This window comes from Gopherus flavomarginatus, chromosome 13, assembly GCF_025201925.1.
Source record: "Gopherus flavomarginatus isolate rGopFla2 chromosome 13, rGopFla2.mat.asm, whole genome shotgun sequence".
Classification (NCBI taxonomy): Eukaryota; Metazoa; Chordata; order Testudines; family Testudinidae; genus Gopherus; species Gopherus flavomarginatus.
In genome coordinates, this window is record NC_066629.1 from 4607089 (window position 1) to 4678779 (window position 71691).

General features: G+C 50.7%; 2 long non-coding RNA genes across 3 annotated transcripts in view; one reads left to right on the forward strand and one right to left on the reverse strand.

Annotated features, from left to right (window-relative positions):
• The window catches only part of LOC127033688 (uncharacterized), a 26690-nt gene extending 24260 nt beyond the window's left edge, over positions 1 to 2430 (forward strand). For both annotated transcript variants that reach the window (XR_007769174.1, XR_007769173.1), the window contains exons 2-3: positions 1777 to 1890; positions 2188 to 2430. This is a non-coding gene — a long non-coding RNA (uncharacterized LOC127033688). The remainder of the gene's footprint in view (positions 1 to 1776; positions 1891 to 2187) is intronic.
• Positions 2431 to 28409: 25979 nt separating this feature from the next.
• LOC127033687 (uncharacterized) lies at positions 28410 to 36646 on the reverse strand. The gene is made up of 4 exons (XR_007769172.1): positions 36549 to 36646; positions 34004 to 34179; positions 28868 to 28981; positions 28410 to 28570 (listed from the first exon to the last, which is right to left on the reverse strand). It is a non-coding gene; the product is annotated as an uncharacterized LOC127033687 (long non-coding RNA).
• Positions 36647 to 71691: the final 35045 nt, after the last annotated feature.

Below are 71691 nucleotides of genomic sequence, written 5' to 3' on the forward strand. Positions count from 1 at the left end.
CTGGACTCCGCTCAGAATGCCCTCTAGAGGGACGTCATGCAGGAGAACTACCAGATGGTGACCTCGCTGGGTAAGAGCGTGAAGGTCTGGATCACTGAACCCCCCCCCCAGGAGCTGCCGCCCGATGTGCAAAGACTACCCCTGCTCCTGTTTTCCCTGCCCGCTCAGGACTCCAGCACCCTGTCTTGCTGAGCCAAACACTCCTGTCTGCTCCAGCACAGACCGAGGGTCTGAATTATTTGCCCCAAAACTGCAGGTTTATCTGAAAATCGCTCACAGAAGTGTACTTGTCTTGAACACTCGGATGCCCAACTCCCAGTGGGGTCTAAACCCAAATAAATCCATATTATCTTGTATAAAGCTTATGCAGGGTAAACTCATCAGTTGTTCGCCCTCTGTAACACTGACAGAGAGATATGCGTAGTTGTTTGCTCCCCCAGGTATTAATACCTACTCTGAGTCAGTAACTCAAAAGTGATTTTATTAGCTACAGACAGTAGGATTTAAGAGGTTCCAAGTAACAGACAGAACAAAGTAAGTCACCAAGCAAAATAAAATAAAATGCACAAATCTATGTCTAATCAAACTAAATACAGATAAGATCCTCACCAGTTCCAGAATGTTCCCTTTTACAGACTAATCTCCTTTTAGCCTGGGTCTAGCAATCACTCACACCCCCTGTAGTTCCTGTCCTTTGTTCCAGTTTCCTTCAAGTATCCTGGGGGGGTGGGGAAGAGGCTCCTTCTTTAGCTAGCTGAAGACAAAATGGAGGGGTCTCCCAGGGGGTTAAATAGACTTTCTCTTCTGGGTGGAGAACCCCTCCTCACCCTGTGTAGAATCCAGTCACAAAATGAAGATTCAGAATCACATAGACAAGTCACCTGCCCATGCATTATTCAGGACCTGCAGGCAGCAGTCATTACCCACATGCTACCTTGAACGTCCTCAGGTAGACTTCTTCTGTGGATTGGAGTCTTCCAAGCTCTTTTGTCTGTTATGTTCTTCCTGATTATGCATTGAACTTGCACATTCCTTTTCGAAGAAGTGACCAAATGTTCTAACTAAGGCTACTTAGAAGTCAAGCAATTATAGAGCCAGAAGTTATGAACACACAAATGGTGCCTGCACACAACTAGGATGAACATAACCAGTAGATCCTAACCTTTACACAGATATGTTACATGGCATATGTAGCAAAACCCTATTCCAATTTTATCATACATACATTTATGAGCACCTAACTATAAAGCCTTATGAGGTACACTGTCACAAAGAGATTCCTGGCCCCTTGGTTATTGAAAGCTGGAGGCGGGTCTGCATGTCTGACACCGGTCAGGTTCTTCCCTCATCGCTCTCCAATGAGAGCAGGGTGTCAAAACCTAAGGTGCATACTAAATCACCCCAGCCAGCCCTCCTAGCTTGCAAGGTGGAGAAGCCATGTATTGTCCTGTCTGTGTTTGTTTCTCGGTCTTTCACAGAATCTCTCTTCTCCCTCCTCCTTGGGAACAGCTCAGCTATGTGGAGGGCTCTGGACTCGGCAGGTTTAGAAATAGGCAGAGGTTTATCACTGGAGCTGGGTGTGTGTCACAATTCCCCTCACCTCCCCAGATGTCTGCCTCCCCCAGGGCGACTCAGTGACCACGTTCCCTTCCTCTTAGATTCCACATTCCCCAACACAACACAGGGACAGGATCTACCCACGGAATGTCCTTTCTGACAGATGCTCTCTCAATCCTCCACTCCTCCTGATCTGGTCTGATTTCACTCCCTGCGCAGGATTTCTCCTTCCCAAGCCTGACCCAATCACCCGGCTGGAATGAGAGGAAGAGCCGTGGGTGCCCAATCTCCAGGCCAGTGAGGAAAGAGGGATCCCGAGAGGCGCCCACACAGGTGAGGACTGACACTCAAACCATCTGGGGAATGAAGAAAAAAGTTGAGAATCCCCAAAATGTAGTCTCAATAAGTGCCCTTAGTTCCTTCCTCATCTCCCCCAGGGCAGGGCTGCAGTCAGCAGGTATCACTGACATCGCTTTCCATGTGTCCTGTTACCTGCAGGAGTTTCCTTTCCAACTTTCCTTCTCTGTGAAAGTTTGAGTGGGAAGTGGAGGCAGAATCCAATTTCTCCATCTGTGCAGCTTTAGTATGTTGGCTTTTCCCTCGGTGATATTCCTCTTAATTTCTCCCCAGCACAATGACTTCTGTCTGGATTGTCTCTCTCCCAGCAGTTGATGAGAGAGTGAGTGAGAACGAGGAGGGGAATCAACAGCAGGAAGTTCCTGGGCACGGGGAATAGCAGGGAACCTCTGTGGGAAGACCCCATAAGTGCTTCGACTGTGGAAAAAGTTTCATATGGAGGTTAACCCTACTTGATCATCAGGCAATCCACACAGGAGAGAAATCCCATAAATGTTTGGACTGTGGGAAAAGTTTCACACAGATCAAATCTTGCTGCACATCGGGCAATCCACACTAGAGAGAGGCCCCATAAGTGCTTACACTGTGATAAAAGGTTCATGCAGAAGTCACACCTTGCTGCACATCAGCAGTCCACACCAGAGAGAGATCCCATAAGTGCTTTGACTGTGGGAAAAGTTTCATATGGAAGTCAAGCCTTGTTAAACATCACATAATCCACACCGGAGAGAGATCCCATCAGTGCTTAATTTGTGGGAGAAATTTCATATTGAGGTCAGCCCTTATTTCACATTAGAGAATCCACAAAAAAGGGAAATAACACTTAGATTAAACTTGGGTGTAATAATGTCATTGTATATATGTCTCTCTTTAAAGTTTGTGGTAAACTGTCTGTGAATGGCCTTATGGATAATTACCTGATGTTAATCCGTATAGTTTTATTACCTGTGGTGTTTGCGAAATAGAAGGTTACTTTCAAAAGCTATTGTTCACCCAAGGGCTGCCTGCTGTCGAGAGGCTGCAAAAATGTGTCTCTAAACTCTTGAGACCTGATCCTTTTATCTCCGATCTTCTTAAGCTTTATTCAGAGGGCATTTGAGTCGTAAGACTGAGATCTCCAGTCCCCTCTGCACTGCCCTGATATTGAACATTTGGACATTGGACTAGAATGTGACGAAATGATTCTGAAAAGGACTCTTTTCAATTCTAACGCACCATCTCTGTGGTGAAACTGACCTAAGGTCTCTGTTCACGTTTCTATGTCTAATGACCTTTGAGCCAATACTGTCTTTTCTTCTTTTAGTAAATCCAAGGTTCGTTAACAAGAATTGGCTGTAAGCGGGTATTTGGGGAAGACATGAAGTATTATTAACTTGGTGGGTGATGTGTCTGATTCTTTGGGATTGGTAGAATTCTGTATATGATGACGATTTTCAGGAATCCCCATCAGAATCTCAGAGGACATTTTCCCACATCAGGTATGGTTAAAGACTTGCCTCTGTTGCCACTCTGTCAAATCAGTTATTTTGTTACAGTATCTCCCATACCATGAAGGGTTTACAGAACTGAACGATGAGTCATGCCTGTGTCAGGGAACTTTCAGTGAAATTAGCCTGTAATTAAAATCCAAAGTTATTACCCATTAAACTTGACAGCAATTCCCTACCTTGTACTCCTGGGCAGCCTCCTCTGTGGGAACCACCATGTGAGCTCTCTGAGCCCGGGACAGATGGCAAACCAGACAGATGTCAGTTTGATCCTCTTCACAGAAGCTTCAGAGCCTTCTGGTGTTCCCCAAACACCCCATTCCCTCCTGCTCCTTTTGCTTCCTGGAAACTCAGCCGACTGGCGATTTCTACCATGTTTCCCAGCTGCCTGTTGGGCCTGACATTTCTCCCTTGCACAGTTTCTGCAGACAGGAGATGGCTGTATGGGATCCCTCCCAGCACTGTCTGACCTGCCTGCACTGCAGAGTGACAGCTTCTGTGAAATACTACAGACAAATGGGACCTGGAGCTTCCTCCTGGAGCCCCGGAGCTCAAACTCCCACAGAAATAACAGGGCAAAGCGGGAGTGGAGCACCCCCAGGGGCAAATCAAAGTCAGTGCCTATGGTAAGCAGAAAACTAGCAGTGAAAGGCCCATATTCCATCCCTAGTGTCCACAGGCAGCCAATCCCCCAGGGATGTAACAAGTTCCTAATCTTTCCCACAGGAGGGATAAATCCACCGTTTTGTTCACAGAGCGAGAAGCTCAAGGTTAACTCGAACAAAGTGAAAGTAGCGGGAATGTGGCTCCTGTCCACACTCTGCTGAAGGGAGAGGTGGCTTTCACCTGGTGTCCAAGCCTTGCCCTGTCTCAAGAAGTGTGAAGGAGGAGTGAGAAGGTGCCACATGTCTGTCGAGGTGCCTCTGATGTCCTAGAGGGGAAAGAGAGAGAGAAAAGAGCGCTCAGACTAATACGTCACACAGTGGGCTGGGGCTGTCGTTCTCTGGGATACAGGGCGATTGCTCTGTGCATGGTAAGTTAGATCCTCCTTCCAGCAAATGCAGAATGAGGGAAGGGATCTGAGTTTGCAGCAGCAGCACCAGGCGATGAGATTTCAGCAAACCACGTGCTGGCAGTTGCGGAATCCAGTCTGGGAAAGGCCCCAGCACAGCAGAGCACATGGGTTACAGGTGTTATCAATGCAGATCTCAGCACACTGGGGAGTTCTGCATCAAAATGGCTGGCTGGGTCCGGCCCACTGAACTCCAGGTCAGCACCAGCCTGTGACTGTGCTGACAACGCTGAGAGCAGGAGTGAGAATCAGACAGTGGATCCTTAGGGGGTTGCCCTGAGGTCTGAGGATAAACCAGCCTGTCCTGGGAATGGAAAGGAGGAGGCGGCCAAAGAAACAAGACTATTCAGGGACAGTAAAGGCTGCATGGAAATCATTAGGGAAAACAAGCAAAGCAGTGAAATGGTAACTGCCAGGCATCAACAGGAATCAGAAGGGATGGTGCAAACACCAGAAATAGAGACCCTGCCCTGGCCCCAAAGCCATGGCTTCTCTGAGCGAATGGGGCTTTTCATCTCTAACATCTGCACATCTGTAACTCTGCAAAGAAGAGTTATAATTCCCATCTCTGCCATGCACACACCGAGTTACGCTGCCATCTCTGTGTGCTGGACTCCAGTGCCCAGGATTCAGGAGCTGTCCTGTCTCTGTGCAGGGATCTGGGTGGCTGGAAAAGTCTCACCTGCAGAAATTCACTTGCTGGCTGCTGGCCCTGCCCCTCCAGCTCACTGATCAGCTTGTTGAGGCAAGCTATTGGCATGGAAAAGTTGGTGGCATTTTCACTTAATTTCTTCCGAATCTCCCTGTCTAGTGCCCCCAGCTGAGCCAGCAGGAATTGCTCTTGGTCCTGGATACACCAGCCCAGAGAGTCAAAAGGAGAAACAATTGCCTGTATCTAAGCTTTCTTTCCCTGTGATGGCAGGTCATGGACATGTGGAGACTCATGGGCCATTTCGTCACCCTCATCTCCCCTAGCGCTTACATAGCACTTTTCATCTGCAGAGTTCAAGCACTTAACAGTGACAGTAAGTGATGTTATCCCTAGTTCACAGATGGGAAACTGAGGCACGAAGCGGTCATGAGCTCGATTCCCCAATGGGACTTAGATGCCTAAAGCCCAGGTTTCGAGCACTGACTCCCAGAATTGGATGCCATTCAAATCCAGAAAACCTCTGCCTGGCTGCCGCTAACTCTGCAGGGGGCTACACACACTCAGCACCAACATTTCGATGGTAAAATTTCCCAAGGTTCCTAAATTTCTATGCTTGGGCCTGGGCACTGATGCTGCCTCACTCCAGGCATCCAGACAGCTGCTTCACACCTTAACCCCAGAAGGATCCTCCAAGGAGGTGGCAGTGGAAAGCCTATCATGCCTGTCGGGCCCAATGCTGGAACTGAGTCCCCCTTTTGGATCAGGGTTCAGGCAAAACCCAGAGGAGGTGCTGGCAGAGGCTCCTTTATAACACAGTCCAGTGGTTAGGGCACTCGCCTGGCGTATGGGAGAGTCAGGTTCTACTCTCCTCTTCTCTGCCTGATGGAAAGGAAGGGTTTGAATAGACGCTTGCCACATCTCAGGTGACTGCCCTAAGCACGTGGGTCTCAGATATTCTGATGTGAGGATCCCCCTCAATCTCTTCTTATCATGTTGCTACACTTTGGCTAAATAATTCAATAACCCCTGGGTCAGAGTGAGAGGTGGGAGACTCTATAGCAGGGGCGGGCAAACTTTTAGGCCTTAGGACCACATCAGGTACCAAAATTGTATGGAGGGACAGGTAGGGAAAGCTGGGAGAGGCTGTACCTCCTCACCTAGGCATGGCCTGGCCCTCACCCCTTATCCAATCCCGCCCTGCTCCCTGCCCCTTGATTCCCATCCCCCCCCCACATACCCCGGATCTCCCACCTCCTATTCACTCCTCCTGCCCCCTGACAGTCCCCGGTGACCTTTGCCCCATCCAACCTCCACTGCTCCCTGACCATGCCCTGGGACCCCCGCCTCCATCCATCTATCCACAGTTTGTTTCCTGTTTTCATGTTGCAATTTTAGTGTTTCCAATTCCTGTTCCAAATTTTCCTTTTGCTATTCACAAGCATCGTGCTTTTCTGTGAGCTTATTTACAGCCTGAGACATAGCACAGATGACTGATGCTGCTGTTTGGACTTTCTTGGGAAAATAGCCCTGTTGATTCCCCAAGAAGAAGTTGTCCAAAACTTTCTTATGCAGTGTAGAGACTGTAGAAGTCACATATGGATCAGACCCCAAGCTTTTAAACACCTGTCTTAACAAGCACTTCTTAAGCATACCCAGAGGCTTCAGGGCATCCCCCTTGTCCTCCGGAGTAAACCATCTTGCTCGCACTTGCAGAACATCATAGACTTGAAGATAGCACTAATTCAACTCCACGTGCCTGTGTATTTCCCTCTCTCTCAATAATCTATAACCAATCTGATCCAATCCTTGGTTCCTCGGCCACTGAGTCTAATATCTTAAAACAATATTTTAGCTTATCCAACCACCTGAGAAACAGTTAACTTATTCAGTGGCACGGTAATAATCCTCTGCTACCAAATGTTGAAATGGATCTTTAATGGCTCACAGCTGGACAGAATGCTTCCTGGTACCAATCAACAAGTCGGATTCAGTAGACTCCATCTGGAATTCTATCTAATTCACGTCTTCCTAGTGAGCCTCAATTCCCCAAGCATAAACCCTCAGTATTTATGCTGACCCCACACAGTATTCTGATTAGCTAGCAAAGCGGGTATAGCCACCCATCTAGATGAGGATTTCTCTCTTTCATTGTCGTCTCTTGTCAGGCACTCGTTCTATCAAGGCTTCCCCTGAAGCAGTGGTTTTCAAAGGACTCACTTACCCTGTGGACATTTTAGTACTAATTTTCTCCTAATTAATAGTTTGGAAGGGACTGCAGAAGGGGAACTTACCAGACATGACCCCACATTTATTCTCTCTTTAATCATCACTCAAGCTCTCAGTGCAATGCCTTACAAAGGGGGCATTTTGTGCACACACACACACACACACACAATTTAATACTGGTACACAGTGATGATGATTGTGAAGCTTGGTTGAGGTGGAGGAGTCAGAGGGTGGGATATTTCCTTTACTGCTAAATGATGAACTAGCAGTTGGCTGAGCCCTCAAGGGTTAACTCTCTCACTCTCCAAGGCAGCAGTAATGGAGGGAGATAGGTGCATTTCCCTTAAGTACACTGCTTTGTAAATTAGATCAGCTTGCTGAGACTGCAGCCCTGGTGTGTCCCCCCTGCTCTGTGGAAGATGGGGTAAGCGGGATGCAGGAGCAGGGGGGAGGGAGACACCCTAACATTAGCCCCCCTCTTCCTTCCCTCCCCGGCACAGCAAGCAGGAGTCTTGGGGAGCAGCTCCAAGGCAGAGGGCAGGAGCAGCACATGGCAGTGAGGGCAGGGACACAGCTGAACTGCAGGCAGCTGCTGCACAGGGAACTTAGGTGAGTGGGGAGCTGATAGGGGGCTGCTGGTCCATCCTGGTTCCAAGCCCCCACCAGCTCGCTCCAATGGGCTGTTCTTCTTGCAAGTAGCAGACAAAGCAGGCAGCTGTCAAACGACGTTAGAAGGGAGCATTGCACAATTTTAAACAACCATGTTCCCAAATTGATCAGCAATGGAACAATGAAATAACGTTAACGGGGACGACTTTAAGTGAGTAGTTACTGTATATTGATTTCAATTACAACATAGAATACAAACTGTACAGAGATCCCTTTATTTTTTTAATTACAAGTATTTGCAAAACAAATCATATCTTTCAATTCACCTATCACAAGCACTGTTGTGCAATCCCTTGAGCCTGAAAACTGAACTTACAAATGGAGAATTATGTAAAAAATACCTTCGTTCAAAATTTAACCAATGTAAAATTTCAGAGTCCATAACTCCACCCGATGCTACTTCTTGTTCAGCCAATTGCTTAAACAAAGAAGTTTGTTTTCATTTGCAGGAGGTAATGCTGCAAGTTCAAAGAGGCAATCTTATGACACTATTGCAGCCAGAGTCACAAGATATTTACAGACCAGATGCTTTATAGATGCCTATGTCCCTTCATGTTTCAACCACTGTTGCTTAACCTCCCTTCCCCTGGCCTGTTATACGTGCTGTTCATGCTCAGACTAGAGCTGATTATTCTTCAGCTTTTCAGCCTCTTCTAGGGTCTGTGGAGAACATTTTTCATCTGACACTAGGGTTGCCAATTCTCCTGGAGCAAAGACCATTTGTGGCAATGGCATCTGGTCCGGGAGAGTTGGAAATCTTATCTGCCAGGAAAATCCCTCAGGCTGGCATTTCCCATTTGCCTGCCTCCTGCCGAAGGAGAGTCAATTGGCATTTATTTATTTTTTGAGCTTCTCCCACAGACATAGCTGCTATCGTCCATTGGGGTGGATTCATTAACTCTCCCGCAGGTGCAATACAGAAAACTGCTCCCTGTAGGAACGTGCTACTTACAGTGAACTGAGCATGCTCAGTAACATCTGCTGAAGCCACTGCCCTTCATCCTGCCCTTACTAAGTGTAAGATTGTGCTGAGTGCTTTTTAGAGGGGTTAAAAAGAGGCAAAGGGGGCAAATCAGAGGAGGGGCAGCCAGCTTCTGAACAAGGGGCAAAAATTGACTGGTCGGGGGGGTCAGGCACCTGACAAACACCTGCCAGGAATGGTCTAGATCAGGGGTCAGCAACCTTTCAGAATCGTGTGCCGAGTCTTCATTTATTCACTCTACTTTCAGGTTTCGCCTGATGGTAATACATTTTAACATTTTTAGAAGGTCTCTCTATGTAAGTCTGTAAACTATTGTTGTATGTAAAGTAAACAAGTTTATTAAAATGTTTAAGAAGCTACATTTAAAATTAAATGAAAATGCAGATATCAGTTTAGTGCAGTGGTTCTTCACCTGGGGAGCACGCACCCCCTGAGGCAGGGCTGGCGCAAGGATATTTTGTACCCTGGCAAAATTTCCACCTTGCACTCCCGCCCCTTGCACTTCAGTTCATTGAGGGGCAAATCCCAACAAGCCTTTATAGAACCCAGGGGCCAGCCGTGTCCAGGGGTTGCTCCCCAGACCAGGTTCCTCCCTCCCTGCCTCCTGAACTCCCCTGGAGGTGCATAGCACCCCCCAAGCCCTCCCCACCCAACTCCGGTGGCTTCCGCCCAGAGTCCACTCACTAGCTTTGCCGGGCTTGGGTCGCTGTAGCAGCTCGGCAGGGAGGAGCCACCTTCCAGAGGCACTGGAGAGCCAGAACAAAGGCTTGCGGCAGCAGTGCGCCCCAGCCATGGAGGAGCCAGCATGGTGCAGAGGGGCAGCAGCCCTGCAAAGGTGGCGGTGCCGCTAGTGGGGCTCCTGAAGGCTGCAGTGGATGTATGCGGCTGCCAGCCCCCATGCGCCCCCCTGCTTCTCCCTCACCTAGGGGTACCATTTTTCTACAATCAAAAAAAGAGGGGAGAGCCCTGCCCTAGCCCTGCCCCCATCCACTTCCTCCCACTTCTCACCCCAACTGAACCCGTCAGAACCCCCAACCCCCCACTCCTTGTCTCCCGACTGCCCCCTCCTGGTATCCCTGCCTCTAACTGCCTCCCAGAACCCCACCCCCTACCTAAGCCTCCCTGCTCCTAGTCCCTTGACTGCCCCCTCCTGAGACTCCCCTACCTGTCCCCTGACTGCCCCAACCCTTATCCACACCCCTGTCCCCAGACAGACCCCCAGGATTCTCATGCCCCATCCAATCACTCCCTACCCCGACAGGACCCCAGAACTCCCGACCCATCCAACCCTCCCCCTGCTCCCTGACTGCGCCCCGGGACACCCCTTACCATGCCCATGTCGATCAGACACTGGCTCCACATGGAGGCAAAACACACTGCTGCGCACAGCCCCTCCCCCGCAGAGTGCTGAGGCAGTGGCGGGGGGAGTTGCGGGAGGGGCAGCGGCAGCTGCTCACAGTTCCAGGAACCGCCGAACCTGAGTGCGGTGATGGGGGAGTCGGGGGGCGCGCCTGCCTGGGCTGCAGTCCAGTGCCTTCCTTGGGGGCTCCTGCAGCAGTTTCATGCTGGCGGCGGTCCCCGTGAGCCCCCTGGCTCCCCCACTCAGTCCTCCCGGGAATGTAAGCCGCTGCCGCTGCCCCTTTCGCAGCAGGCCCAGGGCCCTGCGCTCCGGGAGCCGCAGCCCGCAGAACCCGAGCGTGGCAAGGCAGGAGCCAGGGGGCACACGGGGACCGCTGCCTGCATGCATCCGCTCAGCCTCCTGGCAGCCTGGGGTTCCGTTCACTCAGCCGGCAATGGGAGGAGTGGAGCCAGCGGCCGGGACCACGGCTGGTGGCCACATGCCAGGCAAAATCAGCTCGCGTGCCACCCTTGGCACATGTGCCTTAGGTTGCCGACCCCTGGTCTAGATAATACTTAGTCCTGCAATGAGTGCAGGGGACAAGAAAAGAGAGCAGGGGACAAACTGCTATCTGTAGTCATTTGCTACATCAGGAAGCAGGTTTTTACAACAGCAGTTTCTTAGAAACCAGTTACAGATCAGCAATGGGTACAGGTAGCACATACCTACAGGGTACAATTTCCTATACAACACCCGCCAGGTCCCACTGTGTGCAGAGCAGTGGGGGGAGACAATCCACGCTGCGCTGGGGGCTGGAAGAGCCACAGCTGGGGGAGGGGGAAGAGAGGGGAAGCTGAAAGCGGGCTGAAGAGGGGAAGAGGGTGTAGATAAGATGGAATTGAGGGGGGATGAGGGATGGGTCAGGGGCAGATCCAAGGGGCAGTTGGTAGCTGAAGTGGGGATGGGGCGATGCAGGGGAATCAGGGAAGACTTAGGGGCCAGATGGGAAAAGGGCTGCAATAGAGGGAAACTGTGAATGTGTGGTGAGGGGGTGACTGGGAAGCAAAGAGGGGTCATGGGGAGGGGAGGCTGTGAGAGCAAGAGCAGACTGGCTGGGGGAGGGAGGGAAAGAGGGTGAGGGTTGAGGAGAAGGAGAGGGAGAGATACAAGGGCAGTTCCCCATCCATGGGGCAGGAGATGGGGAGGGGCTGCCCCACCCAGCAGCCAGACGGGAATTTTTTTAATGCAAATAGTCAGGAAAGCTTTGGAGGTCGGTGGAGGCTTCTGCCTAAGGGCTCTGAAGTTACAAGGCAGGTGTCCAGACTAGGGATGAAAATAGGATGTAAAAAGTAACCGCTTCAACTATTACAATTCTACTGGATACACATTAAGGGGTTCACAACATGGGCATCTGCCCAGCATCCCGGCTCCCACCATGACTGGTTTAGCCCAGCAAAGCACAGGAGGAGAGGTGGAATTGCTCTGGGCCCAAGTGGAATGATTTTTAGAGTAGGGGTGCAGTGCCCCCCCTTATCCCTCTCTGTGCCTCCCCATCCCACAGGGACGCAACCAGGGGTAAGGGGGCTGAGGCTGGAGGTGGAAGCTGATGAAGTCATCCCCTGCCCCCGGGAGGTGTCCCAGTCCATGGCCTGCACCCTGTGGAACCCTGTGGAGGAGGGGGAGGAGGGACACAATTAGGTCAGCAGCCAGAAGTGCTCAAAGATCACGAGTCTGCTCCCCCAGTTTATAGAGATGACAAGGGAGAGCTTTTTATTTGACCTCTAGACTTGCACCTTTCCAGGGACACTGGGAAGAAAGGTCCTGTCACCTAGAGCCTGAGGACATGTGGCCACCACCACAGCACTTGTCTGACCCACAGCGTCCCTGCAGCACAGCCAGGGCCTGGGCACGAGGCCTGGGACGGGAGAGGGACAGACTATGAACTGCCCCGGCATCCCACAGATGCTGTTTGTGCTTTCCCCAGGCCCGCAGTGTGGGGCGAAGTGTTTTCCTTTCACCTTTTCCATTGTTTCCTGATTGTTTCTAATTGCATTTGTTCTGGGGTATAGACAATGGTCAGGGAAGCGTCTAGAGCGGAGGAAGTTCCCCTGAGTGGGGATGCTCTAGCCCGTGTCCTGAGTGGTCACAACCAGGTTGGGGGACGAGCCCCTCAGGAAGCCTGGGCTCAGCCTTGTCGGGGTTATAAGGACTGTGCCACACAGGGAGTGGAAGGGGAGCCGTCAAGGTCAGGCAGGCTCTGTGTGAAGGAAGAGGGAGCGAGGACTCAGATCCTTCTGCTATTCGATTCCACCCGAGAGGTGTTTAAGTCAGGAAAGTTCCCCTAATAGTGGGACCACTTCCCCGCTTACCTCTGTGCATGTTTACTGGTTTCCCCTAAAGTTCATTAAGTATTTTAAGAAAATGTGTTACCCATTCCCCCCGCTAGATGGAAGATAGTCCCTCACTTCTGACCTTAGGGCCTGTGAGTGGAACAGGAGCCAGACCCAGAGATGCTGCAGCGCGATCACTGGATCGCTAGGATCCAGGAGCCGCCGGGAGGTGGCTCCGGAGCAGTGAGCGCTGGGCTCTGGCCCGGCAGCAGGAAGTGACTCACAGCCGCTGTGGTGACTCTGGCTCCTGGTGAGATCCTCGCGCCCTGGCGGCTGGTGCTGGGAGCCCGGAGCCCTGGCTGCAGCCAGGAGAGGGGAATCTCCAGCAGGGCCCTTCCCGCTGCTCCCCAGGAGCCTCTCCCAGGGCAGAGCCCCCAGCCCGGCCCGGCCTCTGCCCCAGGGGGCCAGTGATTTCCCTACACCCCCCCTGAATTTCCCCAACACACCCCTTAGTTTTGTGAGCTAGTTACATACCAATTCAGTGACTGTTTGGAAATCTGAATTGAAACTTAAACATTAATACACACTTTAAAAGCTTATACAGGGTCTGATAAAATATGTGTATCTGAAAAAGTAGAATAGGTTTGAAAAATATGAAAAAAGACTAGCTTCCTTGCTTCCTTATACAGCTGTTTTTTATGATGCCAGTGCATTCATTTTGGTGGTGTTGGCCAACCTAATAATTTCAAATGATGATTTGTAAGCAAAGTCTAAATGAGCTCTCCCTGACAGCTAGTGATGAGCTGGGGCTTAAGGGAAAGGCTTCAGGGCCAGATTCCATTTACATTCCACACCTAATCTACCTAGGTATCCAGCAAACAGAGCTGTGTTGTCCAAGTGATAGATTTTGGCTGGGGTTGGGTTACAAAGCACTTGAATGTAGGGGTTATGGGGGATGAAATGTTGTCCTTATTGTATGAGTAAAGGGCAGTAGAACTGTAGCCTGTGGTGATTTGAAGACATCAAGAGAGAGGATGGGGACCTGTTCCTCTCCACTGTTTAAAGACAGAGCTGATTAGGCTCCATAGATAGTCTTTTGTTCTGTTAAGTGACCACTGAAGCTGAAATCACTGACAATCAGGTCTAAGTGCTTAGTCCTGTTGTGGGGACAGTGTTCCTGTGGGTAGACTGTTTTTGTGTAAGAGATAACCCCGACTGCACTAGCAGCGAGTGAGGTTCCCACATTGAGAGCTCAGCTGAAATCACTGAGAGCTGGTGGAACCTCAAGAGACCAACTCGCAGAGGTCACAGTGGCAGATGGCAGCCGAAGGTGACTGTGCAGGGCCATTGGCAACAGAGTGGTGGAGTGAACTGTGGCACAACGAACAGATGTGGCCAGAGTGAACAGTGAGCAACTGGGGGAACAAGCAAAGTGCCTTTTTATCCCCCACCTGGAAGGTGTACTCACGTGAAAGCACCTCTGAACTCTGAGTCTCCACTGACCAAGGACAAAACCTGTGAGTGGAGTGCGGTGGAGGGAAAAGTGAGGGGCATGTTAAATAAACATTTGTTTGTTGGACTATATTTTAATCACTTTGCTCCAGAATGCTAGATTTGTGACTGGGAATGGAAACTTATATAAATATGTTTCCTAGTAGGCCAAGAGTTTTAAAATGCATTATTTGCCAAGGTTGTTATCTCACATTGTTGCTATCTTGGGAGGTCATTATATTGGGGAGTTTCTGTACTAAACATTTTTATTATTATAATTAATTTTTACATAAGAATGGTCATACTGGGTCAGACCAATGGTCCATATAGCCCAGTACCCTGTCTTCCAACAGTGGCCAATGCCAAGTGCTTCAGAGGGAATGAAGAGAACAGATAATCATCAAGTGACCATCCCCTGTTGCCCATTTCCAGCTTCTGGCAAACAGGCTAGGGACACTCAGAGCATGGTGTTGCATCCCTCCCCATCCTGGCTAATAGCCACAGATGGACCTGTTCTCCAGGAATTTATCTAGTTCTTTTTTATAATCCTATTATAATTTTGGTCTTCACAGCATCCCCTGGCAAAGAGTTCCCTGGGTTGACTTTATATTGTGTGAAGAAGTACTTCCTTTCATTTTTTAAAAACCTGTTGCCTATTAATTTCATTGGGTGGCTGCTAGTTCTTCTGTTATGTGAAGGATTAAATAAAATTTCCTTATTCACTTTCTTCACACCAGTCAAGATTTTGTAGACCTCTATCATATCCCCATTAGTCATCTCTTGTCTAAGCTGAAAATTCCCAGTCATTTAAATCTCTCCTCCACTTTCATACCCCTGATCATTTTAGTTGCCCATCTTTGTACCTTTTCCAATTCCAATACATATATTTTTAGGATGGGTGACCAGATCTGCACACAGTATTCAAGGTGTGGGCGTACCATGGATTTATATAGAGGCATTGTGATGTTTTCTGTCTTCTTATCTATCCCTTTCTTAATGATTCCCAACATTGTTTGCTTTTGTGACTGCTGCTGCACATTGAGTGGATGTTTCAGAGAACTATCCACAGTGACTCCAAGATCTCTTTCGTGAGTGTTAACAGCTAATTCAGATGCCATCATTTTGTATGTATAGTTGAGATTGCTTTCCCATGTGCATTACTTTGCATTTATCAACATTGAATTTAATTTGCCATTTTGTTGCCATGTCACCCAGTTTTGTGAGATCCCTTTGTAGCTCTTAGTAGTCTGCCTGGAACTTAACTGCCTTGAATAGTTTTGTATCATCTGCAAATTTTGCCATCTCACTGTTTACCCAGTTTTCCAGATGAATATGTAGAACCGTACTGGTCCCAGTACTGACTCCTCAAGGATACCACTATTTATCTCTCTCCTTTCTGAAAACTGATAATTTATTCCTACCCTTTGTTTCCCATCTTTTAACCAGTTACTGATCCATGAGAGGACTGCCCTCTTATCCCATGATGGCTTACTTTTCAAAAGTCAATTTAAATTAAATACATTTTTTAAATTTTTTTTGTCAAATCTAGATCTGTTATGTGTTTTGGTGTATCTTGCATTTTCCTTATGTTAAATTTGCATAATCCTAACAAAACATTTACTTTATTCATATCTCTTCTAAATATGTCATTGGACCGGAACCCCCCCCTGTAAATTCGAACACCCCCCCTAATTTCAATTCCTGGGGAAACCACTGCAGGAAGCCCCACTCGGAGGGAAAGTGAGAGAGACCCAGCACCCCTGGGCTGCAGGGGGAGCTTTGGCCCCAGGCTGCACCCAGCGGAGCTGGCTGCGATTCCCGCCCGGGGTCCAGGAAAGCTGCCACCAGTCCTGGTGGGGGTGGGATCACGTTACCCCCCATCTGCTGCTTTGTTTTGCTGCCCCTGGCCGTGCTGGTGTGGATGGAGGCTGCAGCTCAGGGAGATCTGAGGGGAGTAGATGGAGGGGGCAGAAGGTGGGCAGGGGCCAAACTGAATGCAGGGTGGGGGGGCCCAGCAGGGAGCTGGGGAAGGAGCGGGGCCCAGGGGCACAATCAGGGCGGGGTGGGGGGGCAGCACAGGCCCTGGCTCTAGGCTGGTGGCTCTGCCACCCCCCCCACCCCGGTGTCAAGAGGTTTCCATCCTATCCAGGGTATACAGTCTGGTTTAATGGCTCTCAGCACCCCCCACTGTACAGACTGTTTCAGCCACCCTGCCTGGAACTAGGAGCTGGGGATAAGAAAGGGGAACAGCCGGCAGGGGGTGAACCTAGGGCTGGGGAGGCAAGCCCTTTCCCCGCACTCTAGGGGCAGAACTCCAGCCTCTGAGCACCCCCAATATCCCTCCCACCTGCTGAGCACGTGGCCTCAGCCTCCCCGTCCCTGAAGCCCAGGGAGGGCGCACAGCCCCAGCCTGAGCCCTGGGGGCAGCCTAAGGAGAAGCCTGACCCGCTCCTCACAGGGGCCCTGCACCCCACCTCCACAGTCAGCTGTGACTCTCAGCCAGCTTGGAAAACAGAAGGTTTATTGGTCACTGGGAACACAGCATAGAACAGAGCTTGTTAGCACAGAAATCAGGAGCTCTCAGCAAAATCCATCTGGGGGGGAATCCAGAGTCCCAAGCCCTGGATTCTCCCCACTGAGTCCCAAACCAGGAAACTGATCTGCTTTCAGCGTCCCCTCCTCAGTGACATCCAGCTGCCCCTCCTTCGTGCTTTCTGTCTTCCCGAGGAAAACAGGTCACCTGGCCTCCCCCCTCTCTTTGTTCTGCACCACCTTGCAGAGGACCAGTTCCGGCCACTGTTTGCCAGGATACAGAATCTTGACCATTCTCTATGCCGGGGTGGGCAAACTTTTTGGCTTGAGGGCCACATCGGGGTTCAAAATTGTATGGAGGGCCGGGTAGGGAAAACTGTGCCTCCCCAAACAGCCTGGCCCTGCTGCCTATCTGACCCCTTTCCACTTCCCACTCCCTGACTGTCCCTCTCAGAATCCCTGACCCATCACAACCCCCCTGCTCCTTGATTGCTCACTACCACCTCCAGAGACCCAACCACCACTAACATCTCCCAATACTCCACCCGCTATCTAAGCCCCCCTGCTCCTTGTCCTCTGACCACCTCTCCACAGACCCCCCTTCCCCAACCCCCCCAAGACCCTACCTACTATCCAATCCCCACCCGCTCCCTGTCCCCTGACTGCCCCGAACCCCATCCACACCCCCACTCCCTGAGAGAGCCTCAGGATTCCCCACCCCATCAATGCCCCACTCCCGTGCCCCATCCTCTGATCACCACCCCAGAACCTCTACCCCATCCAACCGCTCCCTGATTCCTGTCCCCGGGACTTCCTGCCCCTTACCCAACCCCTTGGCTCTGGCCCCAGCCCCCTTAGTACGCTGCTCAGAGCAGCGACCAGAGCCAGACTCGCTGCCCTGCGGCCCTGCCAACCAGAGCGCTGCCCGTCTGACAGCGTGGCTGCGGAGGGAAAGCAGGGGAGGGGCCAGGAGACGCTTCCCCCGTGAGCTCAGGGGTCGGACAGTAGGGGCCCATGGGCTGCAGTTTTCCCACCCCTCCTTTATACCCAGGCAGCCACTCTGCTGTCACACCTGCCATCTAGAGGTCTCCACAATGAGCACACACCTGTATCCCACCAGTTCAATACTTGAGTAACACATGGGGAAACAGAGGCGCACACAGTATTCAGAGAAAACATTAAGAACATTCCTGCTTCACACCCCTCTGAGACCAGCCCCAGGGGCACTTTCTCCAGTGGCTGGAACCACTCTAACCATACCAGCCCCTGAGCCTGGGGAAAGGGCTGGAGATGTGGAGGGAAATGACTCTGCACAAAGGGCCCCTTTCAGGGATCAGCTGGGGAGTTTGGCCTACAAGGCGAGGGGCTCCCTGTGTCTGTGAGTCCCAGAGCTGCTGCCCTCAGTGGCACAGCCGGGTTCAACCCCCGCATTACCAGTGTCCGTAGCTGAGCTGCCTGATGAGAGCAAAGGCCCACGGCAATGGGGCAGTCACCCGTTCTCCCAGGGCGAGGGAGGAAGGTCAAAAGGGAGAGCGGAGAGAGTGGAAGGGCAGCAGGAGCAGGAAGTGGGGAGGGAGGTTCCCAGCTCCCAGCCCTCCCCGGCTCCATTCCCTGCATCCCCGGGGCAGTCAGCTCTCCTGGGAAGAAGGGGAGGAGCTGAGGGAGGAAAAGCCAGTTGCTGACTCTGCTGAGCACCGCCCTACCGAGGGAGATGGGGGAGAGCTAGAGGAGTTAAAATACACCGTGGGGCAGTGCCCTAAAGTGACACCTTTGATTCTGCTCTTTTCCCAGCGTTTGGCTCAGAGCTACTGTTCTGGGGAGGTTTAGAAGGGACTTGGTGGGGTTAGTTCTAATGGGGAAGGAGGGGGATGGCCCAGTAGCATAGCTGGGAGGGAGCAGGGGGAGCGGCCGCTCCCACTGAGCACATTCTCCAAAAGTGGTGCCTTACACGCTGACTCCGTGGGGTCTCCGAGTCGGGAGCACCCAAAGGGAAAAATTGATGGGTGCTGAGCACCCACCAACAGCTCCCTGGGCCAGCTCACCTCTGCCTCTGCTTTGCCTCCTTCCCTGAGCACGCTGCCGTGTTCTGCTTTTCCTCCTGGCTCCCTAGCGGTTGCGCTGCGAAACAGCTGATTTGTGCGGCAAGCCGGAGAGGGAGAGAGATGGGGAAATGCTGCGTGCTGGGAAAGAGGCGGGGCCAGGGTGGGTATTTGGGGAGGGTTCCAATAGGGGCAGGGAGAGGCGGGGTTGGGATGAGGTCAGGCCAGGTCAGCGCAAGCTCCCACTGGCACCAAGAAAAGTTGGCGCCTGTGGCTGAGTGACAAAATAACGGAAGGGAAAAAAAGCACCAACAAAAGAACACTGATGGAAGAGTGCATTCCGATACAGGTACCTCCAAATAATTTTTGAGCGGTGTCATTTTCTTCTGGACAAGCTTCCATCACATAATCAAATGCGGCAGAAATGTTGTCTGTACACTTGTGACACTTACCACTACAGCATTAGTCAGTCTTGTAACACGTGAATCCCTTGCAAGCGCCAAGAGGCCCACATTTTTTTAAAGTTTTTGTCTTCGCCCTTTTATCGGCGCTTTTTTCATTGGTTGACATGTGCACTCACTCACCCAGGCACCCACACAAAAATTGTTTCCTGCAGTATAAACAAATGCTGAATCCTTTGGATGATTTCACATAGTTCAATCTGTTTGATTACTTCTTAGTGTGCGGCTTGTTTTTGCTTCTCCTCTAGTTTCGAATAAAGTGGCGCCTTTTCAACAAATCATGTAACACTTTTCTAACGAAATTCGATGGGCCTCAAATTCATAGAGCTGTGAAATTGACCTGGCTGCCTTGGGGAGAGTTTGTTTTTAAATTGTGATTTATTTAAAAAACATATATTGTTCATATTTATTTTATTTGTTTCTGATAAGGGATGGATAAGCGCACTATGAAGAAGAAACTATTGGAGGGGGTAGAAAGAAGATGAAGGAAGATGCAAATTGAGTAAAAGTATTGTCAAAATATGTCAGGTTGGAGACCTACTTTTCATTCAATAAGCCCGCGACATCTTTTGCACCAGAGGTGCAATATTTTGAAGACTTGCTACCTACCTTCAGCCAAGGACCTGGAGATGGTGCCCTGGCCGTTGCGCCTTCACCAGAGATAAAACCCTCTGAAGACTTGCTAGTACCTACCTTCAACCTAGGAGCTGATTACAGCATCCGGGCTGCTGCGACTGAACAGGTAGTGGAAGTGGAGTCCTCAGAAGACCTGATTACTTCAGCAGGCTATTATGCAGAGGACAAGAATGACAATGTAAGACTCTGTGCTATCGTTGACACACATAGGGAATACCCAACAGATCTACACTTGTTTTGTGACACACCTGTAACACCTGATCTAGTACGTGCTCTGATTGAGTTAGGCCCTTGTCAGCCAGGACTTCAAGATAATTTTGACAATTTTCCAAAAGATGAAGCTAGACGTCATTTCAGTGCAACTTGGCACATACAAAAACAACTAAAAAGTGCTTGTACAATTCACCGGCACTGGCTGATTTACTTACCAAGCGCAAACATGATTTGTTTTGCTTGTTGGCTTTTTGCAAATCGGCCAAATACTTGGAGTGATCCAAAAACTGGTTGAAGGATTTTGCTACAGGTATACACAAAATTGAAAAACATCACAAAAGTGAAAGTCACAAAAAAGCAGAGAAAGAACTTTTCCTTACCAAATTCCGTTGGTTCAGCGATAGAACAATCTCGGCTGGTCTAACGGCGGAAGGGAAAGAGAGAGAAAAAAATAGGATGATTTTACGATGTATTATAGATGCAGTTCTCTTTTTGGGAATTCAGGGATTGGCATTCCGTGATCATGGCGAGTATCGAGGTTTAGGTTCCCCAAGTATAAATGAAGGCAATTTTTTGGAACTTATTAAGCTGTTGGCTAAAAATGATACATTACTGGAACAACATTTATTACGGAGTGATCGAAATGCAACATATCTCAGTCTTGACATACAAAATGATCTGACACAGTCCTTAGCAGCTGAGCTTCTCTCAAAGATAGTAGCTGAAATCAAGGTAGCTAAGTACTTTGCCATAATTGTTGACTCTACTATTGATATCAGCAGCACTAATCAATTTTCTTTATCCTTAAGATACGTAACAGTAAACGGTGATGCAGTGGAACGCTTTATACAGTTCAGTGAATTACCTGGAGCAAGTGCTGAAGATTTTTTCAAGGTTCTTCTTTCATCAATCAAAAACTTGGGGCTGTCAATAACGATGTGTTACGGTCAGTCTTACGGTGGAGCAAGCACCATGTCGGCTGAAATATCAAATCTCCAAACTAGCATACTGGAAATTGTTCCAAATGCACTCTTTATGCACTGCTGTGCACATAATTTTAATTTAATTCTGACTGATGTATTAAGCTCCAATACTCAAACTCGGTTGTTTTTTTGGAACTCTAGAATGTCTGTATACTCTTTTTCTTCTGGCAGTTTACCTCATATTTCAATACTAAAGGAAGAACAATGCAATCTTATTGAATCTTTTGCATTAACTCTAAAGAAACTTTGTGATACCAGATGGGCATCTAGAAAGTCAGCAGTAGAAGCAGTCTTGAAAAATTTACCAGCACTAGTAATTGCCCTGCAAACAATTGTGGATGGTGAGATAAAATCCTGTACTCCTAAACAGCTCAGTGAGGCAAAGAGTATTCTGGCAACACTCAATACTTACGAATTCTTAGTTCTTCTTATATTCTGGAGTAAAGTGCTAGAGAAGGCTTTCCGTTTAGCCACATCTTTACAGAAAAGTGGTCTAGATCTGGTAAAAGCTTCTCATTTGATTCAGATTTTTGAAAAGGATATGAAAAACATACGAAGTGAATTTGAATCTAAATTCAAACAAATTGAGAATGAAGCAACCAAGTTGGGTCGAAAATGTGATATTACTACAGACTATAAGCAGCACAGAATACGTAAGAGAAAAAGATTCCATGAGGAAATTGCGGAGGATGAAGAAGGAATATTTGATGCCCAGGAGAAATTCATAGTTGAATCTTACTTAGTGTCCTTAGATTCTATTATAAATAGTACGAGTAAAAGATTCGAGCATTTTAAAAACGTGGCTGCCAAATTTAGTGGTTTAGATCCAAAGCATTTTGACAATGCGGACAATGTGAACAAATTAGAAATTTTGGCAGACGTACTCAGATGTTATTGACAGTCAAACCGCAGTTGTGGAAGAGTTTCTTTCCTTTAAAGACATGTACAAAGCGATAATGAGCACTAGCGGTTCGGTAAAGTCAAGTGTCGACGAGAAACTCACCATCAACAGTGTGCTGAAATTCATGATCGCCAATGATATGTGTTCCATTTTTCCTAACTTTTCGAGGTCGTACCACATTTTTCTGACCTTGCTAATAAGTAGTGCAGTTGCGGAACGACCCTTCAGCCGACTGAAACTTATAAAGTCCTACCTGCCCTCTACAATGGGTGAAGATAGCCCCCGACTCCCTCATCACCGTGCTCAGGGTCTGCGGTTCCTGGAACTGTGAACAGCTACCGCTGTCCCTCCCGCAGCTCTCCCCCGCACTGCCTCAGCGCTCTGCGGGGGAGGGGCTGTGCGCGGCAGTGTGTTTTGCCTCCATGTGGAGCCAGTGTCTGATCGACATGGGCATGGTAAGGGGTGTCCCGGGGGACAGTCAGGGAGCAGGGGGAGGGTTGGATGGGTCGGGAGTTCTGGGGTACTATCGGGGTAGGGAGTGATTGGATGGGGCATGAGAGTCCTGGGGGTCTGTCTAGGGGCAGGGGTGTGGATAAGGGTTGGGGCAGTCAGGGGACAGGTAGGGGGGTTTCAGGAGGGGGCAGTCAAGGGACAAGGAGCAGAGAGGCTTAGGTAGGGGGTGGGGTTCTGGGAGGTAGTTAGAGGCAGGGGTACCAAGAGGGGGCAGTTGGGAGACAAGGGGGGGTTAGGGGTTCTGACGGGGGCAGTTGGGGTGAGAAGTGGGAGAGAGTGGATGGGGGCAGGGCTAGGGCAGGGCTCTCCCCTCTTTTTTTTGATTGTAGAAAGATGGTACCCCTAGGCGAGGGAGAAGCAGGGGGGCGCATGGGGGCTGGAAGCCGCATACATCCACTGCAGCCTTCAGGAGCCCCACTAGCGGCACCGCCACCTTTGCAGTGCTGCTGTCCCCCTCCACCACCCTGGCTCCTCCATGGCTGGGGCTCGCTGCTGCCGCAAGCCTTTGTTCTGGCTCGCCACTGCCTCTGGAAGGCGGCTCCTCCCTGCCGAGCTGCTGCAGCGGCCCAAGCCCGGCAAAGCCAGTGAGTGGACTCGGGGCGGAAGCCACTGGGGTAGGGTGGGGAGGGCTCGTGGGGGGGGGCTGTGCACCCTCCAGGGGAGTTCAGGAGGCGGGGAGGGAGGAACCTGGTCTGGGGAGCAGCCCCTGGACACGGCTGGCCCCTGGGGTCTATAAAGGCTTGTTGGGATTTGCCCCTCAATGAACTGAAGTGCAAGGGGCGGGAGCGCAAGGTGGAAGTTTTGCCCAGGGTGCAAAATATCCTTGCACTGGCCCTGCCTCAGGGGGTGCGTGCACCCCAGGTGAAGAACCACTGCACTAAACTGATATCTGCATTTTCATTTAATTTTAAATGAAGCTTCTTAAACATTTTAATAAACTTGTTTACTTTACATACAACAATAGTTTATAGACTTAAACAGAGAGACCTTTTAAAAATGTTAACATGTATTACCAGCACGCGAAACCTGAAATTAGAGTGAATCAATGAAGACTCGACACACCACTTCTGAAAGGTTGCTGACCCCTGATCTAGACCATTCCTGGCAGGTGTTTGTCAGGTGCCTGACTCCTCGACAAGTCAATTTTTATCCCTTGCTCAGAACCTGACTGCCCCCTCCTCTGATTTGCCCCCTTTGCCTCTTTTTAACCCCTCTAAAAAGCACTCGGCACAATCTTACACTTAGTAAGGGCAGGATGAAGGGCAGTGGCTTCAGCAGATGTTACTGAGCATGCTCAGTTCACTGTAAGTTGCACGTTCCTACAGGGAGCAGTTTTCTGTACTGCGCCTGCGGGAGAGTTAATGAATCCACCCCAATGGGCGACAGCAGCTATGTCTGTGGAAGAAGATCAAAAAATAAATAAATGCCAATTGACTCTCCTTCGGCAGGAGGCAGGCAAATGGGAAATGCCAGCCTGAGGGATTTTCTTGGCAGATAAGATTTCCAACTCTCCCGGACCAGATGCCATTGCCACAAATGGTCTTTGCTCCAGGAGAACTGGCAACCTAGTGTCAGATGAAAAATTTTCTTCACAGACCCTAGAAGAGGCTGAAAAGTTGACGAAGAATCAGCTCTGGTCTGAGCATGAGCAGCAGGTATAACAGGCCAGGGGAAGGGAGGTAAAGCAACAGTGGTTGAAGCATGAAGGGACATAGGAATCTTTAAAGCATCTGGTATGTCAATATCATGCGACTCCAGCTGCAACAGTGTCATAAGATTGCCTCTTTGAACTTGCAGCATTACCTCCTGCAAATGGAAACAAACTTCTTTGTTTAAGCAATTGGCTGAACAAGAAGTAGCACCGGGTGGAGTTGTGGACTCTGAAATTTTACATCGGTTAATTTTTGAATGAAGGTATTTTTTTACGTAATTCTCCATTTGTAAGTTCAGCTTTCATGATCAAGGGATTGCACAAGAGTGCTTGTGATAGGTGAATTGAAAGATATGATTTCTTTTGGGAGTGTTTTAAGGTGCAAATACTTGTAATTAAAAAAATAAAGGGATCTCTGTACGCTTTGTATTCTGTGTTGTAATTGAAATCAATATACAGTAACTACTCGCTTAAAATCATCCCTGTTAATGTTGTTTCATTGTTCCATTGCTGATCAATTTGGGAACATGCTCGTTTAAAATTGCGCAATGCTCCCTTCTAACGGCATTTGGCAGCTGCCTGCTTTGTCTACTGCTTGCAGGAAGAGCAGCCCATTGGAGCGAGCTGGTGGGGGCTTGGAACCAGGGTGGACCGGCAGCCCCCTATCAGCTCCCCACTCCCCTAAGTTCCCTATGCAGCAGCTGCCTGCAGTTCAGCTGTGTCCCAGCCCCCACTGCCATGTGCTGCTCCTGCCCTCTGCCTTGGAGCTGCTCCCCAAGTTGCCTGCTTGCTGTGCCGGGGAGGAGGGAAGGAAGATGAGGGCTAATGTCAGGGTGTCTCCCTCTCCCCTGCTCCTGCATCCTGCTTACCCCATCTTCCACAGAGCAGGAGGGACACACCAGGGCTGCAGTCTCAGCAAGCTGATCTAATTTACAAGGAAGAAATTAAGTGAAAATGCCAGCAAGTTTTCCAAGCCAATAGCTTGCCTCAACAAGCTTACCAGTGAGCTGGAGGGGCAGGGCCAGCACCCAGCAAGTGAATTTCTGCAGGTGAGACTTTTCCAGCCACCCAGATCCCTGCACAGAGACAGGACAGCTCCTGAATCCTGGGCACTGGAGTCCAGCACACACAGATCGCAGCAGAACTCGGTGTGTGCATGGCAGAGATGGGAATTATAACTCTTCTTTGCAAAGGTACAGATGTGCAGATGTTAGAGATGAAAAGCCCCATTCGCTCAGAGAAGCCATGGCTTTGGGGCCAGGGCAGGGTCTCTATTTCTGGTGTTTGCACCATCCCTTCTGATCCCTGTTGATGCCTGGCAGTTACCCTTTCACTGCTTTGCTTGTTTTCCCTAATGACTGTTAGAAGGGAGCATTGCACAACTTTAAACAAGCATGTTCCCTAACTGATCAGCAACAGAACAACGCAACATTAACTGGGACAACTTTAAGTGAGGAGTTACTGTATTTGCCTTCTGGTTTCTCCAATCTTTCAAATGCGATCTGAGCGCAGCCTAAAGTTTTTCTCTGCAACTAAGAAAGCCAGAAACTTCCTTTGTTTAGGAAAGGAAAGCCAAGAGTCTCAACTCATCACATGGTTCCAGGAGCTGAGGCTTTCACAAACACATCAAATACAGTGAGACTCCTTATAAAATCGTGAGTGTTGGAAACACCGCAGCTTCTTTACATTGAGCCAGAGCTGCCTTAGTGTACATGAGAATCAGGCCTTTGAAACATTGATATCAGCTTAACCTAGGGTTTGTCTTGTGAATTTCATATCACTGGACTTGGAAGGATTAGACTTTTATTGGTTGGTGTCTGTAAATGTTGATTTCATTGTGCACGCACAAACCAGTAAAAAAATTTACTTTGCATATTTTGACATGGGATGTTGAAAATCTCTATTTAATGAAGCTGTTACTTTTTGAATCTGTCTCTACTGTCATTAAATAGTTTTTGTCTGTCCCAAATATTGTCTGATCCCGCCCTAAATCTTCCACCACTGTGAACATTTAAAATGAGAACAAGTGGAATGAGATGCTTAAAACCCAGATTTTTCTGCAACGGTGAAAGTTTAAATCAATAAATATAAAATTGCTTAAAAATAAACATCTGTCAAAATTTTATATTACAAATGAATTCTACCAAGCCTGACTATCCTACCTTAGACACACAGCTCCTCCTCCTGCAGGCTCATCCTCACAGGGGGATGCCTCTGATTGCAGGACCAGAGCTCTAGTGCTACATGTTTCAGTGACTACTCCAGAGGGAGCCATGGCCGCAGAGAAACCCCTGGAAAGTCTCCAGGAGGAAGCTCCACGTCCCATTTGTCTGCAGTATTTCACAGAAGCTGTCACTCTGCAGTGCAGGCAGGTCAGACAGTGCTGGGAGGGATCCCATACAGCCGTCTCCTGTCTGCAGAAACTGTGCAAGGGAGAAATGTCAGGCCCAACAGGCAGCTGGGAAACATGGTAGAAATCGCCAGTCAGCTGAGTTTCCAGGGAGCAAAAGGAGCAGGAGGGAACGGGGTGTGGGGGGGGGAACACCAGAAGGCTCTGAAACTTCTGTGAAGAGGATCAAACTGACATCTGTCTGGTTTGCCATCTGTCCCGGGCTCAGAGAGCTCACATGGTGGTTCCCACAGAGGAGGCTGCCCAGGAGTACAAGGTAGGGAATTGCTGTCAAGTTTAATGGGTAATAACTTTGGATTTTAATTACAGGCTAATTTCACTGAAAGTTCCCTGACACAGGCATGACCCATCATTCAGCTCTGTAAACCCTTCATGGTATGGGAGATACTGTAACAAAATAACTGATTTGACAGAGTGGCAACAGAGGCAAGTCTTTAACCATACCTGATGTGGGAAAATGTCCTCTGAGATTCTGATGGGGATTCCTGAAAATCGTCATCATATACAGAATTCTACCAATCCCAAAGGATCAGACACATCACCCACCAAGTTAATGATACTTCATGTCTTCCCCAAATACCCGCTTACAGCCAATTCTTGTTAACGAACCTTCGATTTACTAAAAGAAGAAAAGACAGTATTGGCTCAAAGGTCATTAGACATAGAAACGTGAACAGAGACCTTAGGTCAGTTTCACCACAGAGATGGTGCGTTAGAATTGAAAAGAGTCCTTTTCAGAATCATTTTGTCACATTCTAGTCCAATGTCCAAATGTTCAATATCAGGGCAGTGCAGAGGGGACTGGAGATCTCAGTGTTACGGTTCAAATGCCCCCTGAATAAAGCTTAAGAAGATCGGAGATAAAAGGATCAGGCCTCAAGAGTTTAGAGACACATTTTTGCAGCCTCTCGACAGCAGGCAGCCCTTGGGTGAACAATAGCTTTTGGAAGTAACCTTCTATTTCGCAAACATCACAGGTAATAAAACTATACGGATTAACATCAGGTAATTATCCATAAGGCCATTCATAGACAGTTTACCACAAACTTTAAAGAGAGAGAGATATACAATGACGTTATTACACCCAAGTTTAATCTAGGTGTTATTTCCCTTTTGTGTGGATTCTCTGATGTGAAACAAGGGCTGACCTCAGTATGAAATTTCTCCCACAAATTAAGCACTGATGGGATCTCTCTCCGGTGTGGATTATGTGATGTTTAACAAGGCTTGACTTCCATATGAATCTTTTCCCACAGTCAAAGCACTTATGGGATCTCTCTCCGGTGTGGACTGCCTGATGTGCAGCAAGGTGTGACTTCTGTATGAAACTTTTTCCACAGTGTAAGCACTTATGGGGCCTCTCTCCTATGTGGATTCTCTGATGTGAAACAAGGACTGACCTCTGTATGAAATTTCTCACACAGATTAAGCACTGATGGGATCTCTCTCCGGTGTGGATTGCTTGATGTGCAGCAAGGTGTGACTTCCGTATGAAACTTTTTCCCCAGATTAAGCATTTATGGCGTCTCTTGCCAGTCTGGACTGCATGATGTGCAGTAAGATTTGATCTGTGTGTGAAACTTTTCCCACAGTACAAACATTTATGGGATTTCTCTCCTGTGTGGATTATCTGATGTTTAACAAGATTTGACTTCCATATGAAACTTTTTCCACAGTCAAAGCACTTATGGGATCTCTCTCTGGTGTGGACTGCTGATGTGCAGCAAGGTGTGACTTCTGCATGAACCTTTTATCACAGTGTAAGCACTTATGGGGCCTCTCTCTAGTGTGGATTGCCCGATGTGCAGCAAGATTTGATCTGTGTGAAACTTTTCCCACAGTCCAAACATTTATGGGATTTCTCTCCTGTGTGGATTGCCTGATGATCAAGTAGGGTTAACCTCCATATGAAACTTTTTCCACAGTCGAAGCACTTATGGGGTCTTCCCACAGAGGTTCCCTGCTATTCCCCGTGCCCAGGAACTTCCTGCTGTTGATTCCCCTCCTCGTTCTCACTCACTCTCTCATCAACTGCTGGGAGAGAGACAATCCAGACAGAAGTCATTGTGCTGGGGAGAAATTAAGAGGAATATCACCGAGGGAAAAGCCAACATACTAAAGCTGCACAGATGGAGAAATTGGATTCTGCCTCCACTTCCCACTCAAACTTTCACAGAGAAGGAAAGTTGGAAAGGAAACTCCTGCAGGTAACAGGACACATGGAAAGCGATGTCAGTGATACCTGCTGACTGCAGCCCTGCCCTGGGGGAGATGAGGAAGGAACTAAGGGCACTTATTGAGACTACATTTTGGGGATTCTCAACTTTTTTCTTCATTCCCCAGATGGTTTGAGTGTCAGTCCTCACCTGTGTGGGCGCCTCTCGGGATCCCTCTTTCCTCACTGGCCTGGAGATTGGGCACCCACGGCTCTTCCTCTCATTCCAGCCGGGTGATTGGGTCAGGCTTGGGAAGGAGAAATCCTGCGCAGGGAGTGAAATCAGACCAGATCAGGAGGAGTGGAGGATTGAGAGAGCATCTGTCAGAAAGGACATTCCGTGGGTAGATCCTGTCCCTGTGTTGTGTTGGGGAATGTGGAATCTAAGAGGAAGGGAACGTGGTCACTGAGTCGCCCTGGGGGAGGCAGACATCTGGGGAGGTGAGGGGAATTGTGACACACACCCAGCTCCAGTGATAAACCTCTGCCTATTTCTAAACCTGCCGAGTCCAGAGCCCTCCACATAGCTGAGCTGTTCCCAAGGAGGAGGGAGAAGAGAGATTCTGTGAAAGACCGAGAAACAAACACAGACAGGACAATACATGGCTTCTCCACCTTGCAAGCTAGGAGGGCTGGCTGGGGTGATTTAGTATGCACCTTAGGTTTTGACACCCTGCTCTCATTGGAGAGCGATGAGGGAAGAACCTGACCGGTGTCAGACATGCAGACCCGCCTCCAGCTTTCAATAACCAAGGGGCCAGGAATCTCTTTGTGACAGTGTACCTCATAAGGCTTTATAGTTAGGTGCTCATAAATGTATGTATGATAAAATTGGAATAGGGTTTTGCTACATATGCCATGTAACATATCTGTGTAAAGGTTAGGATCTACTGGTTATGTTCATCCTAGTTGTGTGCAGGCACCATTTGTGTGTTCATAACTTCTGGCTCTATAATTGCTTGACTTCTAAGTAGCCTTAGTTAGAACATTTGGTCACTTCTTCGAAAAGGAATGTGCAAGTTCAATGCATAATCAGGAAGAACATAACAGACAAAAGAGCTTGGAAGACTCCAATCCACAGAAGAAGTCTACCTGAGGACGTTCAAGGTAGCATGTGGGTAATGACTGCTGCCTGCAGGTCCTGAATAATGCATGGGCAGGTGACTTGTCTATGTGATTCTGAATCTTCATTTTGTGACTGGATTCTACACAGGGTGAGGAGGGGTTCTCCACCCAGAAGAGAAAGTCTATTTAACCCCCTGGGAGACCCCTCCATTTTGTCTTCAGCTGGCTAAAGAAGGAGCCTCTTCCCCACCCCCCCAGGATACTTGAAGGAAACTGGAACAAAGGACAGGAACTACAGGGGGTGTGAGTGATTGCTAGACCCAGGCTAAAAGGAGATTAGTCTGTAAAAGGGAACATTCTGGAACTGGTGAGGATCTTACCTGTATTTAGTTTGATTAGACATAGATTTGTGCATTTTATTTTATTTTGCTTGGTGACTTACTTTGTTCTGTCTGTTACTTGGAACCTCTTAAATCCTACTGTCTGTAGCTAATAAAATCACTTTTGAGTTACTGACTCAGAGTAGGTATTAATACCTGGGGGAGCAAACAACTACGCATATCTCTCTGTCAGTGTTACAGAGGGCGAACAACTGATGAGTTTACCCTGCATAAGCTTTATACAAGATAAAATGGATTTATTTGGGTTTAGACCCCACTGGGAGTTGGGCATCCGAGTGTTCAAGACAAGTACACTTCTGTGAGCGATTTTCAGATAAACCTGCAGTTTTGGGGCAAATAATTCAGACCCTCGGTCTGTGCTGGAGCAGACAGGAGTGTTTGGCTCAGCAAGACAGGGTGCTGGAGTCCTGAGCGGGCAGGGAAAACAGGAGCAGGGGTAGTCTTTGCACATCGGGCGGCAGCTCCCGGGGGGGGGTTCAGTGATCCAGACCTTCACGCTCTTACCCAGCGAGGTCACCATCTGGTAGTTCTCCTGCATGACGTCCCTCTAGAGGGCATTCTGAGCGGAGTCCAGCAGAGCCCCCTGCCCCTGGGTGAAATACACAGCCACCTCCTCAAAGGTCACCAGCATCTGAAACAACAAAATTCCCCGTCTCAGCGCCTGCTGCCCCAGCCACAATTCCACCAGTCAAGGGGGAGGAGGGACAGAGAAGGAGAATCCTCCCCCCACCCTGCTCAGAGCAGCCAGGAGGCTTCAGGGAGTGGGTAGAAAGTGAGAGCTCCTTGTCCCCCCCCCAAGCACACGGAGAAGGGCAGGGTCTTCTCGTTTCCCACACACCTGCCAGCCACAGGTTGATAGAAGAAGCAGAGTTCTGAGACAAGGACAGGAATCCCAATAGCTTCCCTTGGTATTTTACGGCAGTCTCTGGCCAGTTGGCTCAGGCTCCAGCACTGGGAGTCAGTTTTCGCAGCCCTACCCAGCAGGGTGTTTCCTGGTTCTGAAACTGACCTCCCCCACCACCAAAAGCTCCCTAAAAATCCCCTACCTGAGCTGGCTCCATCACAGCCATTTCCCTGCCCTGTCTCCTGGAAGACTCAGGGCCGGCGCTACCATTTAGGCAGCCTAGGCAATCGCGTAGAGCACCAGGATTATTGGGTGGGCGGGTTTTTGACTGAGGGGGCAGCAGGCGGCTCCGGCTGACCTGGCGCAGGAATACTTGCGGAAGGTCCGCTGGTCCGCAGCTCCACTCTAGCGGCTTCGGTGGACCTCCCGCAGGCATGCCTGTGGCAGCTCCACCGAATCCATGGACCAACGGACCCTTCGCAGAAAAGCGTGCGGCCGGTCAAACGGAGCCGTGGGATCAGCGCGGGGGGTGGCGAAATGGCCATGTGCCTAGGTCGCGAGAAACCCTGGCTGGAGCCCATGTCACTCCCCAATTCACCCCAGGCTCTCTCCCTGCAGACAGACGCGCTGATTCTAGGACTCTGCCATGCTGGGAAGAAACCCAGTTACTTCATTACCACCCCGGTCAGACCCCCTACCCCCCTATTAGAACTAACCCCACCAAGTCCCTTCTAAACCTCCCCAGAACAGCAGCTCTGAGCCAAACGCTGGGAAAAGAGCAGAATCAAAGGTGTCACTTTAGGGCACTGCCCCACGGTGTATCATAACTCCTCTAGCTCTCCCCCATCTCCCTCAGTCAGGCGGTGCTCAGCAGAGTCAGCAACTGGCTTTTCCTCCCTCAGCTCCTCCCCTTCTTCCCAGGAGAGCTGACTGCCCCGGGGGTGCAGGGAATGGAGCCGGGCAGGGCTGGGAGCTAGGAACCTCCCTCCCCACTTCCTGCTCCTGCTGCCCTTCCACTCTCTCTGCTCTTCCTTTTGATCTTCCTCCCTCACCCTGGGAGAACGGGCGATTGCCCCATTGCCGTGGGCCTTTGCTCTCATTAGGCAGCTCAGCTATGGACACCGGTAATGCGGGGGTTGAACCCGGCTGTGCCACTGAGGGAAGCAGCTCTGGGACTCACACATACAGGGAGCCCTTCCCCTTGTAGGCCAAACTCCCCAGCTGATCCCTGAAGCGGGCCCTTTGTGCAGTGTCATTTCCCTGCCCGGCTCCAGCCCTTTCCCCAGGTTTATCCATCATCTGCAGGCTCAGGAGCTGGTATGGTAAGAGGGGTTCCTGCCACTGGAGAAAGTGCCCCTGGGCTGGTCTCAGAGGGGTGGGATGAAATGGGAATGTTCTGAATGGTTTCTGTGAAAACTATGAGTACTCCCCACAGTGCCCCTGCTTCTGCCCCATCCAATCTCCGATAGCGTCCCCTGCTGCCCCCGCACAGTGCCCCAAACTGACCCAACAGCACCCCCTACTGCTCCCATATCAGACCTCCCCCAGCGCCCCCTGCTGCCCCACCAGTGCCCCAAACTGAAACACAATGCCCCCTGCTAGTGTCCCCATCCGACCTCCCACAGAACCCCCTGCTGCCCCCACACAATGCTCCAAACTGACCCCACAGCGCCCCCTGCTGCTCCCTCCCAACATCCCATCATGACCTCATCATGTCCCATACTACTGCTCCCATCCGACCTCCCACAGCGCCCCCTGCGGCCTCCACACAGCGCCCCAAACTCACCCCACAGAGTCCCCAGCTACTGCCCCACCCCACCTCCCACAGCAACCCCTGCTGCCCCCCACAGAACCCCAAACAGACCCCACAACGCCCCCTGCTGCTGCATCCCAACACCCCAAACTCAGTCTCCACAGCGCCCCCTGCTGCTGCCTCCCAACACCCCAAACTCAGTCCCCACAGCGTCACATGCTGCTGCCTCTTTGTCATAGTATAATTCCCAATTCTGAACCTTAGCATCCGAAATATGAGTACTAGCATGAATTCCCCTAAGCTTAATTACCAGCTTAGATCCTGTAGTGCTACCACCAATCAGGACTTAGAGTAGAGTGCCTGATAAATTCTGGTCTCCCCCAAAACCTTCCCTAGGGACCCCCAAGACCCAAATTCCTTGAGTCTCACAACAAAGGGGAAAAGACCATTTCCCTCCCCCTCCTCCCCTCCAGGTACTCCCTCCCTGGGCTCCTGGAGAGATATACAGATTCAAGCGCCGTGAATCTAAACAAAGGGATTCCACACTCCTTGCTTCCTCCCAGATTTTTCCAGCCCTGGGTACACTAGGAGATCACTGTGATTCCAACTCCTTGAATCACAACACAGAGAAAACAGGTGGGTTCCGCTTTCTCTCCCCCTCCCTTCTCCTTCCCTGTTAAGTACAGACTCAATTCCCTTGAGCCTCAACAAGGGGAAAAATCAGACAGGTCTTAAAAGCAAAACTTTAAATAAAAGAAAAAAAGAATAAAGAAAATCACTATGAATTCAAGATGGAATATTACAGGGTCTGTCAGCTTATAGAAACAGGAGAAAAAGCCTCCTCCAGCAGAAATACAATTTAAAATACTTCCATCCAAATAGACATTGGCAAATAAAGAAAAACAAATGAAAAGACTGTACGCCTTTCCACCTTTGTACTTACAAAATTGGAATAGAAGATTAGAGAGCCAGTAGGTACGTGTGGTCACTCTCAGAGCCCAGAGAGATCAAAGCCAAACCCAAAAAACACAAACAAAGGCTTCCCTCCACCAAGATTTGAAAGTATCCAAACTGAACCCACAGTGCCCCCTGCTACTGCCCTCATCTGATCTCCCACAGCACCCCGTGCTGCTCTCACACACCGCCCCAAACTGACCCCACAGCACCCCCTGCTGCTGCCTCCCAACACCCCATACTGACCTCAGCATCCACCTTTGTACTTACAAAATTGGAATAGAAGATTAGAGAGCCTGTAGGTACGTGTGGTCACTCTCAGAGCCCAGAGAGATCAAAGCCAAACCCAAAAAACACAAACAAAGGCTTCCCTCCACCAAGATTTGAAAGTATCTTGTCTCCTGATTGGTCCCCTGGTCAGGTGTTTGGTTTCCTGTTTGTTAACCCTTTACAGATAAAAGAGACATTAACCCTTAACTATCTGTTTATGACATTAAGACTCCAAACTGAGTCCTCACAGCGCCCTCTGCTGCTGCCTTCCAACACCCGAAAGTGACTCCTCGCAGCACCCCCTGCTGCTGCCCCATCCAACCTCCCACAGCGCCTCCAGTTCACCCCCCACAGTAAACCAAACTGACTCCACAGCGCACCCTGCAGCTCCCCCTTCCAACCACCCGCAGCACCCCCTTCTGCCCCAGCACAGTGCCCCAAACTGACCCCACAGAGCCCAATGCTACTGCCCAATCCAACCACCCACAGCCCCCCCTGTTGCCCCCCACAGCACCTCAAACTGACCCCACAGCACACACTGCTACTGCCCCCATCCGACCTCCTACAGCGCCCCCTGCTGCCCCTCCAGAGCGCCCCAAACTGACCCCAGGGCACCACGTGCTGCTGCCCAATCTGACCTCCCACAGCACCTCCTGCTGACCCCCACAGTACCCAGACTGAACCCACAGTGCCCCCTGCTACTGCCCTCATCCGATCTCCCACAGCACCCCGTGCTGCCCCCACACACCGCCCCAAACTGACCCCACAGCAACCCCTGCTGCTGCCTCCCAACACCCCATACTGACCTCAGCATCTCTGATACTATTGCTCCCATTCGACCTCCCACAGCGCCACCTGCTGCCCCCACACAGCACCTCAAACTGACCCCACCATGCCTCCTGCTACTGCCCCAATCCGACCTCCTACAGCGCCCCCTGCTGTCCCCCCACAGCGCCCCAAACTGACCCCACAGCAACCCCAGCTACTGCCCCATCCGACCTCCCACAGCAACCCCTGCTGCCCCCCACAGAACCCCAAACGGACCCCACAGCGCCCCCTGTTGCTGCCTCCCAACACCCCAAACTCAGTCCCGACAGCGCCCCCTGCTGCTGCCTCCCAACACCCCAAACTCAGTCCCCACAGTGCCCCCTGCTGCTGCATCCCAACACCCCAAGGTGATTCGCCACAGAGCCCCCTGCTTCTGCTCCCATCCAACCTCCCACAGCGCCTCCTCCTGCCCCCCACAGCACCCCAAACTGAGTCCCCACAGCGCCCCATGCTGCTGCCTCCTTGTCATAGTATAATTCCCAATTCTGAACCTTAGCATCCGAAATATGAGTACTAGCATGAATTCCCCTAAGCTTAATTACCAGCTTAGATCCTGTAGTGCTGCCACCAATCAGGACTTAGAGTAGATTGCCTGATAAACTCTGGTCTCCCCCAAAACCTTCCCTGGGGAACCCCAAGACCCAAATTTCTTGAGTCTCACAACAAAGGGGAATAAACCATATTCCTTCCCCCTCCTCCCCTCCAGGTACTCCCTCCCTGGGCTCCTGGAGAGATATACAGATTCAAGCGCCGTGAATCTAAACAAAGGGATTCCACCCTCCCTGCTTCCTCCCAGATCTTTCCCGCCCTGGGTACACTAGGAGATCACTGTGATTCAAGGAGTTGGGATCACAACACAGAGAAATCAGGTGGAATCCCCCACTTTCCCTCCCCCTCCCCTCTCCTTCCCTGTTAAGTACAGACTCAATTCCCTTGAGCCTCAACAAGGGGAAAAAACCAGACAGGTCTTAAAAGCAAAACTTTAAATAAAAGAAAAAAAGAATAAAGAAAATCACTATGAATTCAAGATGGAATATTACAGGGTCTGTCAGCTTATAAAAACCGAAGAAAAAGCCTCCTCCAGGAGAAATACAATTTAAAATACTTCCATCCAAATAGACATTGGCAAATAAAGAAAAACAAATAAAAAGACTGTACGCCTTTCCACCTGTGTACTTAGAAAATTGGAATAGAAGATTAGAGAGCCTGTAGGTACGTGTCGTCACTCTCAGAGCCCAGAGAGATCAAAGCCAAACCCAAAAAACACAAACAAAGGCTTCCCTCCACCAAGATTTGAAAGTATCTTGTCTCCTGGTTGGTCCCCTGGTCAGGTGTTCGGTTCCCTGTTTGTTAACCCTTTACAGATAAAAGAGACATTAACCCTTAACTATCTGTTTATGACACTAAGACTCCAAACTGAGTCCCCACAGCGCCCCCTGCTGTTTCCTCCCAACACCCCAAACTCAGTGCCCACAGCACCCTCTGATGCCCCCCACAGCACCCCAAACTGAGTCCTCACAGGGCCCACTGCTGCTGTCTTCCAACACCCCAAATTGACTCCTCGCAGCGCCCCCTGCTGCTGCCCCACCCAAGCTCCCACAGCGCCCTCAGTTGCCCCCCCACAGTACCCCAAACTGACCCTACAGCGCACCCTGCAGCTGCCCCATCCAACCACTCGCAGCACCCCCTTCTGCCCCCCACAGTGCCCCAAACTGACCCCACAGAGCCCAATGCTACTGCCCCATCCAACCTCCCACAGTGCCCCGTTGCCCCCCACAGCACCCCAAAGTGACCCCACAGCACACACTGCTGCTGCCCCCATCTGAACTCGCACAGCGTCCCCTGCTGCCCCCCCAGAGCACCCCAAAGTGACTGCACAGCGCCCCTGCTGCTGCCTCTATCCGACCTCCCACAGCACCCCCTGCTGCTCCCCCACTGCACCCCAAACTGACCCCACCATACCCCCGCTCCTGCTGCCCCCATTCGACCTCCTACAGCGCCCCTTGCTGCCCCCCCAGAGCGCCCCAAACTGACCCTACAGCGCCCCTGATGCTGCCCCCATCCCACCTCCTACAGCGCCCCCTGCTGCCCCTCCATAGCGCCCCAAACTGACCCCACAGCACCACCTGCTGCTGTCCCCATCCGACCTCCCACAGCACTCCCTGCTGACCCCCACAGTGTCCCAAACTGAACCCACAGTGCCCCCTGCTACTGCCCCCATCCGACCACCCACAGCACCCCCTGCTGCCCCCACACATAGTCTCAAACTTACCCCACAGCGCCCCTGCTGCTGCCCCCATCCGACCTTTAGTGAGGAACTCCAGGGAATTGGGTCTGCAGCTCACCAGAGAATTGGTGGGAGGAAGAAGTCAGAGGGAGATCTCTGTGTGTTAGATTTCCTAGCCTGATTTTGCATTCCCTCTGGGTGAAGAGAGAAGTGCTTTCTGTTTTCCAGGACTGGGAACAGGGAAGGTGGAATCCCTCTGTTTAGATTCACGGAGGTTGCTTCTGTGTATCTCTCCAGGAGCACCTGGAGGGGGGGGAAGGGAAAAGGTTGATTTCCCAATAACCTAGTCCCAGATTTGGACCTTAGCGTCCAAAATATCGGGGTTAGCATGAAAACCTCCAAGCTTAGTTACCAGCTTGGACCTGGTACTGCTGTCACCACCCAAAAATTAGAGTGTTTTGGGGCACTCTGGTCCCCACAAAAACCTTCCCTGGGGACCCCAAGACCCAAATCCCTTGAGTCTCACAACAAAGGGAAATACTCCTTTTTCCCTTCCCCCCCCAGGTGCTCCTGGAGAGCTACACAGAAGCAACCTCCGTGAATCTAAGCAGAGGGATTCCACCCTCTCTAATTCCAGTCCTGGAACAAAAAGCACTTTCCTCTTCACCCAGAGGGTATGCAAAATCAGGCTAGTACATCTAACACACATAGATGTCCCTCTGACTTCTTCCTCCCACCAATTCCCTGGTGAGCTGCAGACCCAGAGGTTTGGGCTGACCGCGGCTGCGCTGACCCAGGGGAATCCCTGGGCTGCAGGCAGAGGCTCAGAATCCCTCTCCCTCCCAGAGCAGGGGCTCCAGCCTCTGTAATTTTTCTTGTTGCCCGGCGGGGGAACCGGCGGCTGGGCAGAGCTGCGCAGCTCTGTGTAGGGCACGTGGCAGGGGCCCTGCGACAGCGGCGCAACACCAGGGCTTCGCTTCTGGAAGAAAGCCGCGACTGCCCCCTGGCTCAGCCTCCAAGTCAGCCCCAGCGAGGGGCACGGAGAAGAAAAGAGCCTCAGCAGTTGTTTGGTGGAGCGGAGGAAGAAAGAGGACCCTAGCGCTCACGCATTGGGCAAGGTAAGCAAGTGCCTCCCCAAAGGTCGGCCTCAGGTGCCTGTGCTCCTGCCCCCAAGATCCTTAGCTGGTCCTTGCTCCTGCTCCCCTTGTGCCTGGACGGCTGGAGAGAACAGCAGCCTGCAGAGCTGAGCTGTCCCAGTGCCCCCAGGCACCCCCCTGACCCCATCTCCCCACAGCCCTGACCCCAGCTCCGAGCCCAGTCCCTCTGAGCTGGAAAACCTCTGACCTCATCCCCCCAACAGCCCTGACCCCCAGCTCTGAGCCCAGCCCCTCTTAGCTGGACACCCTCCTGACCCTATCTCCCCACATCCCTGAGCCCAGCCCTTGTGAGCTACCTACAGCTGGCAGCCCAGGGCGCCTCCGGGGTCAGCGTGCAGCCGCGGCAGCCCGGCAGCCCAGCAGCCTGGGGCGCCCCGGGGTCAGCACACCACCGCGCGACAGCCCAGCAGCGTGGGGTGCCCCCGGGGTCAGGGCGCAGCCGCAGCAGCCCGGGGCGCACCCGGGGTCAGGGCGCAGCCATGGCCCCCTGGACCCAGAGCCCAGCTCCCCACCCAGCCGTGGGCAACAACAGCACCACCCCCAGGCAACGACAGCCCATTGCTACCAACTATCACAATCACTCAGCAACTGCCCATTATGTAATTGCAAATGTATACATACCATTACAGCTTTTAATGTTTTTAAATAATGTATTTAGTTTATTTTCAAATTATTACAAATTAGTTTTTAATGTATTTCACTAGTTATTTTTTACATTTCCTAATACATGTTACTATAGTATTGCAAATGTTTTATGGAAGGGGCCCCCGATTTTGCTTTGCCCAAGGCCCCCTGAGTCCTCTGGGAGGCCCTGTCTGAGTTTTAAGCCCTGCTGCTGTGTTTTGCCTGCAACAGGCAGGCCTAAGCCTGTGAGTGACCCCCATAGCAGCTGCCTGAAGAAGTGCTTGGGGGAATCATGCAGAAGGAGCGTGATATTTGTTTGAGTTCTCTCCTCATGGAGGCTGTGCTCCACTTGGTGCAGGACAGCAGTCTCAGCAGGACTCTAGGCCCAGCACCTTGCCTCAGTTTGTGGATTTGTAGTGCACCCATCACCGGGCTCAGTCTGGCACCGCTAACCCTCACCAGTGCCCAAGAAGCAGTCAAAAAAGTTGGATGGACTGGTTAGCTTAGTTGTCATGCTGTTGCTTGGCCACTGTAGAGACCACTGAATGCATAGTATTCCTCTATGATATTCTGTCCGGAGCAAAATTGGCATGTTATGAGGTATTGCCTGTGAGGGACAGGTGTCTGTTTATGTATCCAGCCATCATGTCTTAGGTCTTCTGCGGGGGGAGCTTTTCCATCTTGCTTTCATTGGTGACATCTGTGAAGCTCTGGTAGACATCTATGAAGACAATACTCTGACAGGATCATCTGGCAATACATCACGAGTTGATGCAAAGGCTCTTACAAAAGCCATTTCTAGTTTCAAGTTTCTTGTTTCTCTTGTTTTGTGGTATGACATATTGTTTGAGATCAACATAACTAGCGAACAACTTCAGGCAAAAGAATTTGATACATGTGATGCCATTAATCAACTTGGAGAAACCAAGAAGTTTCTTGTGGGCCACAGAAGTGACGCAGCCTTTGAGAAAACATTGGTAGATGCAGGTGAACTTGTGGCGGAGTTGGATGTACCGGCACTTTTTGAACCAGATCCAATCCGTATTAGAAAGAAGAGGAAGCAGTTCACATATGAAGCAGATGACGAACCTTTTTATGATCCGAAAGAAAAATTCAAAGTGAACTTTTACTTTGCAGTCATTGACACAGCAATACATTCGGTTGAAGAAAGATTCACACTGATGCAGCAAATTAGTTCAGTATTTGGCTTCATATATGATGTTTACAGTTTGCAAAATAAAACACCAAAGCAAATTATGGAACATTGCTTGAATCTGGAGAAAGCTTTGCAACATGGTGAATCCAAGGATATTGATGCCTTTGACTTGTGCAGTGAATTGCAAGCTATTGCAAGACGAGTCCAAAGGAGTTCATCACCGCAAGATGTATTGAACTTCATATGGGAAAATAAGCTGACCGATAGTATCCCTAAGACAGTTATTGCTCTTCGCATCCTCTTGACTCTCCCAGTTTCTGTGGCCAGTGGTGAGCAAAGCTTCTCGAAGCTCAAGTTGATAAAAACATATATGCGAACATCAGTGTTGCAACAAAGACTTGTTGGGCTACCTACCTTGTCAATAGAACATGACATTGCTCACAGCATTGACTTGGAGGAAATTGTTTCTAAATTTGCTAAACTTAAAGCGTGGAAACATACATTCTAAATTATAACATGTTACTCTGTGACCGTGTATTGCATATAATGTATGTGACTTGGGAGGCGGGGGCGCAAGATGGAATTTTCGCCTAGGGCGCAAAATATCCTTGCACTGGCCCTGTCTGCAACAGCCTTGTATTCCTTGAATGCTCCTTTAGCCCCTCAATCATCCAGCTGATTATTTGGCTCGCTGCTGCCCCAAGCCTTTATTTTGGCTCTCCAGTGCCTCTGGAAGGCGGCTCCTCCCTGCTGAGCTGCTGCAGCGGCCCAAGCCCAGCAAAGCCAGTGAGTGGACTCGGGGCGGAACACACCGGGGTGGGGTGGAGAAGGTTCATGGGGGAGTGCTGTGCACCCTCCAGGGGAGTTCAGGAGGCGGGGAGGGAGGAACCTGGTCTGGGGAACAGCCCCTGGACATGGCTGGCCCCTGGGGTCTATAAAGGCTTGTTGGGATTTGCTCCTCAAAGAACTGAAGTGCAAGGGGTGTGAGCGCAAGGTGAAAGTTTTGCCCAGGGTGCAAAATATCCTTGCACCGGCCCTGCCTAAGGGGGTGCGTGCACCCCAGGTGAAGAACCACTGCACTAAACTGATATCTGCATTTTCATTTAATTTTAAATGAAGCTTCTTAAACATTTTAATAAACTTGTTTACTTTGCATACAACAATAGTTTATAGACTTAAACAGAGAGACCTTCTAAAAATGTTAACATGTATTACCAGCACGCGAAGCCTGAAATTAGAGTGAATAAATGAAGACTCGGCACACCACTTCTGAAGGGTTGCTGACCCCCTGATCGAGACCATTCCTGGCAGGTGTTTGTCAGGTGCCTGACCCTCGACCAATCAATTTTTGCCCCCTGGCTTCCCCCTGGCTGCCCCCTCCTCTGATTTGCCCCCTTTGCCTCTTTTTAACCCCTGTAAAAAGCACTTGGCACAATCTTACACTTAGTAAGGGCGGATGAAGGGCAGTGGCTTCATCAGATGTTACTGAGCATACTCAGTTCACTGGAAGTAGCACCTTCCTACAGGGAGCACTTTTCTGTACTGCACCTGCGGAAGAGTTAATGAATCCACCCCAATGGGCAATAACAGCTATGTCTGTGGGAGAAGCTCAAAAAATAAATAAATGCCAATTGACTCTCCTTTGGCAGGAGGCAGGCAAATGGGATATTCCAGCCTGAGGGATTTTTCTGGCAGATAAGATTTCCAACTCTCCCGGACCAAATGCCATTGCCACAAACGGTCTTTGCTCCAGGAGAATTGGCAACCCTAGTGTCAGATGAAAAATTTTCTTCACAGACCCTAGAAGAGGCTGAAAAGCTGACGAAGAATCAGCTCTGGTCTGAGCATGAGCAGCAGGTATAACAGGCCAGGGGAAGGGAGGTAAAGCAACAGTGGTTGAAGCATGAAGGGACATAGGAATCTTTAAAGCATCTGGTATGTCAATATCATGCGACTCCAGCTGCAACAGTGTCATAAGATTGCCTCTTTGAACTTGCAGCATTACCTCCTGCAAATGGAAACAAACTTCTTTGTTTAAGCAATTGGCTGAACAAGAAGTAGCACCGGGTGGAGTTGTGGACTCTGAAATTTTACATCGGTTAATTTTTGAATGAAGGTATTTTTTTACGTAATTCTCCATTTGTAAGTTCAGCTTTCATGATCAAGGGATTGCACAAGAGTGCTTGTGATAGGTGAATTGAAAGATATGATTTCTTTTGGGAGTGTTTTAAGGTGCAAATACTTGTAATTAAAAAAATAAAGGGATCTCTGTACGCTTTGTATTCTGTGTTGTAATTGAAATCAATATACAGTAACTACTCGCTTAAAATCATCCCTGTTAATGTTGTTTCATTGTTCCATTGCTGATCAATTTGGGAACATGCTCGTTTAAAATTGCGCAATGCTCCCTTCTAACGTCATTTGGCAGCTGCCTGCTTTGTCTACTGCTTGTAGGAAGAGCAGCCCATTGGAGCGAGCTGGTGGGGGCTTGGAACCAGGGTGGACCGGCAGCCCCCTATCAGCTCCCCACTCCCCTAAGTTCCCTGTGCAGCAGCTGCCTGCAGTTCAGCTGTGTCCCAGCCCCCAGTGCCATGTGCTGCTCCTGCCCTCTGCCTTGGAGCTGCTCCCCAAGTTGCCTGCTTGCTGTGCCGGGGAGGAGGGAAGGAAGATGAGGGCTAATGTCAGGGTGTCTCCCTCCCCCCTGCTCCTGCATCCTGCTTACCCCATCTTCCACAGAGCAGGAGGGACATACCAGGGCTGCAGTCTCAGCAAGCTGATCTAATTTACAAGGCAGTGTACTTAAGGGAAATGCACGTATCTCCCTCCATTACTGCTGCCTTGCAGAGTGAGAGAATTAACCCTTGAGAGCTCAGCCAACTGCTATTTCATCATTTAGCAGTAAGGGAAATATCCCACTCTGGTTCCTCCACCTCAACCAAGCTTCACAATCATCATCACTGTGTACCAGGATTAAATTGTTTGTTGAAAACATATATTTTGTGTTTGTGCGTGTGTGTGTGTGTGTGTGTGCACGCGTGCGCAAAATGCCCCTAGGGGTGGAGGCCAGGTCATGCCTAGCTGGAGAGGTACAGCTTCCCCCAGCTTTCCCTACCTGTCCTTCCATACAATTTTGGCACCTGATGTGGTCCTAAGGCCAAAAAGTTTGCCCGCCCTGCTAGAGAGCCTCCTACCTCTCACTCTGGCCCACGAGTTATTGAATTATTTAGCCAAAGTGCAGCACCATGATCAGAAGAGATTGAGGGGGATCCTCACATCAGAATATCTGAGACCCATGTGGTTAGGGCAGTCACCTGATATGTGGCAAGTCTCTATTCAAACCCTTCCTTCCCATCAGGCAGAGCAGAGGAGAGTAGAACCTGAGTCTCCCATACGCCAGGCAAGTGCGCTAACCACTGGACTCAGTGTTCTAAAGGAGCCTCTGCCAGCACCTCCTCTGGGTTTTGCCTGAACCCTGATTCAAAAGGGGGACTCAGCTCCAGCATTGGGCCCCACAGGCATGATAGGCTTTCCACTGCTGCCTCCTTGGAGGATCCCTCTGGGCTTTAGGTGTCTGGATGCCTGGAGTGAGGCAGCAGCACTGCCCAGGCCCAGAAGCAGAAATTTAGGATCCTTGAGAAATTTTACCATCGAAATGTTGGTGCTGAGTGTGTGTAGGCCCCTGCAGAGTTAGGGGCAACCAGGCAGAGGTTTTCGGGATTTCAGTGGCACCTAATTCTGGGAGTCAATGCTCGAAACCTGGGCTTTAGGCATCTAAGTCCCATTGGGGAATCTAGCTCATGACCGCTTCGTGCCTCAGTTTCCCATCTGTGAACTAGGGATAACATCACTTACCATCACTGTAAAGTGCTTGAACTCTGCAGATGAAAAGTGCTATGTAAGCGCTAGGGGAGATGAGGGTGATGAAATAGCCCATGAGTCTCCACATGTCCATGACCTGCCATCACAGGGAAAGACAGAAGCTTAGATAAAGGCAATTGTTTCTCATTTTGACTCTCTGGGCTGGTGCATCCAGGACCAAGAGCAATTCCTGCTGGCTCAGCTGGGGGCACTAGACAGGAAGATTGGGAAGAAATTAAGTGAAAATGCCAGCAACTTTTCCAAGCCAATAGCTTGCCTCAACAAGCTGATCAGTGAGCTGGAGGGGCAGGGCCAGCAGCCAGCAAGTGAATTTCTGCAGGTGAGACTTTTCCAGCCACTCAGACCCCTGCACAGAGACAGGACATCTCCTGAATCCTGGGCACTGGAGTCCAGCACACAGAGATCGCAGCAGAACTCGGTGTGTGCATGGCAGAGATGGGAATTGTAACTCTTCTTTGCAGAGTTACAGATGTGCAGAGGTTAGAGACGAAAAGCCTCATTTGCTCAGAGAATCCATGGCTTTGGGGCCAGGGCAGGGTCTCTATTTCTGGTGTTTGCACCATCCCTTCTGATCCCTGTTGATGCCTGGCTTTGCTTGTTTTCCCTAATGATTTCCATGCAGCCTTTACTGTCCCTGAATAGTCTTGTTTCTTTGGCTGCCTCCCTCTTTCCATTCCCAGGACAGGCTGGTTTATCCTCAGACCTTGGGGCAACCCCCTAGGGATCCACTGCCTGATTCTCACTCCTGCTCTCAGCGTTGTCAGCAGTCACAGACTGGTGCTGGCCTGGAGTTCAGTGGGCCGGACCCAGCCAGCCATTTTGATGCAGAACTCCCCAGTGTGCTGAGAGCTGCATTGATAACACCTGTAACCCATGTGCTCTGCTGTGCTGGGGCCTTTCCCAGATTGGATTCCGCAACTGCCAGCACGTGGTTTGCTGAAATCTCATCTCCTGGTGCTGCTGCTGCAAACTCAGATCCCTTCTCTCATTCTGCATTTGCTGGAAGGAGGATCTAACTTACCATGCACAGAGCAATCGCCCTGTATCCCAGAGAACGACAGCCCCACCCCACTGTGTGATGTATTAGTCTGAGCGCTCTTTTCTCTCTCTTTCCACTCTAGGACATCAGAGGCACCTCGACCAGACATGTGGCACCTTCTCACTCCTCCCTCACACTTCTTGAGACAGGGCAGGGCTTGGACACCAGGTGAAAGCCACCTCTCCCTTCAGCAGAGTGTGGACAGGAGCCACATTTCCGCTACTTTCACTTTCTTCAAGTTAACCTTGAGGTTCTCGCTCTGTGAACAAAATGGTGGATTTACCTCTCCTGTGGGAAAGATTAGGAACTTGTTACATGCCTGGGGGATTGGCTGCCTGTGGACACTAGGGATGGAATATGGGCCTTTCACTGCTAGGTTTCTGCTTACTATAGGCACTGACTTTTATTTCTCCCTGGGGGTGCTCCACCCCGCTTTGCCCTGTTATTTCTGTGGTGGTTTGAGCTACAGGGCACCCATGGGGTCAGCACCTCTGCTACTTACAGTCATGGGACCGAGCAGTGATCAGGTATAAACAGTGACTTACAATGAGACCTAGCCACATCCTGCTGTTAACGGGCAGGTCGGTAAGGCCTAAATTGATAGCAGTGGCCTCATTTTGGGGGTGTCGGTTTATCTCCTCGAAATGCAGGAATTCAGGGCATGTGTTCCACCTGCATTCGCAGCTGCAGCGGGAGTCAACGGGTGATGTGGGTGCCCAACCCCTTGGAGAACCAGCCCCTAAGCACTTAGGTCAGTACCCAAATTTGGACCCGAAATCAAAAGACATTCTTGATCTTTGGACCCAGCCCATCATTGTGCTCTGGCTCTTGGGCTGGCCAGCACAGCTGTTTGTGCCTCCTCCCCAGCAGCTGCAGGCATGGTGAGTGCTCCTGGGAGGGGCAGGAGGGAGTGGGGTGGAGCAGGGACAGGCTGGAAGAGGAAGGGGCGGAAAGGGATAGAGGAGTGTGGCCAGGGTGAAGCTTCATCTCTTGTACTCTGCACCCTGGCAAAGCCTCTGAAGTCAATCAGCAAGCTGCTGCCAGGGAGTTCCCTCCATCCTGAGCCCTGTGTGTCCCCCTTGCTCTATAGAGATGGGGTAAGTGGGGGACAGGAGCAGGGGGGAGGGGGACACCCTGACATTAAACCCCCCTCTCTTCCTTCCCTCCCCCCAACACAGCAAGCAGGAGTCTTGGGGAGCAGCTCCAAGGCAGAGGGCACGAGCAGCACATGGCAGTGGGGGAGGGACTGCTGAATGCCCCAGCAATTGATAGCCTACTGGGCAGCTGCTGCACAGGGAACTTATGGGAGGGGGGAGCTGAGGAGGGGCTGCCAGTCCACCCTGGTTCCAAGCCCCCACAAGCTAGTTGCAACGGGCTGCTTTTCCTGCAAGCAGTGGACAAAGCAGGCAGCTGCCAAACCGTTAGAAGGGAGCATTGCACAACTTCAAACAAGCATGTTCCCTAACTGATCAGCAACGGAACAACGCAACATTAACTGGGACAACTTTAAGTGAGGAGTTACTGTATTTGCCTTCTGGTTTCTCCAATCTTTCAAATGTGATCTGAGCGCAGCCTAAAGTTTTTCTCTGCAACCAAGAAAGCCAGAAACTTCCTTTGATTAGGAAAGGAAAGCCAAGAGTCTCACCTCATCACATGCTTCCAGGAGCTGGGGCTTTCACAAACACACCAAATACAGTGAGACTCCTTATAAAATCATGAGTGTAGGAAACACCGCAGCTTCTTTACATTGAGCCAGAGCTGCCTTAGTGTACATGAGAATCAGGCCTTTGAAACATTGATATCAGCTTAACCTAGGTTTTGTCTTGTGAATTTCATATCACCGGACTTGAAAGGATTAGACTTTTATTGGTTGATGTCTGCAAATGTTGATTTCACTGTGCACACACAAACCAATAAAAAAATTTACTTTGCATATTTTGACATGGGATGTTGAAAATCTGTATTTAATGAAGCTTTTAATTTTTGAATCTGTCTCTACTGTCATTAAATAGTTTTTGTCTGTCCCAAATATTGTCTGATCCCACCCTAAATCTTCCACCACTGTGAACATTTAAAATGAGAACAAGTGGAATGAGATGCTTAAAACCCAGATTTTTCTGCAACGGTGAAAGTTTAAATCAATAAATATAAAATTGCTTAAAAATAAACATCTGTCAAAATTTTATATTACAAATGAATTCTACCAAGCCTGACTATCCTGCCTTAGACACACAGCTCCTCCTCCTGCAGGCTCATCCTCACAGGGGGATGCCTCTGATTGCAGGACCAGAGCTCTAGTGCTACATGTTTCAGTGAATGCTCCAGAGGGAGCCATGGCCGCAGAGAACCCCCTGGAAAGTCTCCAGGAGGAAGCTCCACATCCCATTTGTCTGCAGTATTTTACAGAAGCTGTCACTCTGCAGTGCAGGCAGGTCAGACAGTGCTGGGAGGGATCCCATACAGCCATCTCCTGTCTGCAGAAACTGTGCAAGGGAGAAATGTCAGGCCCAACAGGCAGCTGGGAAACATGGCAAAAATCGTCAGTCGGCTGAGTATCCAGGGAGCAAAAGGAGCAGGAGGGAATGGAGTGTGTGGGGGGGAACACCAGAAGGCTCTGAAACTTCTGTGAAGAGGATCAAACTGACATCTGTCTGGTTTGCCATCTGTCCCGGGCTCACAGAGCTCACACGGTGGTTCTCACAGAGGAGGCGGCCCAGGAGTACAAGGTAGGGAATTGCTGTCAAGTTTAATGGGTAATAACTTTGGATTTTAATTACAGGCTAATTTCACTGAAAGTTCCCTGACACAGGCATGACCCATCATTCAGCTCTATAAACCCTTCATGGTATGGGAGATACTGTAACAAAATAACTGATTTGACAGAGTGGCAACAGAGGCAAGTCTTTAACCATACCTGATGTGGGAAAATGTCCTCTGAGATTCTGATGGGGATTCCTGAAAATCGTCATCATATAAAGAACGCTACCAATCCCAAAGGATCAGACACATCACCCACCAAGTTAATGATACTTCATGTCTTCCCCAAATACCTGCTTACAGCCAATTCTTGTTAACGAACTTTCGATTAACTAAAAGAAGAAAAGACAGTATTGGCTCAAAGGTCATTAGACATAGAAACGTGAACAGAGATCTTAGGTCAGTTTCACCACAGAGATGGTGCGTTAGAATTGAAAAGAGTCCTTTTCAGAATCATTTTGTCACATTCTAGTCCAACGTCCAAATGTTCAATATCAGGGCAGTGCAGAGGGGACTGGAGATCTCAGTCTTACGACTCAAATGCCCCCTGAATAAAGCTTAACAAGATCGGAGATAAAAGGATCAAGTCTCAATAGTTTAGAGACACATTTTTGCAGCCTCTCGACAGCAGGCAGCCCTTGGGTGAACAATAGCTTTTGAAAGTAACCTTCTATTTCGCAAACACCACAGGTAATAGAACTATACAGAGTAACATCAGGTAATTATCCATAAGGCCATTCATAGACAGTTTACCACAAACTTTAAAGAGAGAGATATATACAATGACATTATTACACCCAAGTTTAACCTAAGTGTTACTTCCCTTTTGTGTGGATTCTCTGATGTGAAACAAGGGCTGACCTCAGTATGAAATTTCTCCCACAAATTAAGCACTGATGGGATCTCTCTCCGGTGTGGATTATGTGATGTTTAACAAGGCTTGACTTCCATATGAAACTTTTCCCACAGTCAAAGCACTTATGGGATCTCTCTCCGGTGTGGACTGCCTGATGTGCAGCAAGGTGTGACTTCCGTATGAAACTTTTTCCACAGATTAAGCATTTATGGCGTCTCTTTCCAGAGTGGATTGCCTGATGTGCAGTAAGATTTGATCTGTGTGTGAAACTTTTCCCACAGTCCAAACATTTATGGGATTTCTCTCCTGTGTGGATTATCTGATGTTTAACAAGGGCTGACTTCCATATGAAACTTTTTCCACAGTCTAAGCACTTATGGGGCCTCTCTCCAGTATGGACTGCTTGATGTTTAACAAGCTCTGACCTCCGTATGAAAGTTTTTTGGCAGTCTAAGCACTTATGGGGCCTCTCTCCGGTGTGGACAGCCTGATGTCTAACAAGGTTTGACTTCTGTATGAAACTTTTTCCACAGTCTAAGCACTTATGGGGCCTCTCTCCAGTATGGACTGCTTGATGTTTAACAAGCACTGATCTCCGTATGAAACTTTTCCCACAGTCCAAACATTTATGGGATTTCTCTCCTGTGTGGATTGCCTGATGATCAAGTAGGGTTGACCTCCATATGCAACTTTTTCCACAGTTGAAGCACTTATGGGGTCTTCCCACAGAGGTTCCCTGCGATTCCCCGTGCCCAGGAACTTCCTGCTGTTGATTCCCCTCCTCGTTCTCACTCACTCTCTCATCACCTGCTGGGAGAGAGACAATCCAGACAGAAGTCATTGTGCTGGGGAGAAATTAAGAGGAATATCACCGAGAGAAAACCCAACATACTAAAGCTGCACAGACGGAGCAATTGGATTCTGCCTCCACTTCCCACCCAAACTTTCACAGAGAAGGAAAGTTGGGAAAGAAACTTCTGCAGGTAACAGGACACATGGAAAGCGATGTCAGTGATACCTGCTGACTGCAGCCCTGCCCTGGGGGAGATGAGGAAGGAACTAAGGGCACTTATTGAGACTACATTTTGGGGATTCTCAACTTTTTTCTTCATTCCCCAGATGGTTTGAGTGTCAGTCCTCACCTGTGTGGGCGCCTCTCGGGATCCCTCTTTCCTCACTGGCCTGGAAATCGGGCACCCACGGTTCTTCCTCTCATTCCAGCCAGGTGATTGGGTCAGGTTTGGGAAGGGGAAATCCTGTGCAGGGAGTGAAATCAGACCAGATCAGGAGGAGTGGAGGATTGAGAGAGCATTAGTCAGAAAGGACATTCCGTGGGTGGAACCTGTTCCTGTGTTTTGTTGGGGAATGTGGAATCTAAGAGGAAGGGAACGTGGTCACTGAGTTGCCCTGGGGGAGGCAGACGTCTGGGGAAGTGAGGGGAATTGTGACACACACCCAGCTCCAGTGTTAAACCCCTGCCTATTTCTAAACCTGCCGAGTCCAGAGCCCTCCACATAGCTGAGCTGTTCCCAAGGAGGAGGGAATAGAGGGATTCTGTGAAAAACCGAGAAACAAACACAGACAGGACAATACATGGCTTCTCCAACTTGGAAGCTAGGAGGGCTGGGTGGGGATGATTAGGTATGCGCCTTAGGTTTTGACACCCTGCTCTCATTGGAGAGCGATGAGGGAAGAACCTGACCAGTGTCAGACATGCAGACCCGCCTCCAGCTTCCAGTAACCAAGGGGCCAGGAATCTCTTTGTGACAGTGTACCTCATAAGGCTTTATAGTGAGGTGCTCACAAATGTATGTATGATAAAACTGGAATAGGGTTTTGCAACATATGCCATGTAACACATCTGTGTAAAGGTTAGGATCTACTGGTTATGTTCATCCTAGTTGTGGGCAGGAACCATTTGTGTGTTCATAACGTCTGGCTTTATAATTGCTTGACTTCTAAGTAGGCTTAGTTAGAACATTTGGTCACTTCTTCGAAAAGGAATGTGCAAGTTCAATGCATAATCAGGAAGAACTTAACAGACAAAAGAGCTTGGAAGACTCCAATCCACAGAAGAAGTCTACCTGAGGACGTTCAAGGTAGCATGTGTGTAATGGCTGCTGCCTGCAGGTCCTGAGTCATGCATGGTCAGGTGACTTGTCCATGTGATTCCGAATCTTCATTTTGTGACTGGATTCTACACAGGGTGAGGAGGGGGTCTCCATCCAGAAGAGAAAGTCTATTTAACCCCCTGGGAGACCCCTCCATTTTGTCTTCAGCTGGCTAAAGAAGGAGCCTCTTCCCCACCCCCCCAGGATACTTGAAGGAAACTGGAACAAAGGACAGGAACTACAGGGGGTGTGAGTGATTGCTAGACCCAGGCTAAAAGGAGATTAGTCTGTAAAAGGGAACATTCTGGAACTGGTGAGGATCTTATCTGTATTTAGTTTGATTAGACATAGATTTGTGCATTTTATTTTATTTTGCTTGGTGACTTACTTTGTTCTGTCTGTTACTTGGAACCTCTTAAATCCTACTGTCTGTAGCTAATAAAATCACTTTTGAGTTACTGACTCAGAGTAGGTATTAATACCTGGGGGAGCAAACAACTACGCATATCTCTCTGTCAGTGTTACAGAGGGCGAACAACTGATGAGTTTACCCTGCATAAGCTTTATACAGGATAAAACGGATTTATTTGGGTTTAGACCCCACTGGGAGTTGGGCATCCGAGTGTTAAAGACAAGTACACTTCTGTGAGCTATTTTTAGATCAACCTGCAGTTTTGGGGCAAGTAATTCAGACCCTGGGTCTGTGCTGGAGCAGACAGGAGTGTTTAGCTCAGCAAGACAGGGTGCTGGAGTCCTGAGCGGGCAGGGAAAACAGGAGCAGGGGTAGTCTTTGCACATCGGGTGGCAGCTCCCAGGGGGCATTTCTGTGATCCAGCCCTTCACACTCTTACCCAGCGAGGTCACCGTCTGGTAGTTCTCTTGCATCATGTCCCTCTAGAGGGCACTCTGAGCGGGGTCCAGCAGAGCCCTCTGCCCCTGGGTGAAATACACAGCCACCTCCTCGAAGGTCACCAGCATCTGAAACAACAAGATTCCCTGACTCAGCGCCTGCTGCCCCAGCCACAATTCCACCAGTCAAGGGGGAGGAGGGACAGAGAAGCAGAATCCTCCCCCCACCCTGCTCAGAGCAGCCAGGAGGCTTCAGGGAGTGGGTAGGAAGTGAGAGCTCCTTGTCTCCCCCAGCACACGGAGAAGGGCAAGGTCTTTTCATTTCCCACACACCTGCCAGCCACAGGTTGATAGAAGAAGCAGAGTTCTGAGACAGGGACAGGAATCCCAATAGCTTCCCTTGGTATTTCACGGCAGCCTCTGGCCAGTTGGCTCAGGCTCCAGCACTGGGAGTCAGTTTTCACAGCCCTGCCCAGCGGGGTGTTTCCTGGTTCCGAAACTGACCTCCCCCACCACCAAAAGCTCCCTAAAAATCCCCTACCTGAGCTGGCTCCATCACAGCCATTTCCCTGCCCAGTATCCTGGAAGATTCAGGGCCGGTGCTACCATTTAGGCAGCCTAGGCAATCGCGTAGAGCACCAGGATTATTGGGTGGGCGGGTTTTTTACTGGGGGGGCAGCAGGTACCTCCGGCTGACCTGGCGCAGGCATACCTGCGGAAGGTCCGCTGGTCCGCAGCTCCACTCTAGCGGCTTCGGTGGACCTCCCACAGGCATGGCTGCTGCAGCTCCACCGAAGCCATGGACCAACGGACCCTTCGCAGAAAAGCCTGCGGCCAGTCAAATGGAGCCGTGGGATCAGCGCGGGGGGTGGCGAAATGGCCATTTGCGTAGGTCGCGAGAAACCCTGGCTGGACCCCATGTCACTCCGCAATTCACCCCAGGCAATTTCCCTGCAGACAGACGCGCTGATTCTAGGACTCTGCCATGCTGGGAAGAAACCCAGTTACTTCATTACCACCCCGGTCAGACCCCCTACCACCCTCCATTAGAACTAACTCCGCCAAGTCCCTTCAAAACATCCCCAGAACAGCAGCTCTGAGCCAAATGCTGGGAAAAGAGCAGAATCAAAGGTGTCACTTTAGGGCACTGCCCCACGGTGTATCATAACTCCTCTAGCTCTCCCCCATCTCCCTCAGTCAGGCGGTGCTCAGCAGAGTCAGCAACTGGCTTTTCCTCCCTCAGCTCCTCCCCTTCTTCCCAGGAGAGCTGACTGCCCCGGGGGTGCAGGGAATGGAGCCGGGCAGGGCTGGGAGCTGGGAACCTCCCTCCGCACTTCCTCCTCCTGCTGCCCTTCCACTCTCTCCGCTCTTCCTTTTGATCTTCCTCCCTCACCCTGGGAGAACGGACGACTGCCCCATTGCCATGGGCCTTTGCTCTCATCAGGCAGCTCAGCTACGGACACCGGTAATGTGGGGGTTGAACACGGCTGTGCCACTGAGGGTAGCAGCTCTGGGACTCACAGATACAGGGAGCCCTTGCCCTTGTAGGCCAAACTCCCCAGCTGATCCCTGAAGGGGGCCCTTTGTGCAGTGTCATTTCCCTGCTTGGCTCCAGCCCTTTCCCCAGGTGTCTCCATCACCTGCAGGCTCAGGAGCTCGTATGATAAGAGGGGTTCCTGCCACTGGAGAAAGTGCCTCTGGGCTGGTCTCAGAGGGGTGGAATGAAATGGGAATGTTCTGAATGGTTTCTGTGAAAACTATGAGTACTCCCCACAGCGCCCCTGCTGCTCCCACATCCGACCTCCCACAGCACCCTCTGCTGCCCCCACACACTGCCCCAAACTGACCCGGCAGCACTCCCTACTGCTGCCTCCCAACACCCCATAATGACCTCATCATGTCCCATACTACTGCTCCAGTCGACCTCCCACAGCGCCCCCTGTGGCCTGCACACCGCCGCCAGCTACTGCCCCATCTGAGCTCCCACAGCAACCCCTGCTGCCCCCCGCAGAACCCCAAACAGACCCCACAGCGCTCCCTGCTGCTGCCTCCCAACATCCCAAACTCAGTTCCCACAGCGCCCCCTGCTGCTGCCTCCCAACACCCCAAGGTGATTCGCCACAGCGCCCTCTGCTTCTGTCCCCATCCAACCTCCCAAAGCGCCTCCTACTGCCCCCCACAGCACCCAGCTTAGATCCTGTAGTGCTGCCACCAATCAGGACTCAGAGTAGAGTGCCTGATAAACTCTGGTCTCCCCCAAAACCTTCCCTGGGGACCCCCAAGACCCAAATTCCTTGAGTCTTACTACAAAGGAGAATAAACCATTTCCCTTCCCCCTCCTCCCCTCCAGGTGTTCTCTCCCTGGGCTCCTGGAGAGAGATACAGATTCAAGCGCCGTGAATCTAAACAAAGGGATTCCACCCTCCCTGCTTCCTCCCAGATCTTTCCCGCCCTGGGTACACTAGGAGATCACTGTGATTCCAACTCCTTGAATCACAACACAGAGAAATCAGGTGGGTTCCGCTTTCTCTCCCCCTCCCTTCTCCTTCCCTGTTAAGTACAGACTCAATTCCCTTGAGCCTCAACAAGGGGAAAAATCAGACAGGTCTTAAAAGCAAAACTTTTAATAAAAGAAAAAAAGAATAAAGAAAATCACTATGAATTCAAGATGGAATATTACAGGGTCTGTCAGCTTATAGAAACAGGAGAAAAAGCCTCCTCCAGCAGAAATACAATTTAAAATACTTCCAGCCAAATACACATTGGCAAATAAAGAAAAACAAATAAACAGACTAGACCGCCTTTCCACCTTTGTACTTACAAAATTGGAATAGAAGATTAGAGAGCGTGTAGGTACGTGTGGTCACTCTCAGAGCCCAGAGAGATCAAAGCCAAGCCCAAAAAACACAAACAAAGGCTTCCCTCCACCAAGATTTGAAAGTATCTTGTCTCCTGATTGGTCCCCTGGTCAGGTGTTCGGTTCCCTGTTTGTTAACCCTTTACAGATAAAAGAGACATTAACCCTTAACTATCTGTTTATGACACTAAGACTCCAAACTGAGTCCTCACAGCGCCCTCTGCTGCTGCCTTCCAACACCCCAAAATGACTCCTCGCAGCGCCCCCTGCTGCTGCCCCATCCAACCTCCCACAGCGCCTCCAGTTCACCCCCCACAGTAAACCAAACTGACCCCAGAGCGCACCCTGCAGATCCCCCTTCCAACCACCCGCAGCACCCTCTTCTGCCCCTCCACAGTGCCCCAAACTGACCCCACAGAGCCCAATGCTACTGCCCAATCCAAACTCCCACAGCTCCCCTGTTGTCCCCCACAGCACCCCAAACTGACCCCACAGCACACACTGTTACTGCCCCCATCCAACCTCCTACAGCGCCCCCTGCTGCCCCTCCACAGCGCCCCAAACTGACCCCAGAGCACCACGTACTGCTGCCCCATCCGACCTCCCATAGCACCCCCTGCTGACCCCCACAGTGCCCCAAACTGACTCCACAGCACCCCCTGCTGCCGCCTCCCAACACCCCATACTGACCTGACCATCTCCGATACTACTGCTCCCATCCGACCTCCCACAGCGCCCACTGCTGCCCCTACAGAGCACCTCAAACTGACCCCACCATGCCTCTTGCTACTGCCCCAATCCGACCTCCTACAGTGCCCCTTGCTGCCCCCCACAGCACCCCAAACTGACCCCACAGCACCCCCAGCTACAGTCCCTTCCGACCTCCCACAGCAACCCCTGCTGCCCCCCACAGAACCCCAAACAGACCCCACAGCGCCCCCTGCTGCTGCCTCCCAACACTCCAAACTCAGTCCCCATAGCGCCCCATGCTGCTGCCTCCTTGTCATAGTATAATTCCCAATTCTGAACCTTAGCATCCGAAATATGGGTACTAGCATGAATTCCCCTAAGTTTAATTACCAGCTTAGATCCTGTAGTGCTGCCACAAATCAGGACTCAGAATAGAGTGCCTGACAAACTCTAGTCTCCCCCAAAACCTTCCGTGGGGACCCCCAAGACCCAAATTCCTTGAGTCTCACAACAAAGGGGAATAAACCATATCCCTTCCCGCTCCTCCCCTCCATGTGTTCCCTCCCTGGGCTCCTGGAGAGATATACAGATTCAAGCGCTGTGAATCTAAACAAAGGGATTCCACCCTCCCTGCTTCCTCCCAGATCTTTCCCGCCCTGGGTATATTACAAGATCACTGTGATTCAAGGAGTTGGGATCACAACACAGAGAAATCAGGTGGGATCCCCCACTTTCCTTCCCCCTCCCTTCTCCTTCCCTGTTAGGTACAGACTCAATTGCTTTGAGCCTCAACAAGGGGAAAAATCAGACAGGTCTTAAAAGCAAACTTTTAATAAAAGAAAAAAAGAATGAAGAAAATCACTATGAATTTAAGATGGAATATTACAGGGTCTGACAGCTTATAAAAACCGAAGAAAAAGCCTCCTCCAGCAGAAACACAATTTAAAATACTTCCAGCCAAATACACATTGGCAAATAAAGAAAAACAAATAAACAGACTAGACCGCCTTTCCACCTTTGTACTTACAAAATTGGAATAGAAGATTAGAGAGCCTGTAGGTACGTGTGGTCACTCTCAGAGCACAGAGAGAACAAAGCCAGACCCAAAAACACAAACAACGGCTTCCCTCCACCAATATTTGAAAGTATCTTGTCTCCTGATTGGTCCCCTGGTCAGGTGTTCGGTTTTCTGTTTGTTAACCCTTTACAGATAAAAGAGACATTAACCCTTAACTATCTGTTTATGACACTAAGACTCCAAACTGAGTCCCCACAGCGCCTCCTGCTGCTGCCTTCCAACACCCCAAAGTGAGTGCCCACTACACCCCCTGATGCCCCCCACAGCACCCCAAACTGAGTCCTCACAGCGCCCCCTGCTGCTACCTTCCAACACCCCAAAGTGACTCCTCGCAGCACCCCCTGCTGCTGCCCCATCCAACCTCCCACAGCGCCCCCAGTTGCCCCCCCACAGTACCCCAAACTGACCCTACAGCACACCCTGAAGCTGCCCCATCCAACCACCCGCAGCACCCCCTTCTGTCCCCCCACAGTGCCTCAAACTGACCCCACAGAGACCAATGCTACTGCCCCATCCAACCTTCCACAGCGCCCCATGTTGCCCCCCACTGCACCCGAAACTGACCCCACAGCACACACAGCTGCTGCCCCCATCCGACCTTCTACAGCGCCCCTGCTGCCCCCACATTACCTCCTACAGCACCCTCTGCTGCCCCCGCACTGCCCCCAAAGTGACCCCACAGTGCCCCCGCTGCTGCCCCCATCCGACCTCCCACAGCACCACCTGCTCCTCCCCCACTGCACCCCAAACTGACCCCACCGTACCCCCACTACTGCTGCCCCATCCAACCTCCTAAAGCGCCCCCTGCTGCCCCCCCACAGCACCCCAAACTGACCCCACAGCGCCCTGCTGCTGCCCCCATCCGACCTCCTACAGCGCCCCCTGCTGCTCCCTCACTGCATCCCAAACTGACCCTACCATATCTCCGGTACTGCTGCCCCATTCGACCTCCTACAGCGCCCCCTGCTGCCCTCACATATGACCTCCTACAGCGCCCACTGCTGCCTCCCAGAGCGCCACAAACTGATCCCACAGCACCACCTGCTGCTGCCTTCCCCATTGTCCAAAACTGAACCCACAGTGCTCCCTGCTACTGCCCTCATCCGACCTCCCACAGCACCCCCTGCTGCCCCTACACAGCGTCCCAAACTGACCCCACAGCGCCCCCTGCTGCTGCCTCCCAACACCCCATACTCACCTCACCATCTCCGATACTACAGCTCCCATCCGACCTCCCACAGCACCCCCTGCTGCCCCTACACAGCGTCCCAAACTGACCCCACAGCGCCCCTGATGCTGCCCCCATCCCACCTCCTACAGCGCCCCCTGCTGCCCCTCCATAGCGCCACAAACTGACCCCACAGTACCACCTGCTGCTGTCCCCATCCGACCTCCCACAGCACCCCCTGCTGACCCCCACAGTGTCCCGAACTGAACTCACATTGCCCCCTGCTACTGCCCCCATCCGACCTCCCATAGCACCCCCTAATGCTCCCCACACAGCCCCAAATTGAATCTCACAATGTCCCTCGCTGGCCTCTCACAGCCCCTCAAACAAACCCCCCAACATCGTCCCTTGACGGCCCCCACAGTGCCTTCCACTGACCCCCACTTCCCCAAACCAACCCCCCCACAGTGTCCTCTGCCACTCCCCACAACACCCCAAACTGACTCCACACAGCACCGTTCGCTGGGCCCCTCAAATGCCCCAACCCAATGCCCCCCACCACTGCCTCCATCCCTGCTACCTCCCCCACCGCTGGCCCCTGCAGGTGTGACCCCCCCCCATAGTGCCCCCCATTCAGCACCTGAAATGCCCCCTGCAGCCCCCAGAACTGCATACAGAACAATGTCCCCTACTGGCCCTGTGCCCTGGCCCGCCCCCTGCATCATATCTCCCCCGGCCCCACCCCTGACATATGGCCCCACCCCCTCCAGAACAGCTCCCCTTACCCTGCCCTCAACATGTGGCCCCGCCCCCTGCAGCACAGCTCCCCTGGCCCAGCCCCTGACACGTGGCCCCGCTCTCTCCAGATGGCCCCACTCGCAGCGCGCCCTGACCAGCTGTCGCCCCAGGGGAGCCGCAGAGCATGATGCTCGAGGGCACCAGGCTGCAGACGACGCTAATCCCTGGGGCCAGCTACGAGGTCAGTGTCATGGTCGTGCGAAGCTTCGAGGAGAGCGAACCACTGGTGGGCTACGTCACCACGGGTAAGGCCCGGACGCCTGGGTCCCCTCCCTGCCCCGGGGCCAGTGCTGGATGCCTGGGTCCCCTCCCTTCCCATGCATGGCAAGTGCCATACCCTGCCACCTGCATCTCTGGGTCCTGTCCCCTTGCCACCTCTCTGGATGCCTGCATTTCCCCCCTCCATCGGCCAGACGCCTGGGTCCTCTCGGTGGGTTGCTCTTGCTGATGCTCCGTGCTCTCTCCGCAGTCCCCGATGGCCCCTCCGCCCTTGCCCCGTCAACGTCACCGACATCTCAGCCCTGCTGCGCTGGTGCCAGCCCCGGGCCCCCGTCCAGAGCTACGAGCTGAGCTACGGGTGCCTGGGGTCTGCGTCACAGCCACTCTTCAGCCTGTAACCCATCTTTACAACTCAGCCTGCACGATAGTTATTTATTACCACAGCGTTTTTCTTTCTATACTAACCAGCGGGGCTTTGGTAGAGTTAGTAGGTGGCCTGCACGTCTAAGAGACAAAGGTGTTTCAAGGCACCTTTCCCCTTTACTTCCCCTCATACAGCTCAGGCAGCGTTTTCTCTCCCTGGGCTCCAATCAGACCAGCTGTGTGCTTGTTTTACATTCTGGAATTTCAACCATCAAATGCATTTCCTAAGCCTCTCTCTGAAAGGGAAAAACTCTTGCCAAAGCAGAAGCCTCAGCTTTAAACGTCCTCTCCAATAGTTTCTGTGAAAGATTTTTCTCAACATTTGAAATTGTGAGTAGCCTAGAAAAGACGTGTGGCAATTGGAGTTGATGAGCTGCTTTGCCCTCCCATTCAAGATGACTTTTGTCTCTCAATAGCAAATAAATTATGGGAGAAAGTCTGCTGTCACATTCATGGCACAACTGCTTCTGAACTTACAACAGTGGGCAAAATGTGGCCCCAAATCAGACTAGCTTCCTAACATGGACACTTAGTAGAGTACAGAAGAACCTGCCAAGGGAAGCAGTGTGGAAGCGCCAGCTCTGGAGATGTTTTGAATGAGACTGGACCAAATCTTGGGAAATGCCTGGCAGGGAAGAACACTGCACCATCTAGCGGCAGAACTGGTTTTAACGGAGGCGCTGTGTACGCTGCAAATGGAGGTGTGGCTGCAGCTCTCCCAGGCATCCCTAGTTAGACACCCAACTAGAAATCAGCTGATTTTCAAAAAGGAAAAACCAGCTCTCATTGACTGCGTGGAATTTGTGGATGCTCAGCACAGTTGAAAAGAAGATCATTCGTCTAGGTGATTACACTTCTAACTTATAGGCACCCAGGTACGGTTATTTTGGGCAGAGACAGTACAATATTGAAATAATAAAAAGACACTGCAAAACAGTGTAAACCTTGGCCGCACAAGTGGACATGCAATGAAGAGAGGAGGAAGGTGCTGCAACACATAACAAGAACAGGCCCAGGCCATCACAATATGCAAGAATGGGCCAGCACCTATGCTCTGTGAAGGAGAGCGTGCACCAAGGTCTGACTGAGGCATGGCTTCTTGGACCATTAAACAGATGTGTGCTTAGAAGAGGGGGAGGTGAGTCAACTTGCTGTAACGAGCATGATAAAGATATCTGAGGGCATGCTGCCTTTGCTCAGAGGAAAGGGAACAGCCCTCCAAAACCCAGCCTGGCCTGAAACAGCAAGATGCCCCAAGCTAAGCATGCTGCTGGTTCCTAGGCACTACAAACATTGTCTCCACATCTTGCCTACACAATGTTCCACATGGAACAGGTGGCTTCATAAATAGTTCTGCTTGTGATATTTAGGAAGTGGTCTCCTGCCAACACATCCAATCATAGGACAGGAAGAAACCTCGAGAGGTCATCTAGTCCAGTCCCCTGCACCCAAGGCAGGATTAAATATTATATAGACCATTCCTGACAGATGTTTGTCTAACCTGCCTTAAAAATCTCCAATGATGGAGATTCTACAACCTTCCTAGGCAATTTATTCCACTGTTTAACCACTCTGACAGTTAGGAAGTTTTTCCTAATGTTCAACCTGAACCGTCCTTGCTGCAATTTAAGTCCATTGTAATTATACTGTTGATAAAATGAATTAGTCTAGATTTTTATATTTTCATTCAGAACCCTAATGTGTAATGCCTAATAAGAGAGAAGAAGAAATTTGTAGCCTATCTGCCAGCCCCATATTTCAGCAGTCCCTACTCTACTTTAGGAGCAAATTCAGATTGCAATTATTTTTCCTAGGGAGCAATTAAATGTTGCAACCAGTGTTAAGCATAAACACAATTCCACTAACAGGCAACTCTCAGACGACCAGTTCAGGTTCAGTGCACATGAACAGCCATCAATACCACCCAGAGCCCTGGCAAGATAATGAACCTCGTATCAACCCAGGCAGACAAGCTACGCAATCCATGGACATACAACGCCTCTAACAGCAAGTCACATCCAACAAGCAATTCAGAGCAACTCTTACAGCTCATATAGGCACATATTTAAGAACTAGTTACAACATTAGCCACACTCTGTCTTTAAAATGTTTAGATCGGCTTCATCATAAGCATGTATTTATGCATTTTGGAAACAATTCTGGAAACACACCGGAATAATCAGTATATGACATTCAGCTCAACTAAATTGCCATGGTAATTAGCAATTTATTCTTACATTAGTTCATTCCAGTGTGACCCATACGAATGAGATACACTTTCCCTTTTAAACAAATGCTTTATATTTTATCTTTAGAAATGTTTTCCTTTTTTTTTTAAAACTTTGAACCACTGTCAAAAGTTCTACAGATTCCCCCTTAACAGCATCATTCCTGGCAGTTCTCCAAGTGCACTCCCTGTTCCCAGCTCTAGAACCATATATTTGTTAAAGGGACACTGACAATTTGAAATCTACCAATTTTTTTAAAAAATAGGTTCAAATAAGTTTTATACACTACCCTGGCCCTGAATCCTCATGCCAAAATTAATGGTTTTACAGTTGCATATTCCTCTTTTTAAAGGTGTTGTTCTTTTTCCCGTGGCTCTGTGAAAGACTCACACAAACAACAGAAGAAACTGACAATATGGCCTAGCAGTTAAAGCATTACATTGCGGCTCAGCGTGGTCTGGGTTCTAGTCCTGGCTCTGCTGAGGGCCTGGTGGATGATCTTGGGCAAATCACATCCCCCTCTCTGTGCCTCTCTTTCCCCATATGTAAAACAGAGATAAAGATACTGTTCTCTGTAAAGGGCTTTGATATCTACCGATGTAAAGTGCTATAGGGAGCATTATCATCAAAATGAAATTATATATTTGATATAACTTTTTGAATAGTCAAGGCAAGCATAAGAACATAAGAACAGCTGTACCGGGTCAGACCAAAGGTCCATCTAGCCCAGTATCTGTCTACTGACAGTGACCAATGGCAGGTGCTCCAGAGGGAGTGAACCTAACAGGCAATGATCAAGTGATCTCTCTCCTGCCATCCATCTCCATCCTCTGATGAACAGAGGCTAGGGACACCATTCTTTACCCTTCCTGGCTAATAGCCATTTATGGACTTAGCCACCATGAATGTATCCAGTTCCCTTTTAAATATTGTTATAATCCCAGTCTTCACAACCTCCTCAGGTAAGGAGCTCCACAAGTTGACTGTGCGCTGTGTGAAGAAGAACTTATTTTTATTTGTTTTAAATCTGCTACCTATTAATATCATTTGGTGACCCCTAGTTCTTGTATTATGGGAATAAGTCAATAAGTTTTCCTTATCCACTTTCTCTGCATCACTCATGATTTTATAGACCTCTATCATATCCCCCCTCAGTCTCCTCTTGTCCAAGCTGAAGAGGCCTAGCCTCGTTAATCTTTCCTCGTATGGGACTCTCTCCAAAACCCTAATCATTTTTGTTGCCTTTTTCTGAACCTTTTCTACTGCTAGAATATCTTTTTTGAGGTGAGGACACCACATCTGTACACAGTATTTGAGATGTGGGCGTACCATGGATTTATAAAAGGGCAATAATATATTCTAAGTCTTATTCTCTATCCCCTTTTTAATGATTCCTAACATCTTGTTTGCTTTCTTGACAGCTTCTGCACACTGTGTGGACATCTTCAGAGAACAATCCACAATGACTCCAAGATCTTTTTCCTGACTCCATGTAGCTAAATTAGCCCCCATCACATTGTATGTATAGTTGGGGTTATTTTTTCCAATGTGCATTACTTTACATTTATCCCCATTGAATTTCATTTGCCACTTTGTTGCCCAATCACTTAGTTTTGTGTTCAAACAGAACAGTCTTTTTTCAATAGTCTCTCAGTACAATAATTTTACTTGCAACAAATGTAAACAGTTGTAAACTCAGACAGAAGGTGTTTTCAGTTAATGGTGTCATTTTAAGGTATAGGACATCTTTGAAGATGGTCCTACTTAGGTAAGAATTGGAGATATACCAATCTCTTAGAACTAGAAGGGACCTTGAAGGGTCATTGAGTCCAGCCCCCTGCCTTCACTAGCAGAACCAATTTTTGCCCCAGATCCCTAAGTGGGCCCCTGAAGGATTGAACTCACAACCTTGGGTTCAGCAGGCCAATGCTCAAACCACTGAGCTATCCCTCCCCCCTATATACTTAAGCAATTCAACATTTTCTTCTCTACTTTCTTGGGTAACCTATCCTTATGCTGTTCCATCCAGCACTGCAAAAGCCAGAATATTACTTCTCATATGTTCATCGCAGACTAAGAATTCCAATCACAAGATAAGGGAAGTGCATTGCCCAATGTGCATTCATGCATAAAATATTTCATCAATACTTTTCAGTATGTTGCTTTAACAATTAGCTGTCTTGATGACTAACTCTACAAAGAAGGTCTGGTCTCATGATGAACTTGTATTACCTGTTGACAACAATCAATAATCTCATCTCAACAGATCTAAAATGGGAAAATAAAAATAAAAAGTTGGTCCTCGGAAAGTCTGAAAACAGGTCAATCATAAATACTACTTTATTCTTTGCCCCCATAATATGCAGCTTAGCAAAGCCCAAATCCAAAATCTCAAACTTCAGTCCCTGAAATCTGAAGCCATGTACATATACAAGAGCTACACTCAGCAAATCCAGCCAGGGCGCTCGATTGGCAACCAGATAATGTGGCTCACTAGGCTGTTCTTCATGAGATTGGTTTTAAAAAATAAGCAGTAATACAGTTACAACATGACACTTCACGTTTCAGGGGAAAAAACCTCACTCAATTGCTAGAAATTCAATGTGAAAGAGAGAGGAGGTGGAGTTAAGTGAAACAAAACAATTTTTGTCCATCTTCAGGAAAAAAAAGAAGAGAATACAGGGCCACTGAACTCTCCCTTTAGTTAACACAAGTAGGCTGTGTCTACAGATTTCTGAGTAGGACTCGGACTCTGAGGGGAAGTAGCCAGGAAAACCAGCCATTGTGTAGGGGCACTAAGGTATATCCAGGGTGACACTGATGAGCTCAGGGGGGGTTGTTTTGCCTGATGTATTAAAGACATGGAAGGGAGAAGCAGTCAGCTGGCCACCTTGTGGGCCTAAACTGGCAATTCTCTATGGCCTGGTCTACACAGGGCAGGGGGAGAAGGGGAACTGATCTAAGTTATGCAACTTCAGCTACACACATAGAACCAGACCTCCCTTCGCTCCTTATAGACCAGCATGTTCTTTCAGCTTTCCTGCGGCACAGGCTCTGCACATTCAGAGGAGCAAGACGGGCACACAGCCTATGCATCTGTTTTCTGGGAGGGTGTGTACAGTACACAGCCATTTAGAATTTGGCTCTTGATGTCTGTATTTTAAACCCAATTATTAATTCCTAGCCAGACAGACCTCTCACCCTACACTATGCCACGCCATCCATCTAACCCCAGCCCTTCCTATCAACCCCACACTGCACCATGATGTCCAGCTTCCCCCTCACACCTGCCCCACTCACCCACCATGGCTCCCCCCCTCTTTCCACCTCAGTCTCGGCTCTTTAAACTATACTGGGAACTCCCTGCCATGGGCCACGCTGTCCTCAAACCACCAGGGGTGATGACAGAGGCCCCAGCCATGAGACTCCTTTCATGTCCAAAGGCTAGAGCAGGAAAGAGCGGGTGGGCAGGAGGTTTACAGGACAGAGGAGCTGGGGTAGACTTTTAGGCGGGGTCTAGGTCAGTGGTTTTCACCCTATGGTACGTGGCTCCCTGGGGGTCTGCAGAGCATGTCTGAGATGTCCAACACGGTCTGCACCTCCATTTGAAATGCTTGGGACGGGCCACAAATGAAAAAGGTTGCAAACCACTGGGTTACAGGACAGGATGTTAGAGATCAGGGTGGGTGTTGGGGAGAGGTATACAAATGGAGGAAGTGGAGGGGTCATGGTATTCGGGAGGGTCTGGAGAGAGTGCCGAGGGGGTCAGAGGTAGGACTGGGGGCTAGAGGAAGAGGCTAGAGAGGTATTGGGGGACCAAAAGTTGGGCTGGGAACTAAAGAAGTGGTGGTGGGGGCTAGAAGAGGGAGGGAGTGGGAGGTATTTGGGGGGCTAGAAGAATGGGGGAGGATGGGAGGTATTTGAAGGAAGGAAGCTAGAAGAGGAAGGGACGGGAGGTGTTTGGGGGTGGGACTAGAAGAGGGGTGAATTTGTGGGGAGAGGAACAAGAAGACAAGGAGGATGGGAGGTATTTAGGGAGAGGGGTTCTAAAAGAGGAGGGGTGGGAGTGATTGGGGGCAAGGGACAAAAATGGAGGATGGGAGATATTTTGACGGCAAGGGGCTAGACAAGAGGAGTAGAAAGCATTTGAGGGGAGGTATTTGGAGGCAGGGGAAAAGAGAGGGGGCAGCAGGTATTTGAGGCAGGAGGTAGAAGGTGGTGGGAGGTATTTGGGGGGCAGGGGTAGAAGGGGGTTGGCAGGTATTTGGGGAGGGGCTAGAAGGGGGGATAGGAGGCATTTGGGGGCCAGGGGCTAAGCAAGGGGGCAGGATGTATTTCAGGGGCAGGGAGTATTTGGGGAGGGGCGTGTGGGGAGTATTTGGGGGCAAGGGTAGAAGGGGATGGGAGGCATTAGGGGAAGGGGCCGGAAGGGTATTGGGTAGAAGGGAATAGAAGGCATTGGGGGGCCTGGGGGTATTTGGGTAGCTAAGGGGATCTCCACGCCGCCGTTACCCGCTCCCGCTCCTGCCTGCAACACGCGCTGAGCAAAAGCCTCCCGAGCAATGCCTCAGGGTCACGTGACGCCCTCCCGATACAGCCAATAGGAAGAGGAAACAGAGCCCTGACCAATCGAAATGCAAGAAAAATCACCCCTGCTCCCCCGTGTTTGAGTGTAAGGGTGGGGGCTGCCTGGAGTGATCATACCCCCCCGCTCCAGGGTGCAGGAGGGATCAGACCCCACCCCAGGGTGCAGCGGGGGTGGGGGCATGTAGTCACAGACCCTGCCCCCGGATGCAGCAGGGAGGGGGGTGCAGACACACAGGAGCTGGTGGCACTTTGCACAGCTACTGCTGTGATGAGTTGGCGAGTCTCAGCCTTGAGGGCCAGGTGCTCCTGCTGTCACCCACCTCCCAGCCCTGCAGCTTGTCTACGGGGCGCCTCCCTCTACCCTCCCCCACCTCTCTTAGAACCACGTTGTGCCCCGGAGGCCTTGGGGCTGCTGAGTCAGTGGCAGTGGTTCTGTAGGGGGCCATGCTAACAAACTAACCCCTCGCACCAGACTCACTCGATCCTTCCTGAGGACTTTATTCTGGTGAGGGGGGCCCCGATTTCCAGCCTTCCCTGGGGGAACCTCCCCAAATGGACTCTCTACTCCGGAGCCCCAAGACCCTCCCACTCCCCACCAGCAGGGGCTGGGAGTGGGGTAAATGCCCCTGAAGCAGTCACATTCCCCCCCGCCGGTTACGTGCTGGGAATCCAGGCTGGGAAGCAGGGGGCTCTGCCGGCCGTGGGGTTCCCTGCAACCTGGTGGCGTTCACAAGGAGAACCGAGATGGCCTGACACCCCAACTCCTGTACGAGCTCCCGCCCGTGCCTACCCCCCATGCCTACTGCCTCTTCAGCAGCCCTCCCTATGGTCTCCCCAATCCCTCCCCCCAGCTGTCACCCCTCCCCCCCAGCTCCTGCACCTGTGACATCCCTCTTCTCTACACTTTCTCCCTGCACCTTGCCCCATTCCCTTCCTAGGTCCCAGCTTCACTCCCTCCTATCTCTCCAACCCCGCCTTGCCCCATCATAGCCCTTATCCCCCTCTAGTGCCCAGGCCCCTGCTCCCCGGGGTGGGCTTGAGAGGCCCCCTCTCCCCAGCGGCTCCACTCACCAGAATTTGAAGCTGCTGGCTTTGAGGAAGGTGGGCCTGGGCTGAGCCAGCTGCTTGGGCAGATTCTGGTGAAAGAGAGAAGAGCGGGGAAGGCTGAGAGGCCCCTCCCTTTTCACACAGAGGGGTACCACAATTTGGCCCAGTGTCACCCTCCCACACACAAAGTAGACATCAGCTCCAAGCAGGCCGTGCTCCATCTCCAGCCCCGTAGGGATGAAACCAAACTCTACCAGTTCCCCTTACCCCACCACCTCCATCAGCAGTCAAGCCGGGTAATCACCGCCTTCTCTCCTGCGAGGGTTGCAGAATTCCCTGCCCCCTGCAACACCAGCCTCCTCGCCATGTACCCTGGAGTGGGGTTGGATAAGGGGGGATTTATTCTTTCTATTCCTCAGATCTAGCCCTCAGCCCCGGTCTGCCCATACATGATCCAGGGTCTGGAGCATTTGGCTGCTTACCCAGGAGTACAAAGGAGCTGCCAGGAAAAGGGACTAGATTCTCCAAGGCTCTGCATCCATTCATAGTGGTACCCATCTCACACATGGGAAACTGAGTCACCATGGAGGGCGATATGGGCTGCACCAGGTCAGACTGGGAGTCTGTGGGAGAGCCAGGAATAGAAGCCCGGAGTCCTGGCTCCATGGGCAGCTTGGGACTCCTCCATTCGGGGAGGCTGGGCTCTCCCAAACTGCGGCCTTGCCCCAAGGCTCACTCCCGCTCAGCATCCCCTGGGCCCTTCTACCCAACGCCCATGCCTGGCTCTCAGCCTCCCCTGGTCTAACCACTAGACCCAGCGGGGCTGGAACAATTTTTATCGTGGGAGGAGCTGAGAGCCAGTGAACAGAACTGTAAACCCTGTCCAGGATGGAAACCACTTCAAGTCAAGGGGTGCACCATGACTGGCCCTCACTTCCTTCCCAGAGCTAGCGCTGGGACCCGGATACCCTGGCTCACAATCCCCACTCTAACCACTAGACACCACTGCCCTCCCAGAGCTGGGGATAAGAACAAGGAGTCCTCGCTCCCTGCCCGGCTGTGGGCTCAACTGAGCATCGCTTACCATCAGCTTGGAGGGGACGAGTCATGGACGGCGTGTGGGCTGGGGCAGGCTGTGTCTCCCCAGACAGCCCAGTGTAGCCCTGCTCATGCTCTGCCCAGAAGGCCCCCTCCTGCTCACCCTTTCTCCTTGGCCCCAGCCCAGGCCGGCTGGCTGCTCCTCCCCAGAGCAGCGTGCTGGAGCTGGGACTAGGGTGGCCATGGCCAGCCTGTGGCTGGGACTTGAGGTGGCTGCGGGGCACCTGGGGATGCCCACCATGTGCTTGCGAAGGAAGGGCTGGGGGGGCTGTGCGCTGCCTGCCCGGCCCTCAGGAGTTGGAGGGGCCGTGCACTGTCTGCCCACCCAGCACTTGGGGACTTGGGCTCACGGGTGGAGGGGCGGGGCATGTGTCCCCCACCAATCATGCTAGGGGAAGCCACAGGGGGGAATTCTGGTCTCCGGTGGGGGAAGGGGGCCAGTAGGGGCAGGGCCGGTTGGGGGGAATTGGATGCTCCATAAAGCAACCAATGGATCAGATCTAGGGCCAATCTAACCTGTATCCCCCCCCCCACAACATCAGATTAATTGGGCCATCTAGTCTGGTATCCCCCTCCCCACAACAATATCAATGGGCCCATCTAGCCTAGTATACCGCACCACACATGAGATCAATGGGCCTATCTAACCTTGTTATCTCCACCCCATATCAGATCAATGGGCCGATCTAGCCTCTAGTCCCCCACCCCAACATCAGATCAACGGGGCCCATCTCAGCTGGTATCTCCCCCACATCAGATCAATGGTCTCATCTAACCTGGTATCTCCCCCACATCAGATCAATGGGCTCATCCAGCCTCATATCCCCCACTCCACATCAGATCAATGGGCCCATCTAGCCTCGTATCCCCTACCCCACATCAAATCAATGGGCCCATCTAGCCTGGTATCCCCCTCTCCAACATTAGATCTATGTGGTCTGTGGCCCGCAACCTTAAACAGCTGAAGTTGGTTAACATAATCAAGTTTATGCTTGTTTGTTTCACATGTATCTTGTTTTTAGTAACCCACATGGAATACACAGATTAACTTAGTTCATCTCCAGTGTAGTACGGAACAAGTCTTCTATAACACAAGCTCTGCGTCTGGTTTGGTTTTTCCAGTTCTTTAGCACCTATATGCCTGCTTTCGACACTTTTGCAGTTGTTGTGCAGACATTCCTTTTCACTGAATTCGTGCAAGCGCATTACTAACTATTGCGTAAGAAATGTAGTGCTTGTCTTCTAAGAAGCACTGCAAGTCTTCTGTAAGAAAGCATCTTGCTCTCCCTAGCTGAGCTCTCTTTCAGTAAGAGAAGGGGCTGTGTCTGAAGCTGGGAGCCCAGTGTGGAGGCTGCTCCAGCATGGCCGGCAGCAGGGCAGGGCAGTGCAGTGGGACCAGGGATAGCATGGGGAGTGGGTGGCTCCTGTATAGAGAGGAAGTGTGGGCTGGAGGCATGGTGAAGATGGACACTGTCCTGATGGGAGAAGCAGGGGCCTATCAGCCTGGTTTGCCCTCTGCCCTGGATCCCTGAGCTCCTCCACAGACCTGAGAGGGGGCTGCCCAAGGCTGTAGTGGGCCAGGGTGGACAAGTATCCCAGACAGTGAAGAGAGGAGCAGCCTCTCCTGCAGGGTCAGTGAAAATGAGGCAGGGAGCGGCTGGGCCCAGGGAGCTGAAAGAAGAACTTAGGGCCTAGCTCTGGTGCAGATCTTGCAACCCAGGCTATGCCCTGAGTGTGAGGAGACAGTCGCAGCTTGGGGTGGGTGGATCTGGTGGTTCAGATCAGGGGGCTGGGGTTGGAGGAATGGCTGGAACTAGGGATCAGAAGTCGGTTTGGGTTTGGGGTGCAGGGTTGGAGCTGTGTCTTTGGGATGTATTGCATGTAGGGTACAGAAATGGGTATTTGGGGACAGTCTTACTTTTGGTGGGGGGGTCCGTTCAGCTGTGGCACTTGTGGAGCACTGGGAGTTGGAGGTGGAGTAGTTGAGGGAATGGTTTGATGTTGACATTTTAGACTGTGGGTAGGAGCTTGGGTTTGGGCTCCACTCCTGGCATTTCACCAGAGGGTCTTGTGTTTTTGTCTGAAAACCTGATCCTTCTTTCACCTTTCCCTTTCAGATCTTCCTCGCTCAGCTTGTACATGTGGAAAAAAAATCAGAGCCCCAGGAATTCCGCTTAGGTGTCCGCAGGGCAAGGTGGGCCCTGAAATCCAGCAGCTAGGAGGACACTTGCAGTGGTTTGTAGCCCCCTTCCCTGCCTTCTTTTAGGAGGCAGCAGAGAGCATCTGACACTGCTGCAACAGGAGAGCGAAGACGCCCAGGCAGAGGAGGATCGGCAAGGCGAGGAGTTGGTGATAGATGCCTGCAGCCCCTGCGTCTCAGGTTTGCCTGGGGTCACAGTGCCTGAGTGACATGGTAAACCCATGGCTCGTTCTACCAGCTGCAGTGTGGAAACCAGCCCCTGTGGAGCCCATGCAGAGTGCAAGGTTAGGCATGTGCAGGTAACACGCTGGCCTTAAGGTGCAAAAGGCTGATATGAGGGAGAATGTCAGTCTGCCTACTGGCCCAGAAAGACCCTGCCTAAAGGCTGGTAAGATAGATCCATGGCCCAGTTCCTTTCTAGCACCTTGGGGAGAAAGGAGAGAAGATGTGGGCTGGAGAGATGAGGATTTTGTCTCAGGCCCAGTTGATGAGAAAAGCCCCTCCTGTAAGCAATGTCCAGCTTCCCCTGCCCTGATTCCTCCTCTGTCCTGGCCTAAATCAACTTCCTATCACCAACAGAAAGAGATCCTGTCCTCTGGTAAAGACGTCCTGACTTCTTGGAGGCACATTTATGGTTCTCTGCCGTTTCCAAGCCACCCTCTCCCTGTCATGGCAGAAACAGATGGAAGCCAAGAGGCAGAAGATCGTTTAGGAGGGGGAAGAGCTGCCTGGGTTCGTGGTGGGATTGGGGCCGGAGAAGTTCCTGCCGGCTAGCTCTTCCAGAACTAGAGCCACTGTGAAGAGAAGGGATGATGGTGACTCCAAACTCTCCTGGGAGATTTCCCTGTCCAAGGAGAGGGGTGGAGAGAAGGGGCAGTAGCCACTGACCCAATCCCTGAAGGTCAGACTGTTTTATTGCCATGATAATATGCAGCATTTCTATGGGAGCTTCTCAGCCCTAGTCCCCAAGCATTTCACAAGGGGGCTCAGTGGCATTATCCCTGTGTTACAAAGGGGGAAAGCAAAGTTATTATCACTCACTCAGCGTGACAGTCCTTGTTGTCCAGTAAGGCAGCCAGATTGGACTCCATGGGGAAGCAATGTCCTCTTTTCCTCATGATACTTTGGTGCCACGTGGTAAAGGACAATTGTTTCCAATCTAATCCTGGCATCCTTGGGGCTGAAAGCAGTGCTACTGAAGCAGGGAGTGGTGTTCTGTGAACAATTTGATATAGGCCATAGCTCTCCATAGCTTTCTTCTCTGGAGTGAAAACCAACAGCTGGGTGCCTGCTATTTCGATCAGAGTTCTTGCCATATCCTTCACCGTGCTGAAAGTACACTTCCCTGGAGTAGAATCATGTAGCAAACGACCGAAAATCTCAGCAGTGCTAGGCTGGAATACCTTCTGCAAACATGGCAGGTTTATTCCTTTAAACTGGTGGCACAGGTATCAGTTAGGAACCAAGCATAACCCTAGGTCACAGTCTCCGTTAGCTACCTGAGATGGGGGTTCTAAGCAAAAAGAGTTCTTTATTTTCCTGCAACTCTCTCAGCTTCAACACTGATAGTATTTTAAACATCTTTGCAGTTCCTGCTAGGGGTGACCGTGAACTCACCAAAACCACCCTTTTCTTCCCTCCACATTGTCATAGTTAGCGACAGCATTTCCCAAACCACTGGATTAGCTAGGAGATGACTTCAGGAGTAATCTCCTGTAGAGCTGAGCCATACCAGGGTACAATCCAGACTAATGAGCAGCTCTATTACCCCTGCCCTGAAATCTTGGGTGCCTTACGATGCCTTCTGAAGTT